The sequence below is a fragment of the Xenopus laevis genome, chromosome 3L (genome assembly GCF_017654675.1).
Source record: "Xenopus laevis strain J_2021 chromosome 3L, Xenopus_laevis_v10.1, whole genome shotgun sequence".
NCBI classification, from domain to species: Eukaryota; Metazoa; Chordata; class Amphibia; order Anura; family Pipidae; genus Xenopus; species Xenopus laevis.
The window spans coordinates 76,862,187-76,934,275 of NC_054375.1; the positions used below are offsets into that span (position 1 = coordinate 76,862,187).

At 37.9% G+C, this 72,089-nt stretch overlaps 3 protein-coding genes across 5 annotated transcripts in view; 2 read left to right on the forward strand and 1 right to left on the reverse strand.

Annotated features, from left to right (window-relative positions):
- Positions 1 to 2,111, forward strand: part of asb15.L (ankyrin repeat and SOCS box containing 15 L homeolog) — a 19,766-nt gene extending 17,655 nt beyond the window's left edge. For both annotated transcript variants that reach the window (XM_018251036.2, NM_001093646.1), the window contains 1 exon segment: positions 1,673 to 2,111. In XM_018251036.2, the coding sequence (XP_018106525.1) occupies positions 1,673 to 1,848 (176 nt within the window). In that variant the 3' untranslated portion in view covers positions 1,849 to 2,111.
- Positions 2,112 to 6,779: 4,668 nt separating this feature from the next.
- LOC108711149 (leiomodin-2) lies at positions 6,780 to 15,644 on the forward strand. The gene is made up of 3 exons (XM_018252582.2): positions 6,780 to 7,177; positions 10,320 to 11,672; positions 15,153 to 15,644. The coding sequence occupies exons 1-3, from the start codon at positions 6,905 to 6,907 to the stop codon at positions 15,177 to 15,179; spliced, it is 1,653 nt and encodes a 550-aa protein (XP_018108071.1). The 5' UTR covers positions 6,780 to 6,904; the 3' UTR covers positions 15,180 to 15,644.
- An 11,474-nt stretch (positions 15,645 to 27,118) lies between these two features.
- Positions 27,119 to 59,875, reverse strand: wasl.L (WASP like actin nucleation promoting factor L homeolog). 2 transcript variants are annotated; one of them, XM_041585044.1, is made up of 12 exons: positions 59,519 to 59,875; positions 46,606 to 46,740; positions 46,184 to 46,270; positions 45,346 to 45,442; positions 44,931 to 44,954; positions 41,305 to 41,467; positions 37,856 to 37,898; positions 36,466 to 36,619; positions 34,767 to 34,784; positions 32,841 to 33,364; positions 30,816 to 30,924; positions 27,437 to 28,671 (listed from the first exon to the last, which is right to left on the reverse strand). In XM_041585044.1, exons 1-12 carry the CDS (start codon positions 59,645 to 59,647, stop codon positions 28,607 to 28,609), a joined length of 1,548 nt encoding a protein of 515 aa, XP_041440978.1. In that variant the 5' UTR covers positions 59,648 to 59,875; the 3' UTR covers positions 27,437 to 28,606.
- Positions 59,876 to 72,089: the final 12,214 nt, after the last annotated feature.

Sequence of the window (72,089 nt, forward strand, 5' to 3'; positions counted from 1 at the left end):
AATGCACAGGATTTATAGCTACTCATATTAAATTCTTTCACTGACATCCCAAGTCTGCTTTAAACATGAAGAACGTTCAGTTTCCAGTTAGGGGTACTGTTAGGTAAGATTGCTGCATAATATTGTAACATACTGTAGATCACAATCTGGCACTGTTCCAGTGCATCTTATAAAACAGGTGTTTGCTAAATTTGCAGATTTAAATTTTGATATCTATTCAACTGTAGTATCTTCCTTATGAAGCATCACCAAAAGTCTGATGGGTCCCCTTCAAATGTAGTTGTTATTTTTTAGAGTTCAATCTTAGGACCAATAGTAAAGGAGAACAGTCACATGTCGTACAGTAGAGACACTGGCACCATATGGGGGACTTCATGGCGGGGTCAGTGTTTTCAAGGATATGATCTTGGTTACCTGTACTCTTTGGAATGGGAATAGGGTATTAGTAAGCCTATTTTTCCTATCTGAATGGTTACTATAGAATAGATCAGTGATCCCCAACCAGTAGCTCGTGAGCAACATGTTGCTCTCCAACCCCTTGGATGTTGCTCTCAGTGGCCTCAATGCAGGTGATTATTTTTTAATTCCAGACTTGGAGGCAAGTTTTGATTGCATAAAAACCAGGTGTATTGTCAAATAGAGCCTCCTGTAGATGAGGAGTCCACATAGGGGCTACCAATAGCCAATCACAGCCCTTATTTGGCACCGCCCAGGAACGGTTTCCCTGCTTGTGTTGCTCCCCAACTCTTTTTAAATCTGAATGTTGCTCATGGGTGAAAAAGGTTGGGGATCCCTGGAATAGATGATAAGAACTGAAGCAAACATCACACATTATATTACATAATCCCATAAAGCCTTATTTTCTTTCCTGCAAGGCACTGTTGGTATAAGTCAAAGTGGATCTCATTTGGCAAATTTAGTTGCCATGGATTATTGCTCATGTGCAAATCTGCCCTGTACGGTTATTATTTTACTCAGTAAAAGGGATATGTTGGGTGCCAGTGTTTCAGAATTTATATGCAATAGTCCGAGCAATTAGCACAGTGCATTCATAAGACACTTCTGGGCATTTCTTATGGGATATTCAATGTCTGTGTAGTACTGTATCTAACAGTAACTTGTTGGATCATCCAGCTAGGTTTATGTCTTAAGACACATAAAATAATACCCCAGAAAGGATATCAGAGAAATTAAATGGAATTAAATTCAACTAGGTAAGGTGTTGCTTGAGGGGAGGGAAGGAGGGAGATGATGGGTAAGGGGATAGGGAATCGGAAAAAAAAGTGATGGGGAATGCCTAGGTTCTTACCCTACTGGGTCCTCTACTTGGATTTTAATAGGAGATCCCCCCCACCCTGTCTTATAAACACTAAATCTAGACTATCACATGCCATGCCATAATGAACTCATAACACACCATGCTAACCCTCAGCTCTCTCACTGTCTCCCACACCTGGGAAGTTTGCGTATGTTATTAATCTCTTTTATCAAAAGGAACACAATTATAAGGGCTCTATCTAGTTTGGATATCACTACACACAAATTGTATCTTGTCTTGTTAAATATGCTTATTGGTTTCTGAGTTGCATGCAATTTATACTTTTTCGCAATTAAATTAAATAATGAAGAACAATGCAAAGTAATAATCGTAACTTATTATACTTTACTTCAGGAAATCCTCGTCCCTTAAAGCATTTGTGCCGGTTAAACATACGGAAAACAATTGGACTGGAGGAACTACAGAGACCATCTTCAATGAAAAAACTGTCCATGCCACCTTTGCTTAAATCATATATAATGTATAAAGAATATGATTTATATGGTAAAGGACTGAACTTTGATACATGATACAATAACAAACTAAATAACCCATTCATGTTTTACCATATCAGTTGCCAAGTGGGATATCCTCATTTGGTTTTCTTTTTTTACATATAACTATAAGAGTGTAGCAGTACAGGAACTGGGGCACGTCTGCTGGTCTGAATTTGATATCTACTACTCCAGGATCCTTTTCTTCTTTTAACTGCAGTCTTTAAACATATGTGATGCTTTTCTTTACTTCCATGAAAAATGCAATAAGTCTTTCTTACTAAAGCTCACTACAAATATATCAGTAGTTCTTTTTTTTGGGGGGGGGGGTCAATTCCACATTATTTTATATGCTGTTTCTGAATATATGAAATTGATGAAGAAAAAAAATATTAAAATCTTAGGACAGCTACACAGGGCCATATTTGGCCATTGAAATAAATTGGACAACATCAGCTAAATTAGAGGTCAGAGTTAAATGTCATCTGAGGTGCAGACCAAATGACTGGATCACAAGCAGGGCCGCGCCCACCCTGGTGACCAAGCCCCGTCCCAGACCCCGCCCACTCCACATCACAGTTAAAAGACCACACAGACATCAGTGCTAAAAAAGTAACCCCCCCACACACAAGTTATAAAAAGCTATTGATGGTTAAGGCCCTCTTATAAGTTTCATGGGCGCCAGGGCCCCCCATAAAAAAAAGCACAGTTGCCATGGCCCCCCTTACAAGTAAAAAAAAATTGGGGCCCCAAAATAAAATTTAAAAAAAAACATTGGTGCCAGAGCCCCACTTACAGGTAAAAAAAAATTGGGGCCCTAAAAAATATTTTTTAAAAAAACATTGGCGCCAGGGCCCCCCTTACAAGTTAAAAAAAATTGGTGCCCCAAAAAATATTTAAAAAAAAAACATTGGTGGCAGGGGTCTATAGAATATTGAAATAATACATTGGTCCCAGGGGATTAAAGAAAAAAAAACACAAATTGGAGTTTAGTAGGATTGAACTCATGGCTTCCAGACTTAGACTTCACCTCCTTTCGTGACTTTGGGTCTGTTTGCCACTTGAGGACTTCAATTTCGGCTGTTTTCGTGACTTCCGCATTTTCGGCTATTCAGGCTGGCTGCAGATCTTCGGCGCTCGCAAGGGGGGCCCGGCTCTTTCAAAACTGCAGCACTGCTGGGCCCCCCTTGATGCCCGGGTCACTTGTTCCCCCTGTCCCCCCCTGATGGCGGCCCTGATAACAAGCATTGCCTTACGTAGACCTGCCAGGTAATAATTACATATAAAAAAACACAATGTGTTTCTCTATAGTATTAGGCACCAAAAAGTAGTTTATTATAGAGCATATGCTTAACAAATGGTTTTAGAAGAAATCTGGGCAAAGAATATCAGAAAAGTGAGTGGATACTGCAGGAATAAAAGATTACAGACGGTAAACAGGAGAGAAAATGTATGCATCCACCCCTCATAATAGCAATGATACACTGACCCAGATTTGTGGAAAGGCCATCAAGGCCCTGGCCTAGGGTGGCAGGATTTTAGGGGGTGGCATGCTGCCCAAACCAAACCCTCATTGGTTCAGAAACATTGGGGGTGCTCAGGAGATACAATAATTTTGATGAAAATTTGAGCGAATCAAAGGAAGAGGATGGGCCAAGATGCATACTTTATTGTAGCACTTCTTGCAGGAATGCCAGTGGTATAGGTGACACTTCTCTCAATTAGGGACAAATTTGACCCGTTTCGTTTCGCTAAAAATTTGCCGCCGGCGAAATGACACTGACGGCCATTAAAGTCTATGGGCGTCAAAAAAATGTTGACGCGCAGCAAAATTGTAGCACGCCTTTTTTTGTACGCACGCCGCCATACAAGTCTATGGGCATCATTTTCATGGCGAAACAAGGCGAAAAACTTTGCCCATCCCTACTCTCAATATTAAACACTTCTTCACCATGCACAATAGCACACATTCAAATTCTGTCACAAAGTCTCCAGTGCCGTCTGTAGTTTAACTAGCAGAGTGCCATGAGCCATTAATGGTGGCCTTGCAATCATCAGTTGTTCCCCCTACATCTCTCTTATGTCCCCAATACTTTGTCCATAACTGGTGCACAGTTGCTCGGAGCCTTACCCCAACACTATGTCTTAATTTGGGTCACAGGCTGCTCTTGCTAACTACCCTAGCTGCCTCTCTCCTCTGAGGCAAGCTCTTAAATGGTATGTAAAGGCCAAAAAATAAAATCCTATTTTTGCTTTCTTTATTGAAAGATACATTTATCTCCAATATACTTTAATTATAAAATGTCTACTGTTTCTATAAGAAACCTGACTGCTCTGCAGGGAAATAATCATACTTTCGAACAGCAGGGGGAAGCCCTCCCCACCTTACTTCCCAGAACTCGAGCAGCTTTGTTTGTTTCCCTGTAGAACAGCCGTCGACAGTGTAGAGGCAGGCCCAGTGCAGTCTGCATATTCTGATTATCAGTCTTGCCGTATCAGCTTCTATGGCAGAAATTATTTGACTTGTGCTGTTTTGATAATTTATGACGATCCCTAAGCTTAACCTCCCAACTGAAGCCCAGACCAAACTGAGCATGGTCTTGGTCTTGCAAAGATGTTTAACATAGCTACAAGATGATGACCCCCTGAGGCCAACTTTGAAAGCATAAATCATTTGTTTTATAAGGCTTGTGGTGCAGTAAGTTCATGTTTATGTTTAGTATACAAAATACAGCATCTCTAGCATTATTATATTTTAGACTTCAGTTCCACTAAATCACTATTTAGTGCTGTTCTTAGATCTTCCAGGCAGCTGTTATCTTGTGTTAGGGAGCTGCTATCTACCTTCCCATTGTTCTGTTGTTAGGCTGCTAGGGGGGGGGGAAGCGATGGGGTGATATCACTCCAACTTGCTATACAGCAGTAAAGAGTGACTGAAGTTTATCAGAGCACAAGTCACATGACTGGAGGCAGCTGGGAAATTAACAATATGTTCAGCCCCATGTCAGATTTCAAAAGTGAATATAACAAAATCTGTTTGCTCTTTTGAAAAATGGATTTCAGTGCAGAATTCTGCTGGAGCAGCACTATTAACTGATTCGTTTTGAAAAAAACATGTTTTCCCGTGACAGTATCCCTTTAACGCCAACAAAAATTCATTACTCCACCTTTGTGAATGCACCTCTTAATGAAATTAACCAACAGGTCAGCATACCATGTATTTCACATACCTAGTAATTTCTAATGGATAAACTAACTAGGGCTTAGCACATTTGTTCTAATCACACATGAGCATTGTTATCTGAGATGAGAAGTCAGTCCAAGGTTATGAGTGGTTCCCTGTAAAATGTATTGTTCTGCAACTGTAGTGCAGCAGCAGCTACTAATGACACTCCCAAATCTGCTCATACAATACATTTTTATTTTCACCAGAAATAGATTTTCCAAGGGCTATGTTAATTACATGTATACAGTATATATATATATTAAAAGGTTTTCCCTGCAAATGATTATGAGCAATAATAAATAGTAATGCAGGATTACAATTCAGATTTTAGTGCTATATAAAGTACATTGCTGTTGGATTAAATTAATGTTAAATCTTCTGTTATAACTGTTGTTTACCCCTTAATGGCAGAGTAAATGAAAGCAATATTGCAGCCATTTGTGTATCATTGCAAATATGTAAGGGGGGTGTTCTGTGCACACAACATATAGGGGCAGATTTATCAAAATGTGAGACTAGAACTCACCCACTTTCTATTCATTCCTACGGGATTTTTAGAATCATATTAATCAGTGGGGGAACATTTGATACGCTTCTAAAAATCCCATGGGAATGTCTAGAAAGTGGGTGAATTTTTCTGTGATGAACTCTAATCTCACATTTTGATAAATCTGCCCCTTAAACTCTCATTTGTTACTGAACATAAGGACTAAATGTAAATGTAAAACATCTATATTTTTGCTTTAACTTCACAAATTAACTTCAGATATTATTTTGATCCATGCTGGTATTTTCACAGTTCATAAATAGGATGTCAGTATCATCTTAGCTGCACTTTATTTTTTGCTATACAGGACAGATATTATAGGCGTTTATTATTAAATAATATCCTTTGTTTATACAGTTGTAACCATTGTACATATCATTGGTTTGTTCTTTTCAATATATGCATTAATGTGCTCTGCCTTTCTTATATCGTTATTGGGTACAGCTGTTGGGTTATTGCTGAGTGATATTTAAGCCTGCCGGCTGTATTCTGTGTCTGTGATAGAAGATAAAAACAAGAGCCTCCATAAATGATTGAATACGTTTCCAGAAATCAGACACCTTCCCAGAGCAGTCAGTGGCTGTCATACATTATTCAACTGGTATAGGATCTCTGACAGCATTATTGTCCTACAATCTACACTTGTCCATAAATCAAAAGGCAATGATATATATACTGAACATGGAAAGAGACTTTGTAGCGGTTTTTGTACTTCAAATAAGTGCAAGATGCAGGGAAAACACATCTGTTTTTGGCATATTTGTACAAGTTAACCGTTCCTTAACTGAATGAGATGAATGACTTCATGTGAGCAAACAATTCCAGTTATGGATATATATATATATATATATATATATATATATATATATATATATATATATATTCTCAACATTCTGTTTTCTTTTTTTTGTGTCGTCGATTTAGCTGACTGCTTTAACTGTTGTACAATCACAAAAGATATAATGTGTATGTTATTTAATCTCACACAGCACATGCCAGTTCTTTCTTAAACAGGCTGAACTTTATATGGTAACATCCAGCATGTCAATAATCCCTCAATCTGACCCTGGAACTCACTTGTGATGTCACATACTTTGTGTGTCTGTGTCCAGCTGACGTGTGAGGCTGAAATAGAGTATGCCTTCATCCTTCAATGGAACACCCATTGAGCACTTCTTAAAAGGCTGCCTATTCTCTTCTTTCTGACCAGTTGCTGTTCACACGAGATCCAGAAAACTTATCATATCACAGTATCTTTCTCCTAGGATAATTGTTAGTCAGGTCTGGTTTTTCCAGAACCTTGAACTCTATAAGGGACCATGTCTTCTTTTGGATACCGCAGAGAGATCAGTAAATATGAAGATATTGATGAAGATGAGCTACTGGCCTCATTAACAGCAGAGGAGTTGCAGGAATTGGAGAGGGAGCTGGAGGATATTGAGCCTGATCGTAATCTCCCTGTTGGAATGAGGCAAAAAAGTCTAACGGAAAAATCTCCAACTGCAAATTTTAGCAGAGAGGCATTAATGGCTTATTGGGAAAAGGAGACCAAAAAATTAATGGAGAAGGAGCAACTTGGTGCATGTGATAAGGTAAACTTCTTACTTTCTATATGCCTATTTTATTACAGAGGCATGATTTAATTAGATCCAGTTCAACTGTTATTATAGCAGAGAAATGTATATATATGGGACCCATTATCCGGAAAGCCGTTATCCAGAAAGCTACTAATTATGGAATGGTTATAGACCCCATTTTATCCAAATTTTTTTTAAAAAAAATTATTTCCTTTACTATGTAATAATAAAACACTACAGATACGGAAGGTAAGGTACAGAAAGATCCCAGGTCCAAATAATTAAAACATTTTAAAAATATTGTGGATGTAGGAGACTGGTAATAACTGATGACTGATTGTATTGTCTGCTTGTTTTAACAAATTATAAAATGTTAACTAGGGATGGTGTTAGAAAAAGGTTTTACTGCCATAGAAAAAAACATTGTAAAGATTAGAAGGTATACTTGGTAGTGAAGGTCTTAATTTATCCATTAGCATTGGTGTAAAACAAATTACTGCAGACAATTAACAATCATTCTTGCTCTTCTGCTTCAGTGCAAAGACTTCTTCTACAATTATGTTTTTTAAGTAGGCATCAAATGACTCTGAAATTCTCAAGCATCATGATCAATGTTTAGTTTCTTCTGCACTTACAGTATGTCTGGTATGTTATTGTGTTTAACCATGTTGATTATCAGTATTCATTATCCTGTTTCTATTTTTAACCATATCATCACATTCAGCCTGATAGACAGAGGAGAATGACAGTGTGCTGGCTGACTATTGCAATAGCCATTGGACCTTGAATGTCCTTGAGAATATATATGCTACATAACAATGTTAAAAACAGCATGTCATATGGTAAAGAGATTTATGACAATGGCTTCTACTTTTCTTCAAAAGTATGTATACTGCAACTTATGCTCATATTTTTTTTTTTTTAATTCAAGTTTATTAAAAGATTTTGACATTTGTAAAGAAAGTACAGAAAATAAAAACAAATAAGGAAGGGTTTACACATAAAGCATTCTCGTATAATATGCGATAAATATTAACATCATATGTACAAATTTTATGTCACATCGCACTCATCATCATCTAACCCTAGTAAATGGAAAAGGAAAAGGAAATTTAAAATATGAGAAGGATAAGGGAAAGAAAGAGGTATCAGAACAGGTTCTTCTAGCCAGTATCTAATCCTTCTGTTATTGTTCCAAGGAAGCTTTGTATGTGTCTAATACCTGGCGAATGTTCCTGCCCAAAACATATAACTGTTATCATGAGAAATTTTGCAGTTAAGTAAAACCATTCATCATCAATTGAACTGAACTATAAAAAAGAAAAAAAAAATCTGTTACCTTCCTTTTCTCATGTGGCAGCAGGTGTGCGGGGGGGGGGGGGCAGTCCCCATCTATGATACCCAAACATAACCCATCCTTAAACAATTTTGACTAGTGGCCTAACCTTGTCGCGCAGAGCCACATGACTCCAGATTCAAGAGTCAGTGAGAATTAGAGCTTTATATTGATCCGAGTCCTTAAAACGTATCCAATAAAACCATCTCTGATAATACTTCTCCATCTCTTGCACTCGTGATGTTAACTTATGCTCATATTTTATATAGTAAACAGATACAAAAATATACTCAGTAAACAAGCCTTGTTTTTCTTATGTAAAACTGAGTAACATGAGTATAACAAAATAATAAATATTTTATTTGCATACTGAAGTGTTTACCTGCTTAAAGAAGAATCAAATGGATGTCACCTGCTTTTCTTTCACAAAACAGCACTTTTGCTATGCTTTATGGTTGAAATTGCAAATTATCTGAATAACATATTGGCCTGTTCCAAGTTTCTTTTCGAAAAACAAAGTTTTTCAATCAGTCCAGGATTGTGAGCCCTTTAAAGGACTACTTTGGTAATATAAGAAAAAAAATAAATTGTGAACTTTTAGCAAATAAAATAACATAGCATATAAAAGGCAAAATACTGGCACAAGAGAGCATCTGCAAGCTGGGAGAGACTCCTCTTCACAGATTAAATACTATGTGTTCTCCCCGCTTATACACAGGGGCTCTGTTGTGCCAGAACATTTGGATGGTGCCGAGCCTCCAAACTGAATTATGAGTTAGTGGTTTGAAGAGGTGTTGGTGTTCTGGTGGTTGACTGTACACAACAGGTTTCTATTGTGGACATTGTGTGAATTTTTTGGCTGCAAACTACTCTGTCTGTGCAGTAACAAGTGGACATGCTTTTTCTTCCAGTTTTTTTTTTATGCCAGAGAAATGCATCCTTGACATTAGTTAAGAGTTCCAGCTGAAAACAATACACAAAAGCTGTATGAGATAATACCTGGTCTAAATGGTGATTCCATCATGAGTCAGCAATGAGCAGCTGACAACAGCATTTCAGTTGTTTGCAGTAAGAAATTAAATGTTGGTTTAAGGAAGCATACAATTATACATCTCAATGACATGCAGTTTTTATTAGGATTGCTTAACAAAGTGATCGAGAAAGCTTATCAGTGCAGAGACAATTCCACAGCAATATAAAGCATTTAATAGAAACGTCATATATTTAGTAGGATGCCAGACATACAGGGGCAGATGTATGAAGGGTCGAATATCGAGGGTTAATTAACCCTCGATATTCGACTAGGAACTAAAATCGTTCGACTTCGAATATCGAAGTCGAACGATTTAGCGCAAATCCTGCGATCGAACGATCGAAGGATTATTCGTTCGATCGAACGATTAAATCCTTCGAATCGATTCGAAGGATTTTAATACAACGATCGAAGGAATATCCTTCGATCAAAAAATCCCAGGCAAGCCTATGGGGACCTTCCCCATAGGCTAACATTGACTTCGGTAGCTTTTAGCTGCCGAAGTAGGGGGTCGAAGTTTTTCTTAAAGAGAAAGTACTTCGACTATCGAATGGTCGAATAGTCGAACGATTTTTAGTTCGAATCGTTCGATTCGAAGTCGAAGTAGTAGTCAAAGGTCGAAGTAGCCCATTTGATGGTCGAAGTAGCCCAAAAACACTTCGAAATTCGAAGTTTTTTTAATTCGAATCCTTCACTCGAGCTTTGTAAATGTGCCCCACAGTATAGGTCATTCTTCAAAATTCTCTGAGATCCCATATGTAGTTTGAACATTTTTTATTTGTTTTTAGACTCATAAGGATGAAGAAGATGGAAGTGAAGAAGAAGATTTTGTAGGAAGTAACAGTGAGGTTTCTGAAGAGGTTTATACAGAAGAAGATGAAGATGAGGAAGAGGAGGAGGAGGAAGAGGAGGAGGAGGAGGAGAGGGAAGAGGAGGTGGAAACAGAAAGTGATGAGGAAGAAATTAACCATGAAGAAGAAACCATTGAAGCTAGAAGTAGTTCTGACAGCATCCCAACAATAAGAATCAACGGACTCAATGATAATAAAGCCTCATCCAATGGTTACAATGGCATTGGTGCAAAATATGGCAAACAAACCAATGAGCTTCCAAGCAATAAAGCAGCTTCTGGCCTTGCTGGCTCCAACCCGACAGTTATAGATGATGCTCTAGAAAATATTAAAAACAATGACCCAGACACTTTGGAAGTCAATCTAAATAACATAGAGAACATCACATCAGAGACACTTATATCCTTTGCACTAGGTCTGAAAGAAAACACAAACGTTAAAGTATTTAGCTTGGCTAACACACATGCCGATGACAATGTTGCAATAGCAATTTCTAATATGCTTCGAGTCAATCGAAGTATTACAAGTCTAAACATAGAATCTAACTTTATCACAGGAAAAGGCATACTAGCTATTATGAGGGCTTTGCAGTACAGCAATAATGTGCTGACAGAACTGAGATTCCATAACCAGAGGCATATCATGGGAAGTCAGGTGGAGATGGAAATAGCAAAATTGCTCAAAGACAATACTAGCGTTATAAAATTAGGCTATCACTTTGAGCTGGCAGGACCACGTATGTCTATGACAAGTATTCTGACAAGGAATATGGATAAACAAAGACAGAAAAGGATGCAGGAGCAAAAAGAATCTGGTTATGATCCCAACTCTAACCTCAGTACCAAAACTCTGCAAAGAGGAACACCAGGGGCCTCACCATATTCTTCCCCTAGAGGTTCACCATGGGCTTCTCCAAAAATAACTAGAAAGGTTCAGCCTGAAAACACATCAACACCTTCACCACCACCACCACCACCACCTCCACCACCTCCTCCTCCTTCAATTTTTCCAATAGTTCAGCAGGAAAAGAAAGTTCCCAGCAGAAATATTGCAGAAGTTATCAAACAACATGAATTATCTGCAAAAAAACAGCAAAATGGGCATAAAAAAACAAAAGGGAAAAAAAGTAAAAAGGAACAGAATAATATTTTGAAAGAGATAAAAAATTCTTTGAGATCAATCGCTGAAATGAAACCAGAAGAGGTGTCCAGGCCCTCAACACCCCAGAGATCTCTACATGATAATCTTATGGATGCAATTAGAGGGAGCAGCGTGAAACAGCTGAAGAAGGTAAGTTGGCAGGGTAAGCAGCAAGGTTACGAATCATCTGGTGAAAGTGCCAGACTCAGTGGCTACAACTGGCATGAGGCATTGCCTAGCAATGCAGATTCCCATGAGGAATAGCTTGGAAGATTACACAAAAAAGTGCTCATTGTAATTAAAGGTATGTTCCTTTTTCAGGGATGTGCTAGGTTTGTAATGGGATCATTCAGGAAGTGCCTGTAAATAATCCAACAAAGGGGATATATGATCCTACCTGGGACTGTGCTACCTGAAAGGATAGCATAGATGGAACAGGTTATGTGAGTCAAACACATATGTAGCCAGCAGAGGTTAGTGGAACATAATACAAAAAAAAACCATCACAAGTGATATGGCCAGAATTAAGTATCTCTTTTCTTTAAATTATTAAAGCAAACAGTATCCTTAGAGAAGTGTTTTTATCACTGGGTCACCAGGTACTACGAAGCTACAGTTTCAGAATTTCCAGCTTAGACTCAACTTTTAACCATGACGGGTATTAAAAGTATAATGCTTTCTTGAACTAGTGCCAAATTCTCTAAAGGTGCAGAGCACATAAACATTATGGGGCTGATTTATAAATCAAATAAAAGGATTCCCAGAACATGTGGCATGAGATGTTGCAAGCTCCTGCAATGTTTAAAACTCATAAAGTGCATGTAAACTAGGAAATAATTTGAGACTCCAGTTTGCCTTCACAAGAGAGAGAGAGAGAGAAAGTCAAACAACCTATATCTGTACACGCATCACTGTTTAAACGCTGCGAAAAAGCTAAGGCTGATGGAATCACAAACCACTTTGAGGTGCAGGATCAAAAAGGTATTCTGGACTGTAACACAGTAAGCTTCTCTTCTTGGTACTTCGTCACATGGTGATGAAGAATTACATTGTTTGGTTAACTGAGTAAGAAGCAGGACTTCAGCATGGAACTAAAAATATTTTGTGAAATTTGTTAAGGTTTTCAGAACATTATACATTGTATTTCCTTTCTGCTTTGTAAAGGGGCTAAATATGCTGCCATTGTTTCATCATAGCTTTCTGCACCAGCGAAGGGTTATTTTCCCTCCTCTCCTATTTTGCCTTATTTTTAGCCATGTCCAACCAGCCACACCCCTAGAATGGTGTGACAGCATACCCCAGCATTCAGGCCATACATGCATTCCTACATGCTGCTAGTATTTTAAAACTTGCTGGACAGAGAGGAGAGAATAGAAAAAGGGGTGGGGAGAGAAAGAACATTAAGTGAAAGGGAAAAGAACAGTTACAATGGTATAACCCAGAAACAGTATAATTTGCAAGTAGACTTCAAAGGACATACCCCAAAAGAATTTCTGCAAACTGTGCTTGTTATGAGGGACGTATTACAAGAAACGTACATGTCCATGTCCCAGGCATGCTCTTGTCTAAGCAGGCACCTCCACAACTGGTCTCCACTCCAACAAAGTCACACTCCAAAGCCAAAATTTTTTTTTATGAAACTGATTAAAATTCAAAAAAACGTTATTTCCAAGCTGTGAAACATACTTCCTGGACTATGACATGTGCAGTCACCTAACACGTTTCATGCCTTGTTCTGGCACTTCATCAGAGGTGGAGTCAGTAGCTACTCTATGTCTTATATAGCAACATCAATTAAAAACATCAATTGATTTAAAATATACATATATACAAGTCATGTCTTTTCAAGCAAATACTGTAATGAAGTTCAACACTGCCAACAGAGGGGAGGGCACCATATAAATATTCAAGATACCTCCCAAATACTGTTTAACACTTGAGGGAAGCGTGTTTGTAAAGTAAATATCCAATATACTTCCCTTTGATCTATTACTTTATGGATATCTCCTCCCATTACACATAATTTAACTTTCTATACACTGAAATTTTAACTGGCCAAAATCTCCATCAGGGCTGGAACTAGGGGTAGGCAGAAGAGGCACCTGCCTAGGGCGCAACAAAAGGGGGGCGCTGGGCAGGTACCTGACTTTTGCCTACCCCTAGTCCATGTTCGCTGCTCCTCCCACTCCTCCCTCCCCTCAAGCGCTTTACCCCGGCTCTCCTCAGTCGCTTTCCCGCCTCTCCCCTCCGTCGCTTTCCTCTGCATCCATCCCCTCCAGCGCTCTAACACCCTCCCCTCCGGCATTCTGCCCATGTGTGCGCACAATGTGTTCAGGAGCGTGCGCGGAGGAGAGCGTGGAGGGGAGCACGGAGGGGAGCGCGGTGGCCATCCGTGTCGCCCAGTCGGCTAGGCCCGCCACTGATCTCCATTATGTTTTTACATAATATGTTTTCCTATGGATGAAACTCTTTTCTTAGTCTTAGTTGGTAAGATCATTAGGTATACCCTCTGGCCCATTCCTTGAGGGATCTATATGTCCGACCTACATATTGCTTACCACAATTACAAGTAGCATGAGGGAGTTCTTGTTTATTAAATTGTTATATTGCTCAGATCTTACCTTATTAGAACATATACTCAGGAGCCATGAATTTCTTATAAAATCTAATCTTATAAATGATGCTCAGTGATGTCATCAGTGATAATTGGTGCATAGTGATGTCATTTGTGTCACATGATTCACAGAACCCTTACATTATCCAGTCAAATGGGGCTGGGAAAATAGAACTTTATTGTGGCACCACCTGTTTCTATATCCCAATACTGACTATGGTTTATAATGAGAGGTGGGACGTATAAGGTCTCTGTTGAACATACCTTTTATTTGATAGCTAGCAAACCCAGAAACATAATACATTTGATCATCTTGTTGAAAGACATCATCAGGGACTACTACCCAAAGATTTTACAAGCTTGTACAATGTCACATTGAAGTATATCAATGCCTCATATCCCAGTATTGTTCCAGCTTGTAAAATCTTTGGGCAAAAATCATCTTTTTAAACTGAGACCTTAGTCAGTATTTGTATGTAAATACTGGTGGGACAACAATAAAAGTTTACTTTCTCATTCCTTTTTGACTAGATGTTTGTTTTCTGATATTAGAAGTGACCTTGGCGTTCCATGAACTGTATAGAAAAACACTCAGCCTTTGGCCTTGTGCCTTTAAAAGCTCATGAAACTCCTCAGTGACTTACTTAGGGATGCACCAAATCTGTAATTTTGGGATTTGGCCAAATACTGAATCCTCCAAAAGAGATTTGTTCGAATACCAAAAACTGAATTATAATATGCTAATCAAATTCATGAAAAATAAATAAAATCCACCAACTGTATTAAAAAAAATGGTCACGTTAAATTTTCCAGGGTTTTTGTAAATTTTTTAATTGCATCCCTTATTCTTATATTTTGCAACTGTTATACTATATATATACTATATACCCTATATAACACAAAATATATGTAAAGTACAGTATTGCTGTTTTCAAGTAGTTTTTCATTATGTAATGTTCTGTCTGTAAATATTACAGTGCATAGCAATTCAAGCACCTCCTTCTTCAATTTTGTAGGTGGATGTTCCAAAATCCCTTCAATAAGTTCCGAACTCTACAAGAAAAATCAACTGAATGCTGCTGCAGAGAATCTTTTTCCCCATTAAGCATATGTACTCTGACAAAATGCATTTTGGGTTTAGCACGGCACATGGTTGTTAAAAGAACATTTGTAAATATTGAATACACTTTTTTATTTGAAAAATTTCCTTTTCTGTGTACTATAAAATTGTTTTTTTTATGTATGTTGGATAATTATCACAAGTTATTTTGCACTAAAAAGATTTGTTTCCATGTTTTTTTATTTTTGAAAATACTAAGGACAAATATGAAATAAAGGTGTTTTTTGTTTCCTTTGTTTTTTGAAAGCTAAAACATGGACTAATACAAAGTTCCATAAAAAAAAGCATTTCTTGCTTATAAGTTTGCAAAATATCTGAAATCATTTTCGAGTAGCATTTTGTTGCAAATACGTGTTTTTTACTAAATGTATTAAAAGAATTAATATAAGTGAATGTGATGTTATTTGTGAATCCATTTATTTAAGACAAATAATTTACACACAATTTAGATCGCATATGCTGAAGGAAAACAGTAAGCCATATTTGATTATTTAAAGAATCCAACAGAATTAAAATGTAAGAATATGTATAGCATAATGCCACTGAGTTATATTTTACATAGGAAAAATACATAAGGGGGCATATTTATCAAGGGTTAAATTTCGAATTGAAAAAACTTCGAAATTCGAATTCAAAAAGACCAACTGAAATTAAGTCAAAGTTTTTTTTTGGGTTGATTAGGTCAGTTTTCGATCGTTTTAGGTCCACATTCGGCTGAATTCAAATCGTATGAATAAAAGGAATAGCGCATTTGATCGAATTTGATTCAAATTTTTTCCCTACAAAACCTTTGATTTTTCAAAGTCCCCCAATTGACTCCAAATAGGTTCTAGGAGGTCCCCCATAGTCTAAAACAGCAATTCGGCAGGTTTTAGATTGTGAATGGTCGAAGTCTAATTTTTAAAGAGACAGTACATGATAAATTTCGATATTTGAATTTTCGAATTTTTTTCAAATTCAAATCGAATTTGGACTATTCCCCAGTTGAAGAACACAATAAATAGCTCGAAATTTTTTCATTAGAAAATTCACCTCGACCTTTGATAAATCTGCCCCTAGATATTAGACAGATTTATTTTAATGTGCACTCTTTTCTAAGCAGTAACTATTGGTGAAATGATCAATGCATGTTTCCAAATGTTTTTCCTCATTACTATTTATTTGTAGTAATGTGCATTATGATTTGTACCAAATTGTTAACGTTACAATTAAAGCTGACATTAAAATATTCCAGAAACAAAATTATAAAGCAATTGACAATATATCCAGAGACTTGAGTACTCTTCCCCATGAGGTCATCACTGCATGGCACCATCTATTCAATTATTAAAATTGAAACTGTTTTGAATAAAAATTAGTTTGACTGTGCAATATTGTGGTTATCATCATGCTGCCTTGCTGTGCTGGGGTTCTAGGTTCAATTCCAGTCAGAGCGTTATCTGAAACGAATTTGTATCTTCTCCCCTTGTTTGTATGTGTTAACTCTTGGTTTCTTCAGTTTCCTCCCAACAACATACAGGCAGGTTCATTGGCCCTTTATAAAACATACGGTGTGTTCTCTAGCCTTACGTCTGGTTATAAAGTATCACAATTAGCCAATAGTCTGCATTGGTAGTGCGCATAAAAGTTAAACCTAGATATACATGGTCTAATAAATAGCCAAATTGACCCATGTCTTTGGGCTGAAACAAAATGATTTCTGATCAGAACCAATTCAAAGAAGAACAGAACTCTACTGAAATGTTGTCATGTTCTTTCTGGTGATTTCCCAGAGACAGGATCAGGACCTCTATTGGCTAATTTGGCCTATGGTGTTGTCAAATGGCCACAGACATTCTACTCTAGTGTAGCAAGCTTTAAAATGATTCACTTATCCCTACTTTCTCCTAGATATTACTAGATACTGTATAAGTCACCAAAAATAATACAAAAAACATCAAATGAGGAAATGACACCTATTTATAACTGGTGCAGATTATCACAAGGGTTTAGTATTTCTGTGTCTATGATTAGCAGACATTTCCACCTGCTGTACCCTGCCTGCTTAAGCCCTCTCTGGGAACCTACCAACCGCCTGGCCCTGTGAAGTTTTCATTGCTTATTTAGAGGCATCACTTCTTTATTTAGCCTCTACACACTGTATACAAAGAATATCTAATAAACACTTGTTTAATATACATGGTAGGGATGTTTTGATGTGGTGTATTAAATGTTATCAAGGAGAACTTTAACTTAGAATTAGAATGAATAATGTTCTTTCTTAATAGATACTGTACCTACAGAGCATAATATACAGTATTCTGTTCACAGAACATTCTGACTGTATGGGTGCATTCATGTGTAGCTGAGTGCCCTCTATGAAAAGTCATTGACCATTTAGTACTGATAAGCAAACCATTGATGTTGTAGTCTTTAGAGCAGGGATCCCCAACCTTTTTTTTTAACCGTTAGCAACATTCAGATGTAAAAAGAGTTGGGGAGCAACACAAGCATTAAAAATGTTCCTGGGTATTGCCAAATAAGGGCTGTGCTATTGGTAGCCCCAATGTGCACTGGCAGCCTACAGGAAGCTCTGTTTGGTAGTACACCTGTTTTTTATGCAACTAAAACTTACCTCCAAGCCTGGAATTAAAAAATAAGCACCTGCTTTGAGTTAACTGGGAGCAACATCCATGGGGTTGGTGAGCAACATCTTGCTCACGAGCTACTGGTTGGGGACCCCTGCTTTAGAGTATTCCAAATCCACAGCAAACAACAGCCAACCTACTACAATAAAGCACTGCCCAGGGATCAGGATCTCCTAATATATATCTTCAATCAGACAGCTACATTTGAACCATACAGATCATAACAGTCTACAGGGAAAATGTATTTTAAGAAAAACGTACCCACGGAAGATCCACAGTCACCGCACCATAACAGAAAGTACAAATTGTTTGTTCTGGAAACAAATACAATCAGATGAAAAGCCACATAAAATAACCATAGGTAAGAAACTCATCAGCACGGATAAAATGTTAGCAAAGGGAACTCCAGGTGATAAGTAGCCATTAAATAGAGAAAGAACTCAGGTTCTTACCAGGGACGCAATCTTCTCTCTATAGAAATTGGGGAGCGAAAGGTCTGTTTAAAATATATGATGTACTTACTAACAATGCCTCCCAGATGCTCCAATTCAGAGACCTACAAGCCAAAATGCCTGAAATTCTAATAAGGTTCTATGAATATCTCCAAGTAAGAAATTTCATTACACCTTTTCTTACATTTAAGCGAAACACAATTCTCTCACCCTTTGAGAATATTAGGGGCGACTGGCCACAAAAAGCTCTTTTGTCAAATATTTATAAGATTTTAATTTCTCTACCAGTCGAAAAGTTCCCAAAACATAGATATATGATGTACTGGGAACAAGAATTAAAAGATTCCTTGGAATTGGAGGACTGGGGAGCCATATGGCGGAATGCGAAAACAGGGGTGACCTGTATAAAACAGAAAGAAAATATTTACAAGGTTATGATGCATTGGTATATGATCCCTAAAAGACTGAACAAAATAAATGTAACTATTCCAAACCAGTGCTGGAGAGGATGCTACAATATAGGGTCACTATACCATTTACTATGGACATGTCCAATGATCAATGGATATTGGGAGGAAGTACATAGACTAATAACAAAAGTTACCTGTAAAGATATAGAAAAAAAATCTGGTAACCCACTTGTTGGGAAAACCCATAGAAGAAATATCAAGCTCAGAAATTAGTGAACCATAAATTGACCGTAGCTCGTATTACAATAGCAGCCAAATGGAATACAACAACTGTCCTCTCAATTATGGAAATCCACAGGAAACTTATCACTAATATGCATTTTGAGAGTCCTAATGCTCATGTCCAAAACAGGACCCCCAAGTTATCTGCTATATGGGCTCCATATGAACTCTTAGGGAAACCAGCTGACATAACTAGAGCCTAGTAAAATATTTATCAATATGTTAAAGGGTTCCTGTCATCGGAAAACATGTTTTTTTCAAAACGCATCAGTTAATAGTGCTACTCCAGCAGAACTCTGCACTGAAATCCATTTCTCAAAAGAGCAAACAGATTTTTTTATATTCAATTTTGAAATCTGACATGGGGCTAGACATTTTGTCAATTTCCCAGCTGCCCCTGGTCATGTGACTTGTGCCTGCACTTTAGGCGAGAAATGCTTTCTGGCAGGCTGCTGTTTTTCCTTCTCAATGTAACTGAATGTGTCTCAGTGAGACATGGGTTTTTACTATTGAGTGTTGTTCTTAGATCTACCAGGCAGCTGTTATCTTGTGTTAGGGAGCGGTTATCTGGTTACCTTCCCATTGTTCTTTTGTTTGGCTGCTGGGGGGGAAAATGGAGGGGGTGATATCACTCCAACTTGCAGTACAGCAGTAAAGAGTGATTGAAGTTTATCAGAGCACAAGTCACATGACTTGGGGCAGCTGGGAAATTGACAATTTCCCAATCTCTTTAGGCGAGAAATGCTTTCTGGCAGGCTGCTGTTTTTCCTTCTCAATGTAACTGAATGTGTCTCAGTGGGACATGGGTTTTTACTATTGAGTGTTGTTCTTAGATCTACCAGGCAGCTGTTATCTTGTGTTAGGGAGCGGTTATCTGGTTACCTTCCCATTGTTCTTTTGTTTGGCTGGTGGGGGGGAAAAGGGAGGGGGTGATATCACTCCAACTTGCAGGACAGCAGTAAAGAGTGATTGAAGTTTATCAGAGCACAAGTCACATGACTTGGGGCAGCTGGGAAATTGACAATATGTCTAGCCCCATGTCAGATTTCAAAATTGAATATAAAAAAATCTGTTTGCTCTTTTGAGAAATGGATTTCAGTGCAGAATTCTACTGGAGCAGCACTATTAACTGATTCATTTTGAAAAAAAATTTTTCCCCCATGACAGTATTTCTTTAAGGAAGCTATTCTAGCCTAACAAGGGGCAATGGTCGACGAATCCTTTAGCGACATAGTGGTTTGACTGGGCTAATGTCCCTGTAAGATTCCCAGTTTAGCGAGGATAAACTAACAAACACACTAAAAGAGTAAATAAAGGTAGACCAGTTGTTTTGTTTATTTTGTTTATTTGATATTATGTGATTTTATTAAAAAATGGATAACATAATATTTTGATTGATAATGACATTATTGTAAACTGTGAAAGGGACACTGTGTGCACCCATAATATGTAATGGTTTTTTTTTTATGCAATTGGTGTAAGTGTGTCCTTCATATGATATTACAGTCTCACTACACTTCTTGTTCTGGTTCAAAGGAAACTCCTGGTGTTCTTGGCATGCTTGTCATGGATGGTGGGGGCCAGAGATTAGCAATTACGTGTATCTGCAAGTGGTGTTCAGGGAATGCCGTCCCTCTTCTGGTTGACTATTTTGCAGCAGCGAATGCAGAAAAACTTTGCTGAGCAGATCTTAGTAAATCTTGAATGCTTCTGTATGCTGTGGTGTTATAAGCAGGATTTACTAGTCAAGCAGCCAGTTAACAGGCAAAATGTAATGTCACTGTGGTAGTTAACGCACTTGATGGTGGAATTCCAACAGCAGCTGCAAGTTCCATTCATATGATAATATCAAGTGCAACCTTATACTGTGCATCAGCTTAAGTTGGACTTGGCTAGGATGGTGATGGATAAAGGATCTTGGGATCATTTTGTTTCTAAGTGCTATGCTTCTGGCTGCATTAAAGGAGAAGGAAAGCTCCAAGACAGTTTATTGCCAACAGATTAGCCACAATAGTGCAGGCTAGAACGCTATATTTACTCTGCAGAATGCTTTACCATACCTGAGTAAACAGCTGAAGACACTGTCTCTGTTTGTTTAGGATAGAAGCTGCCATATAAGCTTGTTGTTACATCACTTCCTGCCTGAGTCTCTCCCTGCTGACTAACAGCTCTGAGTTCAGATTACAGCAGGGATGGGAGGAGGGAGGAGCAAACTGAGCATGCTCAAGCCCTGCCCTGGAGGTTTAAACTGAAAACAGGATGTCTGATACAGAAGCCCATGTGTACACAATAGAAGGAAAGAAATGTGTTTATTTTGACAGAGGACTCAGAGCAGCATTACTTTGAGGGTTAACTGGTGTATTTATATAGACCTTTCTGATAATGCTTACTTAATTTTAGCCTTTCCTTCTCCTTTAAGCCTGCAGTGTGTCTGTTTACTTTCTTAGCTGTCATGCTCTTGTCTTCCTTTCCATTTTATTGGAGCAGGAGACATATTATAATTAGTGAAATTATTAATGTTGTTATTTGTTCGTCTGGACAAGGTCCCAGTCGGCCCACGGGCATCAAACCCATGATCTAGCTAATGCTAGAACGCAACTCTAGTATCTGTCAGCCTTTGATTTCTGCATCCCTGATGTATATACTGTACTAAAATATTTAATAAATGTTTGTTCATAGGTTCCCACGGTACATGTCCTCTTAGCCCTTCTCTTGTTGTTATGGAGAAAAGGGGTGCTATATTGGCACATTTCTGTAAGTGGGGATTGTGGGGGTAACAGGCACAGGGCTGCCTGCCATGAGAAGCACCACAACTGCTCCATCTCATGGAGCTAATACAGTGAATCTGTATTTATCGTGAATTTTCCTAATCTAAAGTCCCTTAATGGTAAAGCAAGTTTCCTATACCTTCCAGAGGGAATGTTTTTGTGCATTGCAGCTTATGAAAATGCATTATATACATGAAAACATTTAGCAGATTAAGCAGCAGGGTACAAAGGATTTTACAAACTTGCAACATAGGGCCACAATTCAGGTTCTCTGCATGGAGTACTGCACAAATACGTACGTTTTTTTTTCTACAGTATGCCTGAGTGGGCATCACTTCATTTCAGTGGTACAAATTCAACAGGCAGAATAAATATTTTTACTAAATACAAGCAGCATAATAGTATTTCACTAAATATAAGCAGAATAATAGCTACAGTTTCTGTATCTATCATATTAGCCATGATCTGAAGAGCCAGGTTTTTCACATGGACATGTAACATTCCATCTCCAGCATAACAGTTACCCATTTACACTCTCAGTCATTATCTAGTAACATACTTCATGCATCCATCAATGTCCTCTGTTTTCTATGGTTGGACACTGGGAAGTTAGCAACTAGACAGCCATCAGTAGACAATGCTTGTAATGATCCCACAATCTCTCAAGTGGTAAGTACTTGAGTACTTGTCACTTGAGTGGGAAACAAGCCTCTTTTCTTTTTGCAGGTTTTCCCGACCTCAACCATTAACAAATACTGTAGGTCTCTAAAAGTCTGGGGACTATTAAGCAGGTATGGCTTTATTCCTTATTCCCATTTTTTAAAGACTAAAACTTTAAATTAACCAAATGTACCTCTAACTAAATACAATTTTAAAAGTTTTTTGACAGCTATAATGGGACAGTGTTAGCAGAGAGATATATAAGCTCTATATTTCAGAAATGTATTTTTTATACAAAACTAATGTGAAATCAATTTGTTTTTAAGTTGTACCCATTTGCTTAGAGGCCTAAAAGCTTTATTGTACCTTATGAATGTCAGCATTAACTAAATGGTTGACTGTGGGCCACATAGCCTTCTATCTGACATTCTGGCTGTGCTGCATGTCATAGTCATAAACTTCATAAAACATATTCATGGCCAAGAGGAGAACATTGCAGTTGTTCTCCATTTACAATCTTTCAAAAGTTAGCAGTGGTTAAACCTAGTTTACTGGCTTGGTCAAAATCCTCTCCTGAATATCTTCAAAGTAATGCAAACTTTTCTCCCCAACAACTCCTATTTAAGCCCATACATATTGTGTATTCCTTTATGTGACCAACACAAAACGGTTTAGGTCAGATTGAGTAAACATATGTTATTTTGATTTTGTTTTATTTGGTTCCATTACATGATATTTCTTTACTCTGCTTGAGAACAAGCTACTCCTTAAAGGGATTCTGTCATGGGAAAACATGTTTTTTTCAAAATGAATCAGTTAATAGTGCTGCTCCAGCAGAATTCTGCACTGAAATACATTTTTCAAAAGAGCAAACAGATTTTGTTATATTCAATTTTGAAATCTGACATGGGGCTAGACATGTCAGTTTCCCAGCTGCCCCCAGTCATGTGACTTGTGCTCTGATAAACTTGTCACTCTTTACTGCTGTACTGCAAGTTGGAGTGATATCACCCCTCCCCTTTCCCCCCAGCAGCCAAACAACAAAACAATGGGAAGGTAACCAGATAACAGCTCCCTGGAAGATCTAAGAACAGCACTTAATGGTAAAAGCCAAGTCCCACTGAGACTGATTCAGTTACATTAAGTAGGAGAGATCACTGTTGTATATTACAGAGCTTACCCATTGTCTACTGCATAACCTGTGCCTTTTTTCTTTTTCAGCTTTGAATGACTGCCCCCATGACTACACAGCAGCTTGTTTATATAAACTATAGTCTTTCTAAAGCAAACACACCAGTTTTACCAGTGCAGGGCAACCATACTTTATATTTTCATTACTTTAAAGCACTTTAAATGTTTAGTGTTACTGTTCCTTTAATTTCAGTTCAGAAATAAATCATGCACGTCTAATTTGAGCTTGGGATGTTTGAAAAGAACATCTAGATAATCTTTTCACTGTTATTTGATCCCAGGGTCACAGAGCAACAATCCTATCACAAAACAATGCAATGCATTAAGATAACACTGTGCTTTGTACAGGGCTGCCTTCCATAACAGTCCTATCCAAAAATGGCTTTAGAACAAGCAAAATATTGAGCAATTGTTTGCTTTTGAAGTAATTATGACAGACAGGACTGCAAAATAATTATAAAACACCAAATTAGTTGGATGCTCACTGTTCTAATGGTGTATTGTAGTGCTCAGTAATTGAGCCACTACCAAAGTTCTTATAGATCTGCTTTTCATATTTAGCATTAGCATATATACAAATCAACTAAAATGGGGTGACCACCTTAAAACCAGCTTTTATTTGGATGTAGGCAATAGAATTCTAATGTGATTTATAAACTTGTTTTACTAGTTAGGCATTTAAATGCTTAATCTGTATGCATGTATCTCAATTATGATAGAAACCAGGTGGTGATAGGAAAATAATTAGGATAAAGCTATAAATGTATACAGGTAAGTATAGGTATGGGACATATTATCCAGAATGCTCAGGGTTTTCTGCATAAGGGATCTTTTTGTAAGTTGGATCTTCATTCCTTAAGTCTACTAAAAATCAGGTTAACATTTATTAAAGGAGAAGGAAAGGTGTTTTTACTTGGGATGCCAAAAGTTAGGTTATCGCATTTATTTACCCAACACCCACGGCCGGTGCTCCTATCAGGAGAAAATTGCACCGGCCCGGGATTCTTCCAGCGAGCACCATGGAGCATTCGTCTTGCTACAACTTCTTTCTTCAAATTTCCCGGGGCAGATGAATGCGCAGTAGAACAAAATAGCTGGCTTTTTTTTTTTTTTTTTAAAGTTGGGCTTTTCGTTCTACTGCCCATGCGCAGCCGAGAGAAGAAAGAAGCTGGAAGATGATCGCTCCATGGTGCTCATTGGAAGAATCCTGAGCCGCAGCAGTTTTCTTCTGATAGGAGCACCGGCCCGGGGTGTCGGGTAAGTAAATGCTATCACTTGGGGGTGCCCAACTTTTTGCACCTCCAAGTATAACAGGACTTTCCTTCTCCTTTAAACACAAACTTTTTTTGCCTCCAAAAAGGATTCATTACCGTATATCTTGGTTTGGATCAAGAACAAGGTACTGTTTTCTTGCTACAGAGAAAAAGGAAATAATTTAAAAAATCTAAATTATTTAATTAAAATGAACGCTATGGAAGATCAGCTTCACATAATTTGGAGCTTTCTGGATAACGGGATTCCAGATCCTATACCTGCAGTAACGGAAATAAAAATGTTGCCATAGTACAGTTCTGCACTTTTCTGGGCATGAGTGATTAGAGAGAGAGGCAGAATAGAGGGATAAATACAAAACCCACAAAGCTAGAATAAAACTTCAAAATTTCTCCAAATATCAAGGAATATCTCATTTGAAGGTAAACTTCCACTCACCTCAGGTTGTGATCGACTATGTGTTACTTTGGTGATAAGAAACAATTCCTAACTGTGGTGATGAGTAATTACAGACGGACTTCCCTGAAAAAATAGAACACAGAGAATTTGTCCTGTTGGGTAATGTGTGATAGGTTTGATCCAGGAGGCCCCAGATAATAATAAACAAGATGCCTTGTGCAGAGGGTACAGGTTGCCTCTGGTGGCATGACATGGTGAAACACACATGGTTGGAGGAAGTTGTAGCTTATTGCTTTATAGCTCACTAAAAATATGTCATTATATTTAATCAATTTATTGATAAATCAGCCATTATAGGTTTTATAGTGTACCGTGAAACCTCAATTTTACACACCCTGCATTTTACACCATTTTGTTTAATTTATGTCCCACCAATTCATAATGTTTGTCAATGGGTACTTATCCCCAAATTTACGTTATGTTTTCCCAGGTTTTACAAAATGTCTATTTGTCCTATATGAATGTTATTTTAAGATTAAGACATTTAAAATACTAACCAGATGCATATTTGGTCAGAGCAACATTCAAAAGGGATTACAATGGGTAATCATGATATAAATGTCTTTCAAGTTTTTGTACACTTTCTTGGAATTTAAAGGGGAACTATGACAAAAATGGAAATTTTATATGAACCTCAGCATATTGAAATAATAAACTTTGTAAATACAATCTATTAAACATTCTCCATTGTTTCTGAAATAATCAAGTTTATCTTCACTATCCCTCTCTCAGCATCTGTTTCTCTTCATTCTGTCTTCATGCAGCAGTTGCCTGTCAGATATTCATTGACAATTAAATCCAATATATCTTATAGGGGGGCTTCCTTTCCTAGTAGAGGACTTAAAGCTCACTCAAATAACGGATTCCAGTACCAACAAAGTAACTGCCTTTTGCACAAATTCAGCATGTAGAGAGACTTGATGTCTGGTGATTTTAATAGAGCGTGCTGTAATACATCTTCTAGGTAAAACGAAACCGCCCCCCCCCCATAGGATATATTGGATCCAACGGTCAATGATTATCTGACACCCAACTCCGTATGAAGAGAAAATGAAGAGAAACAAATGTTGAGAGAGGAATAGTGAAGATAAACTTGATTATTTCAGAAACTGTACAGAATTTTAAATTGATTGTATTTAGAAAACTTCTCATTTCAATATGCTGAAGCTTTTATTAAATTTTCATTTTCACAATAGTTCACCTTTAACATTTTCTGACCAGTAAAATAACAAGACAACAGTATCCTGACCGTGGCAGCCCAGATGAATGAAGCAGTATAGTGCCTGCACAGATTAGGAATCCAAGAAATCAGATATAAATACAGGTATGGGACCTGCTATCCAGAATACTCAGGATCTGGGATTCAGAATAAGGGTAATTTGAATTTCCACACCTGAAATCTGCTAAAAAATGAATTAAACAATCATTAATTATAAATGTTTTGCTTCCAATAAGGATTAATTATATCTAAGTTAGGATCAAGTACAAGATCCTGGTTTATTATTACCAAAAAAAAAACAAAATCCTTTTTTAAAATGTGAATTATTTCTTTAAAATTGAGTCTATGGGTTTTGAGATAACGGATGCCAGACCTGTACAAACTTCTTCTGGTATAAAATGTAATTGTAGAATACAGAGGTTAAAAAAAAAACATAGGATCAACATCACACTATTTCTTTCTTTGATCTGCAACAAGATGAACAAAAACAAAAACAAATAAAAAAACACAGAGGTCAGGTTGCATTGAATATGCTACAAAGTTTACATGATCGCTTTAATGGTATGATTATTTGAGAATCCAAGACTTTGTAGGATTTCAGTATAAAATGACACAGGTCCAGCCTGTTAGGTCTAAGCAGATACTGGTTATTGACAGCCAGTTGCGTAAAATAATTACAATAAAAGCTTAACTAACAAGCAAAAACAACAGAAACATATTAAGTTAAACTCTGTCAAGCACAGATGTGTTTCAAAGGGTTTCTCAGCTATAACCTTGTCAGCCTCTGTGTTCCTCTATACACACACACACACCTTGCAAGCACAAGAATAAATCATTTTGTATACAAAAGAAGCACACATTGTTCTTTATTTGTTTCGATGTCTGTTCTTCAAGTTTTCCATCCGATAACAGAATATTGCAATAGTCAGGTTTGTTACACAAGTGTTTATTTTCTCATACAGACTAATACTCATATGCCATTCCAAATAGTGTTCCTATGATTGTATTTTAGTGTCTTACATTTGCAATGATTTAACCCCACAGACTGCAAAAAAGCAGTACATATAAGGGCACTGAATGAAAATATCAGTATCTGCAGCATGCCCTACATTCATTTCAGAATTTAGCCCCACTTTACCTAAGCAAGCACTTGCCATTCATCCTGTCAAAACAAACAAACAATAGCCACTGAAATCAGCATTAAAATTGGCGGTTGCATCTGAAATGTGAATATGTCATACACATAATATATGGAAAGGCATTCTAGTAGCAGAGATGGTAATGAAATATTCAATGTGCTTGCTATACATCTCATTATCCCTGACATTGTAATGAATCATGGAAAGGCTGTTTCCGAAAATTTCTTGCGAAGGGGTAAAAATTAAAAATAAAAAATGTCAACAGTCTAATATCGCAGTTCAACAACAGGCTTTGTTTGCTTGCTTATAAAGGACTTTTTCTTAATAGCATGGATGTAATGTTTGCACTAATATAAACGGATCTTCTGTAGTGTGAACGAAAACGTGCAAAGAGTTAATACATACATACATAATCAACATACTTTTAGCTTTGCATTCAAAATGAAATGGCTTAGTAAGCCAAGATCAGCGTCACTTAAAAAACAAATGTAGTGCTATTCTAGATTTTAATAAGAAACTTTAGGTACTGAAAAATTAGGGTAAGAAAATAGTGTTTCTTTTTTTATCATTATAACAATTAAAGGTTATTCAGTCACCGTTCCACTTCTGTCAGTTCAATGCTGTGCAGCCCCCAATGCAATGAGCAACTGGATGGGTTTGTGCACATTTAGAGGGAAAAAGCTGTGTGGAGCATTAGGACTAACCTTTGCATTTTGAGTGAGGTATTGCACAGATTAATAAAAAAAGCAAAAGGCAACAAAAATATACAGCAAATTGGTAGACAATTTACATGATCATTTTACAGAATCCATAGACAGAAAGTGTTTAGTATTCATTCTTAAAAAATATATATTATATATATATGTATTGATCAATCCTCCCATTCATCCTCCTCCTCCTCAAAGTCTTCGTCTTCATCCTCATCTTCATCGCTATCTAAAAACCAAAGACATAAGAGCCACAGTTAGAATCAATTTATGATTATATCAGTTAGAGCAGAAGTGGAAAAGCTTTCCATTATTCTGTTACACGGAATGCCAATAGATGCATGGATATAATGGATAGTATAATCTATAGAAGTAGACATAGGGAACTTCAAATGCTCCTGACGTTAAACAACATTGCTCAGAGCAATCAACAGCCTTTGCCTTCCCTGATATAAAGAGCTAGATGTAGTTGACTTTCTATAGTAACTGTGCTAAATTCCAATACTGTAGGTAAATTTGTAGCTGAAACCCATCCTAACTTTTTGTATGTTATAGAATGTTCTATTCTTAGCAACTTTACAATTGATCTTCAAGTTGTTTAATAGTTTTTCTGTTTCAGACTCTTTCCCACTCTCAATTCAGGCCAGAGACCCCAACAGACAAAAACTATTCAGAACTTTTATTCATCTCCTGTGTCTCATTCAGACCACTGCCCAGTTTCTAGGGTATATTGTGCCAAGCAACCAGAATGCTGCTCAAAGGTGTAGTTTAACAAATTAACTTTTAATATACTCTAGGCAACCTGCGGCTCTTCATCCTGCTTGCTGCGGCTTTCCTGTCACTCCTGGGACATCTATACAGACCTCCAGCAGGTGCGAGGGCTGTATAGACGTCCCTGGAGTGACAGGCAAGACCGAGTCGCAGCAAGATGATTCATCATGGTCCTTACCGCGGTCACAAACTCAAGACAAGAGAGGGAAGATCAGCATGGAGCTTCAGAAACAGAAATCACATTAAACAGATGAGAACACTAGCATTTAATAGGGCTATTCAGTGTTTAATTTATTTTAAAGTAGGCCTACACATACACACTGCACTTCTGTTTGTTGTATTCTGTTGTTGTAACAGTTAAATTTTAAAAGTTTATAAGCTGTGTTATATTTTGCGGCTCCAGACTATGCCCAGGTAAAGCTGGGTTTTGCTTCAAAAAGACTTCTATAGTTTATATAAGCAAGCTGCTGTGTAGCCATGGGGGCAGCCATTCAGTTTGAAAGGCAGAGGCAGATACCATTTAAACAGATTCCCATTGTATTCTGCAAATGGTGTTATCTTTTATGTAAACTGAGCCTTTTTCTCATTTTTTAACTGAATGGCTGCCCCATGGCTACACAGCAGCTTGTTAATATAAACTATGGTAGTGTTTTTGCAGCAAACACATACGTTTTACCAGTGCAGGGCAACAGTACATTATAAAATCATTACTTTAAAACACTTTCATTTTTTGGTGTTACTGTCCCTTTAACAATGTTTTTTCCACAAATAGGTTTTTGCTTTTTCTTTAATCTTATAGTTCATGACCTAAATGGTTTATTAATGTGCCTTTTAAAGCCAACATTTTTTCCACTTGCAAGCCTCTCACTCATGCTGCTTGGCAGCTGGGAATTGCAAATCGCTGACTCATGCTGGAATTAGCTTGGCGGACCAGTGAGACTTAACAAAATAAAGTGCTGCACATGGATAGAATGGATAAGATGAGGAGCTCACATATAAATCACTAAATATATAAAGCAGTAAATGTAAAACATCTTTAACACTTTTAGAGACAGCGGATTTGACACTAACACAAATTAATAGCAGAGCGATTTTTAAAAATGTTGTGTTCTTCTGCTTTAGTAGTATTAACCAGGACCATTATTAGCTCTCAGTACTGAAAACTGAAAATAAATTACAAATTAGGGGCAACAAGATCCATCCTTTAATTCATATATTCAAATTTGAGAATTTATATTGTGTTTAGTTGTCCAGGTCAGATTTGGCCTACGCCTGCAAGAAGTGCTCAGATTTGGTCTAATCACGAACCAAAGATATTATTTAGAACAATCGTGCTTGTCCAAAGGAGAATTTAAAAAAAACATGGTGAAAGATCATAAAGCTTGCTAAGATAGATGGATGGAAATTTCAACAGGCTGCCATTGAAAGGGTTAAACAGACAAATTTAAAAAAAGAATCTGGTTTGCATGTGGCCATTTTTATCCAGAGCGGAGCTCAGAGTTGATACGAGTTCTCCTTCTCCAGGACCACGACCGATCCGTTATTAGGTGACAGAAAAGTCATAAACCAAGTGCAAACAATCTTTATTCATGAGGGTAATACCTGAAGAATGAATGGCTTTACTCCTTTTCTTCATAACTTCCATTAGGGCGCCTACAATTCCTGTGGTGGGTGCAGGTGTGGATGGCACTGTATCAGCCTCATCAGGTACCTTAAAATGAAAACAGTCTTTAAAACAGCAATAATAAAAATAAAAGACTGTATTTAATCCAATGAATATGCCATATGCTTTATCTACTTCCAAAATGGCTCTGCATGTTCATATGTAAAGTCTCTTGTTCCTAACTGAAGAGAAAGATTTCAAAGAACACTAAAGCCAATACACGGCCAAATGAAAACTGCAGACTCACCTGGCTTGTCTGTTGATTTAGGTTGACAAATCGGGCAAAGATCTGCTTTTTTTTTTTTAGCAACTCTCCAAATGGACTGACAGTATGGTCAGACTAAAACTAGTTGTGATACCGTTTTAAATTAGAAATAATTATTCGAAATTTACATTAGACATTGAAGGGATTCTATCCTAATTTTTATGATGTCGTTTTTATTTCTAAATTACAATGTTTACACTGCAAATAATTCACTCTACTATATAAAATTTAATTTCTGAACCAGTAAGTGTATTTTTTTTAGTTGTAATATTGGTGCGTAGGCAGCCACCTCAGGTCATTTTGCCTGGTCATGTGCTTTTAGCAAGAGCCAGCACTTTAGGATGGAATTGCTTTCTGGCAGGCTGTTGTTTCTCCTACTCAATGTAACTGAATGTGTCATAGTGGGACCTGGATTTTTATTATTGAGTGCTGTTCTTAGATCTACCAGGGAGCTGTTATCTTGTGTTAGGGAGCTGCTATCTGGTTACCTTCCCACTGTTCTGTTGTTAGGCTGCTGGGGGTGGGGTGATATCACTCCAATTTGTAGTACATCAGTAACGGAAGTTTATTAGTGCACAAGTCACATGACTGGGGCAGCTGGGAAACTGACATGTATAGCCCCATGTCAGATGTCAAAATTAAATATTAAAAAATCCATTTGCTCTTTTGAGAAACGGATTTCAGTGGCAAATCCTGCTGGAGCAGCACTATTAGCTGATGCGTTTTGAAAAAAAAAATTCCCATGGCAGTATCCCTTTATTAAAGGGGTATTCACCTTTTGCAAAGTCCTACCAGACTAATTATAGCAATCTCTGAACTAACAAACACTTGCTCCACACTGCTGATCTCTGCATCTGTGGTGAACCCAGAGAGGGAAGCTTTTTTTTTTTTTTTTTTTAAAGGACTATAACGGGTAGAATTCTTATTTTGCAAAGTACTAACACTTTGGTAAGACTTTGCAACAGGTAAGCTTCAAGTTCACCACTGTCATGGGATCATCATTCAGCTTGTGAATCTACAGATCAGCTGTGACAATGAAAACTAAAAAGCATTACACAGAAGTGAAAAGGAAATTATGGCAAAATTCAAAAGAATTAGCCAACAGCAAGCACCGTAATGTTATATTTCCAGCTTCTTCAAGAACACAACACAAAGCATCGCAAGATCAAAGAAGCCGGCTCAGAAAAGGATAAATGTGGTGCCATGTTATTTGAAAAAACTTATTTCTAAATATTCACTGCTTATAGTGTAAAAAAAAGAAAAGCACCATGAGGGAAATTTGGCCCACATGCGAGTTACTCAGTTGGACTGAACACACTGAACCTGTGTTTTTAGATTTTGGCCCTGACCCGCACATTACTAAGCCACAGTGCTCATAAACATATTGAAGAAAAAAAAAAAAAGGGGATCACAAGGAAAATAGCAGCAATACAAACTGGAAAGTGCTGGTATATGTGGCAGAATAATGTGAAGGCATGCATTTTAAACAATACTGTTCTATTTGTTTCTAGCCACTGGTTGAGTAGTGGATAATGGAAAAAAGTGCACTCCCCTGCAATAACTAACAGTATTCTGAATCTAATTTTTAATCCCTACACATAGATAAAACAACCTGGAGACCAGATTATAAAATATTTGCAACGGTGTAGAATTTGCTGGTTTTGTATGGCAAATCAATAATGGCTAATTAATCACTTACAGATTTCAGCTGTATGCCCTGTCGAATCTGATCTAGCAGTGCATCGCGTCCAGAAGTGGATGCTGGTCGACTATCTCTGTTGTCTACTTTCTTTAGCGTAGCACCTCCTCTAATCTGATCCAGAAGGGCAGATTTGGTTCCACCAGCAATAGCAGAGTGATGATCATTTTCTGATGAAAACTCAGGAGGAGGAGGGCCAGGTGGTGGTGGTGGCGGCGGAGGGGGTGGAGGTGGGGCAGCAGCTCCAAAACCAGATGAAGGTGGAGGAGGTGGGGGACTTGAGGGTGCAGAGGAAATATGCCCTGGCGGTGGTGGTGGATACATTCTATTAGGAGGTGGTGGAGGCCCCGACTGCCCTGGCCTGATAGGTGGTGGAGGTGGAGGCGCTGTTGTTGGTGCCCTGGATGGAGGTGGTGGTGGGGCACCTCTGCCCCTTGCGGGAGGTGGGGGAGGTGGTGGACCTGAGCTATGTGGAGGAGGTGGTGGTGGTGGACCTCCTCGAGATGGAGGTGGGGGTGGTGGTGCTAAAAGAGAAAATGACAATGCAACATTTAAGTAAAGAAATCAGAAACTGGCAGAAAAAAACCCATTTATATATACATGGCAAAACATTTTATAGCAGTACCTAAAATGTGGCTTAACATGCTTTTTTAGGCTAAATCAAGAATTTTTCACACAATAAAGTAAATTATATTGAAGAATGAGAATGTTAAAAAATTACATGCATCAAAAAAAAAAAAAAAATAAAGTTCACACCAAGATTGCAAGTCCTTTTCTACACTCTACAATCTAATAAACAAGGTTCTCCATCCAAAAATAGTTTTATTATTTCCTGAACACTAAAATACATCTTAACAAAGTTTCAGTTACACATTCATTCATGTTATATAATAGTTTTTAAAGTAATGTAATTGCGGTCTGTTCATATTCTCAGTACTCCTGAAGAAGCAGCAGATTAACACACCTGGAAGAATATATGACTTCTATATTGTATTAAAGGACAAGGAAAGTCTAAAATAGAATAAGGCTAGAAATGCTGTATTTTGTATACTAAATACAAACATGAACTTACTGCACCACAAAGCCTAATCAAACAAATCATTTATGCTTTCAAAGTTGGCCACAGGGGGTCACCATCTTGTAACTTTGTTAAACATCTTTGCCTGACCCTGCACATGCTCAGTGTGGTCTGGGCTGCTTAGGGATCGTCATAAATAAAGCTGCTTGAATTCTGCATGGCTGGTAAGCAAGGCAGGGGCTCCTCCTGCTGTTCATAAGTATGATTGTTTCTCTGCTCAGCAGTTAGGGACCGTCGGACAATTTCTATCCACAGCAGTAAATGAAGGGAGAATTTCACTGCATACAGTCAGGTTTCTTATAAAAACGGTACACATTTTTTAATTAAAGTATATTGGAGATAGTTTTCTTTTTCATTAAAATGGGATTTTATTTGTTTGCCTTTCCTTGTCCTTTAAGAGTCAGAACTAGAGATGTTACAAACATTAAAGTGATACTTTCATAACATCAATAAATGTTTTAAATCTACACGCCATCAAGTGCAAAGGCAAACAAGCATTTTGTTGCCAGTGGGAAATAGCACTCCCTTAAAAAAAATAAGTCTGAAAATACCTTGCTAAAGGAGTTATGCATTATAGTGGCAGCATACTTAACAGCTGAATTGCAAAATCACAGAAATGCATTTTTACGAATCCAACCGGTTAGGATGCCGCAATTATAATTCTAGTCTTTAGGAAGTTATTTTCAGTTCTTTTGTTGCCTGGGGGAATGTGATTTCCAGTGAGCGATTATACTGCCCAGTGCCATTGCCCTAATAGAATTTGCAGTGAGGAAATTTCTGCAGACACTGTTACACATCACACCATGCATTAAAAATGTTTTATATAGCATTCAGCTTCCTATACATACCACTCCATCGCGGTGGACCTAAGGAATAAATGTATTTATTGACATGTAATATAGAAATAAAGTTAAATGTAGGAGGACATAACTTCAGTACAAGGTTTACTTACTTAATGATGTTAGATAAAAGCATAAACTGCCTCTAAGAAACTAAAGGATGTAACCAGATTGTGTTAGGACTTCCTTCAAGGTCTGCAAGTCTGACATGCATTAAGATGGCCATAGATGTTGAGATTTTTAAAAGGTCCGATCCTCATCGTGAGACCACGATTTTCTTGGAACGATCGTACGAATTGACCATCAACTAAAAAGACTAATTTGCCAGGAAAACAAAGGGGAGCTGCCTGCTTGGCCCTGCAAACAGAGATAAATTGCACTGGGACCAACAAAGATTTTTTGACCTGGCTGATCAATTTCCTGACAGATATCGGGAAAAATCCTAAGATGTATGATCGTTCGAATCCCGCTAACGACACGATAATTTAGAAGGATTGGTCGGATTTCCCTAAAATCGGTTGTTTGGCAAGAAGAATCGTCGCGTCTATGGGGAGCTTTACAGTCATGGAGAGTGTGCAAGATACTGCAACCTACTGTGAATTATGGAGATTAAGGCTATGTCACACTAGGGGCAGATTTATTAAAGTGTGAGAGAGCTCACCACAGAAAAATTTAGAAGCATATTTATCAAAGGGTGAATGTTGGAGTTCACCATTTGATAAATACACTTCTAAAATCCCCATAAGAATGAATGGATGAGTTTTTCTGTAATAAGTTCTAAATTTACATAGATAAATGATCCCAAAGTATGTGGTATAGAGATATCCCAGAAATTGACCAATAACTCCTTACAGATTTAAAAGGCCTGTATTTTCAAGCACAATGCTTTTTCCAGATTTTCAAAAGTCCAGACGTGAATGTTTTATGTAAATGCTTCCAGGAGACATAGCTCCCGTTATTACTGGTCCTTTAACTTTTTGGTGTGCATTAATTATGGTTTTCATTTAAAACGGTTCCAAATATTACATTTTTAATGAAAAAGTCAGGGCAAATGATTCTAAAAAACACAAAGGCAAGGCTTTAGTCTACTATCAACAAACCCTGCTATACATACTGTATTTGCCCTGATGTTTGCTACCCAAAACTAATGCTTTATGGAACCAACGAAATGGATGAATAGACCTATGATTACATACCTCTAGATACGAAACACGTTAGGACTTTTGATTTTAACCTATGGAATAAAGATCAAGACATTTTATCCAACCTGGTATGTAGCAGGAGTGCGTGCCTATTCATCCATTTCGTTGTATCTCACCCCAAGCTACAGGTTCGAGGCGCTGCACACGGGCCACCTTTCTTCATCGGTGAGTGCGAAACAACACTTATATTGTTTGAATTAACTTGCAGAAAATGCTACACCCTTAAGAGACGGACCTGGGGCCATGCACCCAGGTCAATTTACATGCCGGGTGAGCTTTGGCTTTTTTATTGTATAAATTGGAAATATCTGCTGTTTGGATAGAGCCGCGGGGGTTTTCTTTATAGAACCACAACAAGTGTTGGGCCCAGGAAAATTACAAATATTCAAATCACCTAAGCACATGCCTGCAGAAAGGAGATTTTACAGTATTCTTATGAAGTAATTTGCCCCTGAAAACAAAATGAGCATTGCGTCTATATTCCAGACTGATAGATAAAAACTTACCCTGCCTTCGCAACTCATTTTTGACAGCTTCGACACCTCCTGTTTTTTCGATAAAATCATAAATTACTTTTGATGTTTCCTTATCTTTCAGCTGAGCTTCTGATATGCCACATAAGTCGAACAATTTTTTAAGCTCTGGGTCCAAATTGTTGACCTAGAATAAAGAGATGAAAATATATCTAAATCATCTAGACCATTGTAACATTACGTAAGGCTTATACTTGCTTCGAAATTCAGGAAAAAGTCCCACACCTGCTTATGACAGTCATCTGCCAAGCCTTAGTTTAAAATTACTGTAAGCTTGGCATTATGGAATAAGTAGCGTGTCTAAAATGTGGTAAGGAAGAGATGTAAATAAAGATGTATCTATGGACATCATCATTGCCACAAATTAATGTTTGTATAGAATAACTTATGACAATATCATTTTAAAGGGGTGGTTCACCTTTAAGTTAACTTTTAATATGTTATAGACTGTCCAATGCTAAGCAACTTTACAGATGGTCTTCATTATTTATTTTTTATAGTTTTTAAATTATTTGGCTTTTTCTTCTGACTCGTTCCAGCTTTCAAATGGGGGTCACTGACCTCATCTAAAAACAAATGCTCTGTAAGGCTACAAATGTATTGTTATTGCTACTTTTTATTAGGGATGCGCCGAATCCCGGATTCGGGCTTCGGACTTTTTCAGCAGGATTCGGACTTTTTCAGCAGGATTCGGCCAAATCCTTCTGCCCGGCCAAACCGAATCCTAATTTGCATATGTATATTAGGAGTGGGGAGGAAAATTGCGTGACTTTTTGTCACAAAACAAGGAAGTAAAAAAAAAATGTTTTCCCTTCCCACCCCTAATTTATATATGCAAATTAGGATTTGGCAGAATCTTTCACGGAGGATTCGGAGGTTTGGCTGAATCCAAAATAGTGGATTCGGTGCATTCCTACTTTTTATTACTCATCTTTCTATTCAGGCCTCTCCTATTCATATTTCAGTCTCTTATTCAAATCAATGCGTGGTTGCTAGGGTAGTTTGGACCCTAGCAACCAGATGGCTGAAACTGCAAACTGGAGAGCTGCTGAATAAAAAGCTAAATATGTCAAAAAGCACAAATAATAAAAAATGAAAAACAATTGCAAACTGTCTCAGAATATAACTCTCTACATCATACTAACAGTTAATTCAAGGTGAACAACCCTTATACTAATGACTAACAAGGCAAGTTTTTGATACACATGTATGTAAAAAGTAAAAATAAATAAAAATAAAAAAAACTAAATGATGAACATGGAATAAAAATAACTTCCACAAGGTGGAGCCTGCATTAAAGAGTCAACGAAAGCAAAGAACAAGCCCATAAATATTTTTTTTTAGTATATTATAATTTACTTACATCAAAGCCTGTGTTTGGATCCCAACCAACATGTCCAATGTGTCTAAAAATAAATACAATTAACAGTAAGGAAGGAAGACTAAGTATACAAAATTAATGCAAATATAAAACAATAACAAAAGCAATAAGTTACTGTACAAACACAGGACAAAACAAAAAAAATGATGGGGTTTAACGTAATATCAGGGAATCAAAAAAATGTACCTTCAGGGTCTGCAGTTTAAATTTATGCTCACTATATTACACCTAGAAGGGTAAAAAAAAGGAATAGAAACATTCATTTAAACTGCAGACGCTGATACAAAGCTTAGATGCCAAAAGTTTTCTTGTGTCAAGATAACATCCTGTTCCGTGCACAGAGGAATGTAAGCTGGATGTCGCCCTATTGCCCTTTAACTGCAGAGCTTTGCAAGTAAAATTCTTGCTCAAGTTTTTTAAAAATTCCAAGGGGGAGTAAGCTTTACCAATTATAGCAGTTTTGGGGGGAATTAAGTATTAACATATTTTGGTGTTACTAGTTCTTTATTCTTCACTTAAGGATGTAGGTCTAATCTATTGTAGAAGCAATAAACAAGAACACTGCACTTCTCAGGGAGGTCCTAGGACCTCTATCCAACGTGGTATGTCCAATGGCAGGCCCGGACTGGCAATTGGCCTGTTCGGGCATTTTCCCGACGGGCTGCTCTTAATTCAGTGTGAGTGGGCTGCTACTGATTGATCCAGCGGGCTCTAGGACCGCTCCTCCATCCTTTTTCACACTGTGGCTCTGCCCCTCCCACTCCTCTCTGTTCCGACGCTGCTGCCTCTGCCGGCTGTTTGTATGTCACAGCAAGCTCAGCATGAGCATGGAAGCCCGATGAATAGGAGATACTGCAGCTGCTGGCCTGCCTGCCTGTGCTAAGCCTGCACATTATGCTCCCTGCCTGTGAACACACCACATCAGTAACATCAGGTTGGTGTGGATTTCTGTAGAGCAGGCTGCAGGCAAAATCACTATGGGGTAGGAAGAGTCAAAGGTACTGACTAAATCTGTCTTTTTTAAAAATTTAACCTGGACTGTCTGTTTGTTTTCAAAACTTTTTCAGTTCAATTTTTTTTTATAAGAATGAATAAAATAGTAAAAAAAAATGTTTTGTTGTCCAATGTATCCGTGTTACTAGGGTGGGCCCTGCTGGCCCAGACCCAGTCCGTCCCCTTACCTCTCGGACCCTGGTCGCACCGGCAAAATGTATGTACACCTGGTGGGGCCCCTGCCAGCCCAGACCCACTCCCTGTACTTACTCCTAACCTCCCGGACCCCAGTCGGGCAGGGAAAAGGTGTGCACACGCACGGAGGTGGTTTCCCGGCAGATTGGACTTTGCGGCTGTGGGGCCCCTCAGTCCCACGCTGCTTGGCCCAGTCATTTTTCTTGTGCCGTACAGTAGACAGCCCATTATATTTATCAAGGTATATAAAGGCACAATGCTGCAGAATCTTAAACATATTTTACAAGGCAGCTCTTAACGCACATATTTTTTTTGAGTTTTCCCCCAATATATGAGTGGATGTGTACAAAAAACATTACATGTGGGCTGCTTTTTTTTTTTTTGCCCGGGCTGCTTTTTACCCCCAGTCCGGCCCTGTCCAATGGCCTCCGGTAAATATAAAATCTCAGAAGGGATCCAAACACCTCTAAATCATCTATGGTTCATTAATGTTATGGTCTGTATTTATGTTATCCATTATCCAACATAAGTTCTCACAAATAAAGTAGCAAAATGCCTGTGATACCACAGACATTTTAAGCAAATAATTCAAAGTTTTAAAAAGGATTTCCTTTTTCTTTGTAATAATAACACAGCAACTTGTACAAAGCTAATTGCATCTATATTGGTGGCAAAACAATCCTATTGGGTTTATTCATTGGGTTATTTCTAAACTCTGGTTGGGCTTTTTGGGTCAAAACTCGAATTTTTCAGGTTTCTTTTTTAAATCTCAAATTTTTCAAGATTTATTAAAGTTCTATGCATCAAACAGTCCGAATCCAAAAATCCGCCATATCAGACCTGCCGAGGTTGCCTGGCTGACCTCAGTCAGTCAGGATTGGAAACATCATCTCCAGAAACACCACACGAAGCACTGGAGCCCCTCAAGGCTGTGAGCTTAGTCCTCTACTGTTCACTCTGCTGACGCATGACTATGCAGCCACTCACCGCACAAATCACATCATAAAGTTCACTGATGACACGGCCGTGGTGGGTCTCATCAGCAATAATGACGAGTCATCATACAGAGAGGAGGTGCAGCGGTTAACAGACTGGTCTCTCAATGTAGACAAAACAAAGGAGATGGTTGTTGACTTTAGGAAGACTAGGAGTGACCACCTGCCACTGTACATCGACGGCTCTAATGTGGAGATCGTCAAAAGCACCAAATTCTTTGGTGTCCACCTGGCGGAGAACCTCACCTGGTCCCACAACACCAGCTGGAAAAAGGTACCAAAGCATTAAGGCCCTTACTACCAGACTGTGTAACAGTTTCTTCCCCCTAGCAATAAGGCTCCTGAATACTCAGGGGCCGGACAGATCTCTCTCACACACACGCTCCATCTGACCTTACTATATACCATAACGTTACACAGCAATTGTATGCCATTGTATGAATGAATAGCCATTGGATACAGTTGTTCCCTAATCGCACATCTGCACTTTGTCATGTTCTTTATCATGTTCTTGCTACTGTCATGTCACAATGATACAGCCATCATGCGCGTGTGCACTGTATTGTCCTGTCCCTGCACTGTGCTGACCTGTCTTGCAGGAGTTGCATATTTTTGCACTTGCACTTTTTATCTTTTGTCGTGTACATATCTGTTGTGTTGTGTAGCACCATGGTCCTAGAGGAATGTTGTTTCGTTTTACTGTGTACAGTACAAACGTATATGGATGAAATGACAAACTCACTCTTGACGTGTCAATGGCAGAGGTCCCTTTTCTATTTTAACGTTTCTGTGGTCTGCACTGGAATTAGCCCAAAAATCTGACCATTTCAGGCTTTTTGGCAAGAAACAAAAAAAAGTGAGTGATTCAGGGGGAAAAAAAACCCCCCAAAAAAGTACGATTCCGGTTTTCGCTCGATTTTATTAAGTTTTTACCCAAACAGATTAAATTGAGCTTTTTAAATAATAAATAATGTAAAATTGGGTATGAAAGTTTTGTTGTGGTTTTTTTATTAAAAGAATTTGATACATTTGGATTTTGGAATAAACCCCCTCAAAGTTTAAATGATTTTTAGTATACTTATAGGGATCCAAATTACATAAAGATCCCTCTCTGTAATCCTAGGAAAATGCAGAATACCCTGGTCACAAATATTCATGATAATAGATCTTATACCTGTTGTGAAAGGATAAAGGCAATTACGTTAGAAAGGCCATTTAGACATTCTATTCTACAATTTGAATACATACTGAAAGTTACTTGGAGTTCCAATATCAGCCTTTGTAAGTTTCTTCTTCTTCGGTTTTCCCTTTTTCTTGTCATTTTTGTATGGAATGTTGTTCACTTGTGCATTATATCTGGTTGTGATTTCTGGATTTTTGATGTCAACAGTTGCCATTGGTAGACTTGGCCCTGGGAAAAGAAAAACACAAGGATAACATGAATCAAACGATGACCAGAACGTGGAAAGTAGAAATAAACACAGTGCATTGATGTTTACCATGGCTTATATGAAGGTAAAGATTTTGGAGGGAATTCACTTGGCAGGTGTAGATTCCCACCTACAATATTTCATTAGTGTTAGAACAAAATCAGAACTTATTACTCCTGGATGTTATTGGTTACTACTTCAGTTTATTACTACGGTTTAATGGACCTCTCCCTTAAAATACAATTTATGACTACAAATAGGCATAGCTTGCCTTTCTCTCTTAAAGTATTTAAGTACCCTTTTTATTGCTATTAGCATTTTTGTGCTCTTTTCTGTAAGCAATGTACTTAAGTGGTTTTTATACATATAAGTTTATATAATGAGGGGATTGTGAAAGCAGTAAGCTATACTGCTGCTAATATACAAGCCTCTTCTTTCTTAGAAACCATTCAAAAAGCATCTAAAATATTTTCCATTAATTTGATAAGGGACACCTCTGTTTCCAGATTATGCCATACTGTGTCAAGCCTCAGCCATCCCTACAGAAGAGAAGGAAAGGATTCATCACAGGGGACAATTTGTTACACAACTACCAGTGATGGCATACAACTGTCTTTGGCCGGTATACCAGCTGGGGGGGGTACTGTTCTATTGAGCACTGAGCCTCAATCATTTATCTAAAATGTCAAGAGACTTTGGACACATTAAATAAGTTCACATTCTTCTGAACAGGAAGGCTGCTGTATAACAGAGGTGGAAATTAGTCTGAGAAATCAGAGGTTAAGGGCTATGTTAGCTAAAAGATGAAGCTAATTTTTGCAACACATATATTTACAAGCCATTTATTTTCTTATACGAGGATTCACGAGGATACTTTTTTTTTTTTTTTGCACATTTTTGGAAACAATCACCAACGGTTTGTTTGAAGACAAAATGGGGCATCATTTGGAAAAAAAATTGAAAAAGACATAGGAACAAAGTAAAAAGCAACCAAGGCATGTGCAAAATTTGTAAAATAAAATGTAACCGTGTTTAACATTAACAAATATGTTTTACTACACGGATTCTTGCAGATGTTTACATGTTAAGATAATACTATACACCTACTATACACCTACCAACAGATGTTCAAGATGTATCAAAGACCACTTCACATAACAGATGTTTGATATTTAATATTAATTGAAAGAGCAACAAAACACATGCACAATCATCTAGGCAATCTACAGGACAGTTAAATGTCAACCTTTTATAAAAGCAGCTTATCAGAAATATTGGTGCAGGGCCACAATTTCTCTGCTAGGACATTTTTCAAGTGTAGATAGGGAAAAGTTATTTCCCAAGATAATATTTAAAAATTAAAATCAACAAGCTGTTTAGAAATCTCTTCCCTAAAGCAAAAACAGTGATAAATTAAACATTCCCTAAAACTGTCATACTGACAATGGAGAAACTGATAATACAGGTGTGGGATCTGTTATCCAGAATGCTCGGGACCTGGGGTTTTCCAGATAATGTATCTTTCCATAATTTGGATCTTCATATCTTAAGTCTGCTAAAAAAATCATTTGAATATTAAATAAAACCGATAGGCTGGTTTTTGCCTCCAGTAAGGATTAATTATATCTTAGTCTGAATTAAATACAAGGTACTGTTTTATTACAAAGAAAAGGGAAATAATTTTTAAAATGTTGATTAATTTGAGTAAATGGGAGACAGTCTTCCTGTAATTCGGAGCTTTCTGGATAATGGGTTTCCGGATAATGGACCCCATCCTATAGATGCAAAAAAAAAAGTCTAACTGTGCCCTCATGAGGACAGCTTCATCTGTAACTGCCCAAAAGAGCGATGGCCTGCTGGAAACACACAGGGTCAGACCTATTGTGGATTAAGTGAATCTTAAATATGGTATAATCTAGAATTTTGCATAATGGTAAACTGAGACGGAGACCGGCGAAATGGCATAAGCGCAGTTGGAGTAATTTACCGCTTTGCGACAACTGCGCATGCGCCAAAATGGACGGAAATTGGCGAAGCACCGGAAAACACAAAGACCCGGAAGATGGCTGCGGTGATTTCTGATGCTGTGACTCTGCACCGAGGGGTAAGTAAAAAGTTAGGGGCATTTCCCTGGGGGGGGGGCAGCTAGGCTGGGGGTAGGGTTTTTTTGGTAAACGTTTTGTTTCTCCTTTAAGGTGCTCTTTATGTGATTGGGCACAGTATCACCAAATGCAACAAAACTCCTCTCATCCATAAGGATATCAACTTTGGGTTAAACAAAGATATCTTGCTCTGTGTGCAATGGCCCTGCATATATTTTAGCATTGTCTTGAATGTTTTTCATGTCACCAAAAATCCATCAAATGTGAACAGAGAATGCAACAAACATAATAAAGACTGTCTGGTCCTCAAATAGAAGGTCAACAACTAATTTTTGCTCGCAAAACAAAGGCCCACCATTCGATCTGACCAGTGAGAGTTCAGTGTCTCATAGGATAAGATCATATGCAACAAAACATGTACTTATGGGTTTACAAAGGTGCTGAATACAATCTGCCATCCATTTAGCACAAAACCACACACCTGACCATCTGGCCAATGAAGCTGTGCCATTGCATAGTACAGGTATGGGATCCATTATCCGGAAACCAGTTATCCAGAAAGCTCCGAATTATGGAAAGGCCATCACCCATAGACTCCATTTTATCCAAGTAATCCAAATTTTTAAAAATGATTTCTTTTATAATAAAATAGTACCTTGATTATTATCCAAACTAAGATATAATTATTCCTTATTGGAAGCAAAACCAGCCTATTGGATTCATATGTTTCCATAATTTTATAGTGGACTTAAAGTATGAAGATCCAAATTACAGAAAGATCCGTTATCCAGAAAACCCCAGGTCCTGAGCATTCTGGATAACAGGTAGCTGTTTCAGAACTACTCAGCACCACTTCATAGCAGTTATGTAGCAGAACTTTAACCTGCCCATATGACCAATGTCTTTGTGTGAATGGGTGGTCAATAATAAAAGTTATGTTTTAAGGCCAGCAAGCACTTAAGTGAAATAAGTGTACCCTCCCTACTTTGTGAGGTAGGATACAAAGAAGTCAGCAAAAAAATGCTTGTCTAACTCAAGTTTCTTCACAGTCACCACGTGCAGTCAGTTTCAGCGCAGGATTGGTGCTTATTCTACTAAAGTCTTTGCCAGAGCCCAGATTCAGTGCAGTGGAATTTGAGATGCTGGGACATGCGGCACAAAGAGACATCGAAGGAACAGGCAGTCACATGTCTTTAATGAATACTTGTACTTAAAACAACTCCCTGATTTTACATCAATTTTTTCATGGGCCCCTCGAAAATGTAAAATGTAGGTTCTAATGTATAACCTGTTCCCAAATATTGTCTAATTAAACGGAGATTTGGCAGTGGGTAAAGCTTACCATTTGGAGGTTCTCGCTTCTTATCTGTAAGAAAAAAAAAAAAAACAATTTAAGAAACTGATATAACAAATATATTCCATCTGTTTATTAATTTAGCAATAATATCACAATAAAACCCCAATATCCCCGTTAAGCAGAAACTAAAGCCTCTACTCTACATTCTTGGTTTTCCTTGCATGGTATTTTTATTATTACAGAATTGCCACATTCTTATATGATTCATTATTTGAGCATAGTCCAAAAAGTTTGGTTTACATAATGTGGGAAAATCTCTGCTATTGTAATACAAGCAAACCTCAACATTTTTATTGTAAAACAAGAGTAAAAATTTTATTAATTGTGTAATATAGCTGGTAAATTACTTGACATAATTACTGTATGAGTAAATAAGGTAAGCAATATCACTGTGTCTAACCAGGTTTTCTTGGTCTTCTTGCAATTAAATCAGTAGTTATTTTTCTGAATCTTTTCGCTTCTTCTTCACTTGCAAAATTTAGACCAATCTGACATGCCTGAAAACAAAATATATGTTTTAAAACAGTTTAAATCACAGAACTCATTGCAATTACACAATTACATTTTAAAGTTACGTCCACTGTATACAAGTACATTTCTAGCTCCTGGTTAGCCTGTATCACCTTGTTTAGTCATGACATCTGTCATAGAAGCTGACGCTACATGGTGAATTCATGATCATTTCTCAAATTGGTTTCTACACTGCAATGTAACATGAATCTAAATTAATTCGTAATCAGCCTTGTATCATGAATTATATATTGAAGATATACTGCATATATTGAGTCTGGCCCTGGTAAATGACAGGAGCACTGAGAATTTGTTAGGAGTTACAATTGCAACTTTAGGGTCACAAATCATCGTTTTGGACAATGGCACTCAAGAGATGACCTAATAAGATCCAAGATGGTAGATGCTGTGAACAAACATGGATCACTATTATAAGCTGGCCAGTACAGTGAGTTTACCATAATGAAGTTCTAGACACATTAATTTTTAGACTTTAGAACTTCTATCACTGGCTGTGACTGAAACTTTGGGCTACTAGATAAATAAAGCTTTTTGCCTTTATCAAGACGAGTGATGTACTTTGTCTTACATATATGTATGTATTAAAAGTAAGATTTTCCTGTATCAAGATCTGCTTTATTAATAGATTATACAAAGTATAAATATCATTTAGATATTCCCAACATTAGGTTTAATGGGATGCATGCCAGGACACAATTTCAACTTACATCTCCGGGAAATGTGTGAAAATATGTTCTTGGGCTATTATATACAAAATTATAGTACAGTTCCTGTTCATGGAGTTGTCTACCTTCCTGTAAATAAAACAACACATTATTACGAGAGAGAGAAGCAAATTAATTTTTAAAACAGATTTAAAAAAAAAACAAATAATAAAAAAACACTATAAAAGAATGAATAAATAAACAAATAAATAATTTACCATACAAGAAAACTAATATATTGTGTTAAAGGGGATAAAGAATTATACAGTCAACCAACAAAATGTAATCATTTGTTGATATATTTGCAGTACACGCAATTACAAAATTCAAAGACATTGTTTTCAATGGCAAAATAGTACACCAACAAAGTGCCCAAGAGATAACAGAGGACAGAAAATTTTTGCAGTTCTGAATATAATACTTACCTTGATATCATACACTCTGATGAAATACGACCTTTGTGGATTGTCCTTTACCAGGCACACAACTCCACAGCATTTCTTAACCCACACAGAGTTACGTTCCGAGAAAAATACCTGAACAACAGCTGACGTCATGGTCTAAGGGGGGAAAAAAAGGGTAAGTGGTCCAGTAGTATGAATAATTAACATTAGCGTCCTCAATATTCAATTCATTTCTTAAGGATCAGAGACAAACTTTTCCTGTGACTAGCACAAAATAAGGTTTAACTAAAACAATGTTCTATTTCTGTAAATATTCATGAAGAGTCTCTCCAATATTTCCACATCCTTATGTGTAAGCAACACAGCTGAATAAGGTTCACAAACTGATCCATAGAGCTGAATATAATGGGACTTTACACCATTGTGAACCTTTGGGAAATATTTCTAAAGGTCATTGATATGCTGTCAATGGCATGTACCAGGGTAAACATAAAATACTGATTAGTCAAATAGTATTGAAGAAATACATGAGAGATTCAATAATAGCTCCACTTCACCTGGAATTAGGACGACAAAAGTAAAGGTGTTAAACATTTTCAAACATCCTATTATATTTTTGGGTTTTTTTTATTAATTTTCATTTTTGTTTCACCCAACACTTCATTTTTTTTTTTCTTTACACACAAAACATTACTACAGACGAGGGATCCCAGATATGTAAATTACTTATTTTGTTTTATTTACAGATTTGAGCTACGACTTAGATCCTGCTGGGAAAATGGTGCTTGTGTAAATGTTCTTATTTATTCACCATCCTCTGTTAATCTGTGTGAGTGGCTGTTAGCCAAGAGATCCCACTGGCAACTGGGTAGGCCCTCAAAACCCAGCATGCAGCTTGTTCAAGTACCTGTAAGGCAATTCTCACAAATAGCAATTTCAAGCATTTTGGTACTGTTGCTTTGCCAACTACTTTCCCAAGTAGCCCAAAGAAGTCAAAATTGTCCTATTGGCCTGCAGGGAGGGAGAGAATAAAATGTAATGCTGTCTTCTTATGTGGTTACTCATTTTCAGCTGCACTCTATAGGTTGTATAAAAGCCCATCAATACACTGAAGTATGGCTTAAAAAAAATATATAACCATCCTTCAACCTGATAATATAAATTCTGGTGTTACCTGATTATTTTACAATTCCTTTAAGATAAGTTCTCAACCATACATCATATAATGCCAAGGCCTCATCAGTTAGTGGCACACAGGGCATACCTAGCTGGAATGTGACAGTTAAAGAACACTATGGGGGATTTACACTGAACTTCTAAACTTTCGGGCCAAGTAACAACTCTTTAACTTAGCGAGATTCAAATTGGCTGTGATATGTATCTCAATGTTTGTTAATGAAAAGAGCAACCAGCACTACAGAGAAATATTTCTCATTGTTCTAAAACTTGGATCACTGGTGAATATAAATAGTGCCACAATTAGGGAAGTCTGCATCCTCCCAAATGGTTTTAGCAGTTGCAGCGAATCCTATTCAGATACTTTCTATATAAGCACAACACTCAAAGTGGCCATACACAGAGATCCACTAGTTTGGCGATTTCACCAAATGAGCGGATCTATCCCCGAGATGCCCACATTGAGGTGGGCGATATCAGACTGATCCGATTGTGGGCCCTAGGGCCAAGGATCATAATGTAGGCAATACGGGGGGTCTGATCGCAGGACCGCATCAACGAACAGATGCGGCCGCAATCCGAAGGGATTTTTAACCCTGCCCGATCGACATCTGGCCAACTTTCGGCCTGATATCGATTGAGGAAACATGTCGAATGGCCCCACACACGGGCTCATAAGCTGCCGACTCGGTAAGTCGTCAGCTTTTATCGGCCCGTGTATGGCCATCTTCACTTCAAAGATATGCCATGTTTAGGGTTGCCACCTGGCCAGTATTTTACTGGCCTGACCGGTAAAAATGATACATGACCCCAATGTTATTAATAGGGAAAAAAATATAAATATATAGGCCGGTATTTTTTTTCCAAAAAAGGTGGCAACCCTAGCCATGTTGAGAGCAATCTATTAAAAATCTATACAGGTATAGGACCAGTTATCCATACAGCTCGGGACCTGGGGGTTTCTGGATAAAGGAACTTTCCATAATTTGGATCTTTAACACTTAAGTTTACTTAAAATAATTTAAAAAAAATAAGGATAAAGTATATCTTATTTGGGATCAAGGACCGTTTCATTATTACAGAGAAAAAGGAAAATATTTAATTATTTGATTAAAATGGAGTCTATGGGAGATGGCCTTCCTGCAATTCGGAACTTTATGGATAATGGGTTTCCGGATACAGGATACCATATCTGTATATCAATGCACTATAAAAGCTATGTTGAATTGTAAAGTACCAGTAGTCAAGTTTTACGAAGTTGCTGTATACAAAGCAACGTTAAAATGACTTCAACTACAGATAACAGCAGATAAAAAGACAAATATCCTTGGATATTTAAAGAAATATAGCAATTTAAGGTGTGACTATGCCCCTTCTTGTACAGAATCAGGCCAAGAGGGTGAACCCAAATCTTCATCTCGCTGTGCCATACAGCTATCTCTTATCCTACTTCAGAGAAGGGCAGCTAGGCAGTGAGAAACATTTTGATCTATAGCAGCCACTTTTTCAAATATCCATCTCCAAAAATAGGATAAAACAACCAACAACAAATCTGGAAGCTGGTCGGCAAGAAATTATATTAGCTGATGAAAAAATAGTTTGCGTTGCATGTACAGACACATTAAATTCTGTGCATGTGTAAACATCTACTGCATTCCAAATGCATCCCTACTGTGGATTGCCCATCTCTTTGGATTAGAGGGAGTTAATAGAAAAGCATGCAGAAGGCACAGCACTAAGAGGAAGAAGAAAGTAGAAAACCTTTACATATTCTACATGCTCTTCCCACTTGACAACAGAAAATAATATAAAACCCACAAGGAGAATACGGAGAGCTCTGTTTTGATTTTGCAGAAGTATGCAGCACATGAATACATTCATTCATTTCCCACTGTAGATTGTATGCACTAATGCTTTGCAAGCAAATGCCGAAAGCAAAGTTTAGGACAATTCCTAGCAAAAGATACACAATGAAAAGCATGGAACAGTTGACAACAAAGCCATAAAATAAACAATCTAGATTAATCTAATATGATTAATATTGTATTTTGTAAACTAGCTAATTAATTCATTTTTTTTAACTTAATTTTCACTTACACCATAAAACACTACTTTGACGTTTACTGAAGCACTTGGGTACTTTGCCCTTTAAAACATAACAGTACACCACAAATAATTGTGGATTTTTCTAAACTATTTGATACATTAGTTGCTGGCATTCACCAGTAGCTATAGGCCCTACATGATGTTCTGCTCTGAAATTTAAAGGGAATTTAAACACAAAAAGAGTAAAAGCTTTCATTGGGTCTAAAAAAATGTACTGTACATGTAATTGCTAACTAAGTGCAAAAGGTAAAATACCATAATTAAAGCAACACCGAGTATGGAATTTGTAACTAATGCAGGAGTAACATTTACAGGACCAGATACTTGGGTATGTCACATTGGTTGTCCAAATCACTGTTAGTTTGGGCAGGGGAGTTTTGGCATCTCACGCCACCACGAGACGTCCTTCCTGATGCTACCCCTAATAAACGGATTCCCAGAAAAGCTGCTTTCCTTACTTCATGGCAGGAGTACCATTCTGTTTGAGGCTATTGCAGCATAAACATGCAGGATCAATTGCCTACTATATCAACTACAGCAAAACAATCAAGACCAATAGTCTCCCTTGTTATACAAACTGTAGTGAATACTGCCACTATTTCAGCTGTCTTCACTAAGTAATGCAGACTGTGGCTTCTGTGTGTGAACATGCTGCACATGCAGGTTTAAACATTCCAATCTTTTCTCCCCAAGGAAGAAAATGAAAAATATATACTTCCTGTTTCAAATGCTGACTTGCAAATACATTTGATTTGTCCACAGCTGGAAAGTGTTTTAAAGTAATACAAATATAATGCAGTGTTGCCCTGCACTAGTAAAACTGTCGAGTTTGCTTCAGAAACACTACTATTGTTTATATAACAAATAAGCTGCTGTGTAGAAATGGGGGCAGTCATTCAAAGGAGAAAAGGCTCAAGTTACACAGCAGATAAGTTCTGTAGAACATAATGGTGTTATCTGTTATCCACTATTTAACCTGCCATATAGCCTTTTTTACATTTCCGCCATTTCTACACAGCAGCTTATTTATATAAACAATAGTAGTGTTTCTGAAGCAAACACGTCAGTTTTACCAGTGCAGGGCAACAGTGCATGATATTTTCATTACTTTAAAACACTTTCATTTTTTGGTGTTACTGTTCATTTAAGAGGGGTAGGAAACTGGTCCCAAAGAGCAAAGAGACATGTTTCCTTACAGTCTAGATGCTTTAATCGTTTATTTGCTGCACTTTAAATGCTGGGATGCTGCTCAAAATGTATTTTGATATATCTCAGTCTCTTTGTGCACCCACATTTTGCACCCAACCCCTATCACACTCGCCCTCCAAGTCCTTGTTTGATAACAAGCAAAGGAATATTAACGTCACTGACTGACCAGTCACACAACCACACATTATTTTGTGAGCATACTACAAAACTGTACTGGCTGGCCAGTGCTTTTAATAGGTATGAGACCAATGAAAAGTCCAAGTACCATACAACTGAATAAGGCATGATATATTCATACAAAATACAATTTTTAAGGAAGCATCTTTTAGGAAATCAGTAAAAAATGTAAAAAAAACTTTATTACCAGACTTTTAAAAGCAGCAAACGGGCATCATCTTTTAGACACACCATGTGTTATGACATAAGTAGTCACCTGACGCATTTCATGCCTCGTTCTGGCCCTTCATCAGATATATTCTTGGAAAATATCCTTGATTTTACAGGGCTAATATACAAAATGTACAAAACTGCTCTACAACACAACAGTAAAGACAATTTGCTTATTGGTCTGCCCAGTTGCTGGATTCAATTATTGGGTATGTATGTACAATATTTCATAGCAACTCTGTGAAACGTACTAAAAAGCTTTCATTCTGGCTAGGTCAGTATTGATTCCATTAGTGTGAAGTACTTGTAATTTGAATGCAACTGATTTATACCACAGACCAATAGCCAAGTTTAATCATCACCATCTGATAATGTCTAAATGTGCCAAAAGCTTTAACATCCACCTAGACCTCACAACCCAGAGAAGAGGCATGGCAATGAAGCCCTTATAGATTACAATATAAGCCTATCATTTTTAACAACTGTAAGGCATAAGGTACAACGTCAACAATAATTTAAGGTCAACATTATTTTTATAGTCACTCTGCCTCAATGTACCAAGGCATGAAGCATAAGCAATGTATTGCCCTAGGGTGCACAATATCAATGTTCATGTGCAGCAGTATGTACCCGACACAACTGTGTACCAAGTTACCTTATCAGGTTGTAGGTCCTCACAATCGTACCACATACATACTCCTAGTCCTTACTCTGCTCAAATTTTGAGTATTCAGTTGTTGGGGGTTCACAAAATATACTAACATATTGTGAGAATATTCACAAAGAGAAGAAGTATAAATATGCAGTAGCAGAAATGTACTCCAAATGTTGCATCTCCACTATTTTAGCTGTTTGAGGAATTCTTTGGAAAAGATTCTGGGAATGAAATAGCTTTTTAGCATATTATTATAACGGAATAAATTCTTTACTTATACAGCTGGAGGAAACAGTCTGTTTTTAATGCTTTAAATATATTTTTGTGTGTTCTGGAAATAAAATGCTTTGAATTCTGATTTTCAGAAGGGATCCATTCCACCTGGCAACAATGGTTAGCACGTCCTTGGTAAAATCCTTGCTCAGTAAATGTTTCCCCAAAGGCATTGGTACCTATTTTAGACAGAACTGAAGGCTAATTGATCGGGTTAACTCTCTATAACCTGCATAAAGGCGAGTGCTATATAAAGCATAATAATAATAAATCTGTTGTTACAATATATTAAAAAAAAGTCCCTACTTCATGAAGTAACAGTAGGAAATGGAAGACTTTGAGGCTATATTTACAGTTATTAGTACAGGCATGGGATATATTATCTACAATGTTTGAGACCAGGAACTTTCCAGATAAGCAGCCTTTCTCTAAATTAACATTTAGTATGTAATAGAATGGCTAATTCTAAGCAACTTTTCTATTGGCCTTCATTTATTATAATGTTATAATTTAAACATTTAGTATGTAATAGAATGGCTAATTCTAAGCAACTTTTCTATTGGCCTTCATTTATTATATTTTAATTACTTATCTTCTTATTCTGACATTTTCAAGTTTTGAAAGGAGAGTCACTGACCCCATATAAAAAAAAGTGCTCTGTATGGCAACACATTTATACTTATTGCTCGTTTTTCGAGTAAGGCCATCTCCTATTCATAGTCCAGTCTTTTATTCAAAACAACGCACGACTGCTAGGGTAATTTAAACCCTAGCAACCTGATTGCTGAAATTGCAAACTGAAGAGCTGCTGATAAACAGCTATATAACTCAAACACCACAAATAATAAAAAATGAAAACTAACTGCAAATTGTCTCAGAGTATCATTCTCTAGATCATACTAAAAGTTAACTCAAAGGTGAACAACCCCTTTAAGTCTACCTGAAACAAAGAGAACAAAACCCTTCTGGCAACCCTAAGCCCCTTCACCAGCCCTCCTCCCCTAACTGTCACAAGTGTCCGATCTTTGTACTTGCTATAAAAATGTGGTGGGATTGGCAGGTAGCATCTCACTCCACTCTGGATCTTTTTCTGTCAGAGCTCACCAACTGGATCATGTGCAGTTGAAGCTAGATCAGGATTGGCTACTACTGAGCATGCTCCAGCTGGGGAGCTCTGAAAGAAGAACATCTGAAGTGGAGCATGGCATCTGTCAACTTTGTTGTAGCAGGTACAAAAACAGGAACACTTTCGACGGGTGGGAGCGGGTTTTGTTTTGCTTTAAATAGTGCCAAATACCAGTGGCAAATAAAAAGAAATCGGTTAAAAACATAAATAATAATAATACAAAGTATGAGGAAAAATTTAGAATCGTCTTGATTGATCTCAGTTTACAGTAAGTACTCTGGATATCCAGATGGCAAAATCTCTGTTCCTAAATTAGTTTTTAAAATAAAAGCAGTTCAGCATACAGGAAAATGGCAACTTGGTTGAGGCCTGTGCTTAAATACCATATCAACTGTTTGATCAATTCCTTGGGTCTTGCAAATCTATTAAATACCCCTGTAGTTCAGGTACCAGACTTGGATAACACTACTGGACCTGATTTTCTGCACCCTACACTTTGTACAGCATTGTGCCCTTTTAATAGCACACTGTAAAATACAAAAAGATAAGTACAGACTATGTTATTATCGTGATCCTTTATTTACATACCACCAACATTTTATGCAGCACTTTACAGGGAATGATGATCAATCTATGCCCCAGTTGAGTTTTAAAGCAAAGTTCACATTTAAACAAAGCACACGCATACTAGGGCAAGGCAACAGCTCTATTCAGTAAGCCACTGAGTCACCTGAGACTACATTTCCCAATATTCCAAACAGCACGTAAACTGATGAGACTGGAAGTTGGAAAGCACAATCCGAATGAGTAGTCATCCTACATGAGAAAATACGCACCCTCTAAAATACAAGTTTTACCAGTTCTCCTGCCCCTGACAAGCATTTTGTATTAAATGCCCAGTATAAATGATGTATGTAGGGGCTCTTACACTGGGAGTGTTGAACTGCATAACGGATTGGTGGCTTATTTTTGAGTTCTACCCCATAGGGAAGCTGGTGTTAACGGACCCCATTCTTCTCTATGGGTACTGTACTTACGGGAGCACACTGAAATGCCAAATGTTGATTAAACACAACATGAAGCATTTCATCTATGTAGATAAGAGTTAGATTTGAAAACTAAAATTATAAGCTATTCAATATAGTTGAACTTGTTGGTTGTGTTGTATTAAAATGTAAGCACAGATGACTTAATTCTGTACATTTAGTTTGCCTTTCTGTGCCACATTCTCTCCTTGAGTGTAGACTCTGCATTGTTTTTAGCCATCCCAATAGATACAAATGTAGGTTTTAGGCAACCAAGAACTGACCCTTGCAAAGTCCATTACTATACAGATACTATCAAGTTCAGCTCCTCAAGAAAATCAGGTAGTACGTGTTCCACACCCAGTATCAGCTGGCTGAGTGAGTATGCTGCTTTAAATATCAGGAAGAGAGTTACTAGGTAGTACAGGGGAGGAGCTGCAACAGGACTGTTCCAAGAGCAGCATGGGCCACATACCTTTAAAAATGAACCCTTTTTGGTGTATAACATTTAAAAATATACTTTAGAAATTTAGCAGGTATTCCATAGTAATAATATGTATTCTGCTGAGCTTTTATATTGAGGGTAGCAATAAGGATTCTTCTAATGTAGTTTTGCAAGAATATCCCTGCTTTACTATATGGATGTAAGCCATAAGGGGTAAGTATTAAGTCGCATGGTAACCCACAAGAATAAAAAGTGAAAAGCAATTTGTGGATTCCTTCCTAGAATACCTAATAATCTGCAATACAGTAGAGGTTGGGGTTTGTGTTCTCCTTAATAGAATCATACCGGTTTCACATATGCAAATAAACCATATGGTATGCAGAGTGTGCCCCCGAGCCCAGTGGTTAAGCATCAGGTTATATGGTATTCAATGAAATTATAGAACTTTGATATTTTTGTACTTGGTTGTCTTTGCAGGATACATTTATGCAAATGGTATTCAATACTGCACTTATCTTGAGTAGGAAGAACAATATGGCAGCTTCTATTATTAGGTACTCTTACAAATATGTTAAAATGAATTGCTTGGTACAGATGAGCTATGCCCCCAGATTTTACTGCCTAAGATTACACACAAGATTTTCAATTCCACCCAGAATCCAATTAATTTATTAAATGGATAGCTCACCTTCAGTATGTTTAAGGATATTCTCTGCTTATCTAGTTTTTCTAGGTTTTCATTTTTATTTTATAAAGTTTATTAAGTAATTAGTTTTATAAACTATGAATTTGTTTGGTTAAAATTGTAATGAAATTGTTCCCTTGTTCCATTTAAATACCAACCTGGTAGTTTCTGCAAACTGGTGAAGTGAAATAACTGAAAAACTACAAAATAAATAAATAAATAAAGACCAACTGAAAGTGGTATCAGAATATCACTGCCTAGATCTTATAGGAGAAGGATATTAAAGGAGAAGGAAAGTCATTTTTACTGGCAGAACCCCCGGGTCGGTGCAGTTTTCTCCTGATGGGAGCCCCGGCCCGGGGTGTAGGGTAAGTAAATCACTTGGGGGTGCCTAACTTTTGGCACCACTAAGTATAAAAATAATTTAAATGTGACCTACCCTCTCCTTTGACCTCTCAGATCAGCTGATTGGGGTACAGGGCAGGATGTTTAATGCAGATAAAACAACAGAAGTTCAGAAAAGCACAGAATGTTCCTCATTTAGCACAGTTAAAGGATATGTAAAGATCCCTGTTGAGCAAGTCTATTTTCTGTGACTAGATAAAGGCCTAATATTTAATATAAATGACAGGCAAAATGCATATTTTCACATAATGGTATTTGCAATTTGCTCTTAGTTTGCAGGCTCAAAAAAAAAAAAAAGTTTGAACAAGCAGTTAACATGCTAAAAATGGCCAACACCTGTACAATAAACACTAAAGATCCAACACAGATGCAGAAGCAGACATAGGTAGTGCTGTATGTCGTCCTAGCACAATATCAATACACCAGGATTTAGTCAATAACATGTTTTAGTTGGAAGAATGAAAAGCTTTGTGAGCATGTTATGCAACGGTTTCGTTTATTTAACTAATCAATAGATTATTTGACAAATATAGCTGAGATACATTTAGCATATTTAACCTCTGTCCTGATTCCTTTGTTAGGCCTTAACTTATACAGCTTTGCTCTCAGCCAGTACTAGGTGCCATTGTGTTTATAGGTTGAATGTTTGGGAGAAGCTCAATAAACTCTCATGATTTTTGCAGCATAGAGGTCAGGAGAAAACACTTTCCGTTTCTATGCATTGGAAACCATTAAAGCCTCCGATTCATTATATGTCTGTCTGTCACAGACTACAGAATAAAATTCATACACTCAGCCCAGAATAAGAAGCATATACACTTAGATCTTATACACTTAGTGCAGGAGAAAGGCTGCAAAAGGCTTTACTATAACTTGACATATACTGAAAAGAATGAACCAGACAGGTGACATTACTAACAATCAAAGCAGTAAATGGTATCCTCCTAAATTTCAGCGGTATTGAAACTACAATATCCAGCATCATTCCATACTGTCATAGAAACCGCCTGACCAAGAAATTGGGAAGAAATATATTAACTATATACCTATTACATATAATAATTAACGCTAAGGCTTCATTTGATGTGCAGAGTTGGCACCATAACTTCATAAAGATTTCACTGTAAACATTTCCCAGGATTATCTTCTATGAGAGAATATGGAAAGCATAAAGGTTAGTCAAGCTATCAATATTTGCACAATGTGGGGGAAATTGACAAGTACATTGCTGCCTTAAAACCTGTGATATGCCATGTGACAATTCTTAACTGTTTATAGGAAAATTTAAATGCAGTATTAACTTCAACACAACTGCCAAGACTAACACAACAAACACAAAGTTCTGCTACAACTAAACAAATAGTTAAATTGTATCAGAATATAGGAAGCATAAAAGGGATGTTGCATCTGGATTATCTAGTGCTGGAACTAAGACCTGTCTGTGTAGGCCAATTTACAGTATCATATATGACAACTGAATGAAAGTAGCCATGTATATAGTGACCAGACAAGACAAAGAGAATAAAAGATGTGTAAGTAGAATTATTTTTCTTATTAACAAGTATCTATAAAGAGCCATACACAGGGTCAGACTGGGCTGGTGGCAGACTGACCCAGGACCACTGCCCTCCTTGCTGAGATCTTTGGGCCCCCACACCACCCTGCTGACCGGGACCTGCGCTCCCCTGTACGTTAAAGTGGTGGCCCCCGACGTCCAGTCTGACACTGGCCATAAATTAAACATACAAAAAGTGAAAAATACAGAACTTAAAGGGATCCTGTCATCGGAAAACATGTTTCAAAACGCATCAGTTAATAGTGCTACTCCAGCAGAATTATGCACTGAAATCCATTTCTCAAAAGAGCAAACAGATTTTTTTCTGACATGGGGCTAGACATTTTGTCAATTTCCCAGCTGCCCATGGTCATGTGCCTGCACTTTAGGAGAGAAATGCTTTCTGGCAGGCTGCAGTTTTTCCTTCTCAATGTAACTGAATGTGTCTCAGTGTGACATGGGTTTTTACTATTGAGTGCTGTTCTTAGATCTACCAGGCAGCTTTTATCTTGTGTTAGGGAGCTGCTATCTGGTTACCTTCCCATTGTTCTTTTGTTTGGCTGCTGGGGGGGGGGGGGAAGGGAGGGGGTGATATCACTCCAACTTGCAGTACAGCAGTAAAGAGTGATTGAAGTTTATCAGAGCACAAGTCACATGACTTGGGGCAGCTGGGAATTGTCTAGCCCCATGTCAGATTTCAAAACTGAATATAAAAAAATCTGTTTGCTCTTTTGAGAAATGGATTTCAGTGCAGAATTCTGCTGGAGCAGCACTATTAACTGATTCATTTTGAATTTTTTTTTCCCATGACAGTATCACTTTAAAGAGGGCCCTTCTCATTACAGTTATTAATGTAAAAGGAAACAGGGTATGAGATACAAGGTGTGGGATATACAGTGAATGCCATAAATTCCTACTTTAAACACTGTTTACACAGTACTTTATACAGATTGTTCTTAATAAATATAATAATTCACATCAGGCCCTGCTTCAATGGAGCTTACAAAGCTTCCCATTATATTCATACACACACTTTAATTTGGAGACAATTCACCTGCCTGTATATTAATCTGAGTGTGGGGAGATACTGGAGTATCCAAAGGAAACCCACACAGACAGGAAGAATATACAAGCTTCTTGCTGTCAACATAGATAATTACATGGGCACTACTCACAAATAAAACAAGAGAAATAGCGGAAAGAAAACGGCACTGTATTTTATTGTACTAAACACAAAGTAACACTATAGCAGAAGATGATAAAAGTAAAATGAGCACTAATGTATCTTATACAAAACAATACTTTTTAGTGCTGTAGTGGAACCACAACTTCCTTTGTCTGGCTGGCTAAGAAGGCAGGTTCTACTCAACAGCAGGAGAATAAAGTTATTTGTAGGTCTAGTTTCTGGGGAATTCAAACAGCCATAATTGTGGTTATCAGTAATAGCGGGGTTAATATTTCCTCAAGCAGGAAGTTGTAAGTGCTAGCTTCAGCCAATAAAGAAAGGGCAATAGCTATGCACTGTGTATAGCCCCATGGAAACAGGGCAGAAAGAATTTGGCAGAGTTGCCTGGGATAAACCAAAACCATCAAGCTGCAACTTTCAACCTGTTCAATGAAAGGGCCCATCATCATGTGTCAGCTACAGACTGCAGGGAGTAATAGTAGCAACTGCAGGTAACAAAACTATGCTAGAATAAAAAGCAGCGGCTTAGACAGTCAGTGCAGCAGCTTCCCTTAGGAGCTATACACAAAACACGATTTTGCACTCTACGACCCTGCAGCTGCTTCGCTACAATTCCCTGTTCGGACGCAGGGGTGGGAGTTGTCGTAAAACAACAGGAGAGCTGCAGCAGATTGAATTGAAGGCAACCGGGCCGCACTCACCACGCACTTCTTGCCCAGGTAGCCGAAGAGACTTTCATTTTCCTGCGCGGTGAGCAGTATGGAGCCGCTGTTTGACAGTCTTTTAGTCGGCCTGTTGTTGTTGTTCTGAGGGCCGATATTGTTACTCATGATTAGTGTTGGCAGGGGGATCTCTCCCTCCGGTCCCTGCAGGGATTCTATAAGTCAGTATCTCCCCTCAGCGCTAGATCAGGGCCGCTTCATATCCCGGCCGCTTGTCGTCGTCTTGTAGGAGGATCCGGATGACCAGGCTGGCGCTGCTACTGCCTGTGCGGGAGGTGGAAGCACAGCGCGTGCTCGGCCCCGTAAAGCAGCGCGCTCCCTACTGTACGATAGGAAGAGCCTGGCGCATGCGCACGTGAAGGCACTCTATATTATCATTATTAGCCCTTACAAGCTTCCGTCATCTTTTTTAGCCAGTAGGCTTCACACAGGCCGCGGATCCGAAATATATTGTGGGAGAATAGTTCATGCTGCAGGGTGGGAGATGTGGCTTTGTTGTACAGTGCGCAACTTTCGGACAGATGAGCAATATTAGTGTACGGGTCACTCCACACTCTGCTCTTCTCATGTCATTATGATTACATACTCATTACATATTATATTACATGCATCAGGATCCTGATGAAGGGAGGGTGTTCCCCCGAAACGTTGACTGTTTGGTGGCAAAATAAAAGGGGATACCTATGATTACGTGTGGTAACATACGAAACGCGTTAGGTGGATATTTGTTTGTGTAATAAAGAAAAATCCTTTTTACCGTTACCTGGAGTCCTGTGGAGTGCGTGCCAAAGTGTTGATTTGATACTGCCCGATTGCATTAACCAGAGTGTGTGTGGATCCGTTTTCTATACATATGCGTTGCTAAGGGACCCGGCCGGGTCAACAGAAGAAACGCACCACCAGTTGCAGGATTGGTGAACTATAGGTGTGCGGTAGGAAAGATTACATTGTCAGCTAGCAGTTAGGCAGGTTAAAATAGTTGAAAGGTTCAACTTGATGGACATGTGTCTTTTTTCAACCTAACTTGTTACTATGTATTTCCTCTAGTCCCCTCCTTCTTTATCTGACACACACAATTTATTGAGGTACTGTAGCTTCTAATTATTTTCCATGTTCATTTCTTTTTAGCTTTTGGCATTGTTTTTACATGTCATCTCCTAACATGGCGAACTCTGTCTTTTAAAGGGATATTTCATGTAAATGAAAGTGTACCTTTACTTATACAGTGCTATTCTGAAACAATTTGCAGTTAGTCTTCATTTTTTGCAACCTTTAAAAAAAAAAAAATACACTAGCCCAGAAAACTTTCTAACACAGTGCCCCTTCATCATCTTACCTGATTTTTACAAGCGTCGCTTTCATAGACAAACTTATTCATGCGTCGTAAACTATACATTTTCAATGAACATATTGCACCCTCTAAAGGCAAGGGAAAACAAATTATTGCTCACCTCAACCTGACCTAAACCATAACCTTTCCAGAAATTAGAATGGTTAAAAGGGGTTGCTCACCTTTGAAATCCCCTTTTTCATTTAATTTGTTTTCAGATTGTTCACCAGAAATAAAGACTTTTTTCAGTTGTTTTTCATGTTTTATTCTTTATTATTTTTCAAAACGGAAGTTTCATTCAAAAACAGGGGAGTAACTATAGAGGAAACAGATCCTGCAAATATAGGGCCCAGGAACTGTAAAAGCCCTGTGGTACTCATAAGCAGCTGCAATATATGTTAATGGAAAATGCTTTTGCCAACGTTTAGGGGCCCAATATCTAGTCATTCAGCTGCTGGAAAGTTCATATATAAGAAACTCATATAACTGAGTAAATAGATACCAATATAAGCAGTTGATGTTACTCAATGACAAGTAGGTGATATAAAAAGTTACATTAATGTAATGTTTTAGATGGGTTCAGTGACCCCCATTTGAAAGAAAAAATGAAGGCCAGTTGAAAAGTTGCTTAGAATTAGCCATTCTTTATGATACTAAAAATTAACAAAAAGGCGACCCACCCCTTTAATAAAAAAGAATCCTGGAACTAGAGTGATAGGGGCATTCTCCTGTTTTACATACAATTATTGGAAAGCTTTCATCTACAGTATTACTACCAAGTTATGTGTGATTAAAACAGACTGTTGCCCATACATATTGAAATAGGTGGTAAATTACAACAGTGCAGTCATCAATTGCAATCATTCATTGATTAGTTTTGATCAGTCTACAGTATATAATAAAATGAAACAAACTTTCTCGTTGCTGTGAGTAACTACGATGGGTTCATGCCTATTTTAGTAAATTAGCTGCTCTGTAATCAATACAAAAATTGCCTAAACAATGGTCACAATTTGACAAGTTAAGGAAAAGTGAGAAATTTATTTGGAGAAAAGTATGGTTATACAGTAATTGGTCATTGGTTGATGTTACTTAGCTTGTGTGTAATCTCTTCGTTTGTGTGTTAGCACAGTGAATTGTATGAGCCAGAGGTCAGCTATTAGAACTCATATTGCCCCAGGCTCCCAGGTCTCTACTGTGCAAATTAAGACTTGGTGCTTGCAAAGTACAGTCAGAAAGCTTAAGAAAAGTAATCAAAAATGAATAGGTAACATTATTACAGCTATTATATACAGCTTTCATCTGAGCTTTTGGATTAACATATTTTCTTTCTTATTTGTACTTATACAGAGAAACCCTTGGTAATTGATTCCTGGATAATTCCTTGTTGTGTGCATGTGTAAATAATTATTGTTAGACTGAGAAGATGACTGTTGACCTTTAAAGGCTGTCATGAAATTCCTTGAATGTCCCAAAAGGCTAGATGTCAGTGTTGTGTGTGAAAGTAAAGCCTCAGACAGTGTATTTACTGTAGACATATAGCAGGAAGGAAATTATAAACATACATTTCCTGACTTGTTTGTATATTGAAAGGAGAATAGGCACTGTGGGACCCAATAAAGAGAGAGGGTATGATCTAATGTATATTAGGTAGATGACAAATAGGTTCACTTATAGATTTTTTGGCACATGACTCACTTTGAATGCAGATGCACAGTGTCGGACTGGCCTACCGGGATACCAGGGCCAAGGTGTCAGCGGGCCCTCCTGCTTCTAAATATTTGGCTTATTTCATGGCCATTCCCTATTTCTATGAGAATAAAGAAGCTAAATAGATGGAATAATAGGTTATACTATGTAAAGAAAAGAGAATAGGAGAATAGAGGTTGAGTAAGTAAAGGAAGAAAATAATACTTTGAGTGGGCCCCTGGTCTAAAGGTTTTTGGGTGGGCCCCTGGTCTAATGGTTTTTGGTGGGCCCCTGGTGTCCCAGTCCGACACTGCAGATGCAAGTACAGGTTCTTTTATGCTTGTGATGTGCAGTTTTATGGATAGGGGTCATATGGTAATGTAGAGAACCGTCGATGATGTTTTTCTCCAATGTTTTACACACATGATAAATAGCCCCTTATTGCAAAAGGTAAAAAAACTGCCTTGCAGGGTAGAGGCAAGTTAGGGAGTTCAGTTGCAGCTTTAGTAATACACATATTGTCCATCTGTCTGAATTAAAGCAACCTCTCAGAGTCATGTATATTTTATAAAGAATACAACCAGGCCTGGAAAACCTAGGAACAGGATATAATGCTACACATTATGTTTCAGGGCTCTGTACCAGCCCAAGGCCATCGCAGTCCTTTAGCAATGGTCTGTGCCTCTGAAGATGCCACAGTAGTTCCCCACCTTCTTTTCTGCTGATTCACTGCATATGCTCTGACCTGCTGTCAGTTAAGTTACGCTCACAACAGACTGTGTATGTAATATGTTTAAAGTATGTATATAACAATTGGTAGTATGTTCACATCCCCTAGAATATAGAAAACAGAAAGACAGACGGACACATATGGTCTGAACAGGGATTATGACTTTTATCTATTTCTGTAAATAATACTTACCTCTGATATGTTTGCGCTAAGGGTTTGACTCAAATAAAAGGAGAAATAGTGAGGGTTAACAGTGTTGCTATATCAGTTTTAAGAATGTCCAATGTCACTTCCTGAGTCTTTTAAATGTTTGGTACACACCTGTGATATGGGATTATCTGCTAAACTTGAGAAAGGGCACAGTGCATGCCCAAAACGTTGCTGATGGATACACTGTAACATGCAGGTTGTTATATTTTGCACCTTTTGTGTACTTTGATACCCTTTTTTGCTATATTTGATAAATTGAGTGCATTTATTTAGCCCTCCAAAATGCAAGGCAGGCAATGTTTCGTTCCCCACTGGGCCTTTTCTTGTTTAGTATATCTATCTATATATATATATATATATATATATATATATATATATATATATATATATAGATATATATATATATAGATATATATATATATATATATATATACAAAGTTTGTACAGTGAACGCACTCCTCCCGGTTCAGATTCTGTTGATGGTGGTGCGTTGGTCAAAATTCCATGTTACAATTCAGTAAATGGACCCGCACTCATTCTTAAAGGTGAAATAAATGTGCTTTTATTCACAGGTTCATTTCCAACGTTTCGGTCCTCTCTGGGACCTTTTTCAAGAATAAATGACATGTGTACAAGTGATTCCTTAAATGCAGTTCAAAATTGGCGCCAAGTGTGACGTCATGACTCAAAAAAACCTTTACAAGCAGTTAAAAACATTTTTACAGATGTGAATGTAATTTAAATACATACTTTTCACCACTGGGTGTCGCTGTTGTGTCAGCTGAAGTTGTGCTCAAATAAAGTGAAACAAAAGTGTCCAATATATGTATCCATTCCAGTAAAGTCCATGTTATCTGTAAATTTATACAAATGTATCATTCTGTTGCCAAAATGACTTGCAAGAGATACCAATAAAGATAATAACATATTTTAAACATTTCAAGTCTAATATCTGCTTCACATCTTATTAACTGTCAATAAAATTATTTTCATATTTATATTCCTATAATTCAGCTTGATGTGTTTCATTTTAATGTAATTGGGCATCCATTACAAGTCCATCAATACACGATGTTGGTCACGTGAAACCACTCAAGTTAGGAAACAGCTCAGCACCAATTGTCCATTAAGCCCTTTAGGTGCCACACAGTCCAATTCATGTATCCAAAAGGCTTCCCTTTTTAGGAGGGCTTTGTCGTTGTCCCCCCCTCTTGTTCTACCTGGCACCTGTTCTATTGGCATGCATCTGAATGATGCTGGGCTGTGCTTCTTTTCTGCCCAATGGCGTGCTACTAATTGTTGGGAAATGTCTTGTTTTTTCTTTTTTGATTTCTCCTCTCTTTCTGGGTCTAACGCGGCTCTAATGCTAGCTCTATGCATTGCTATGCGTTCTTTGAGCATCCTTATGGTTTTGCCACAATAGACTAGCCCACATGGACATTTAATGATATACACTAGCGAGGTAGTGGTGCAGGTCATCCTTTGTTTAATGGCATAACGTTTGCCCGTGTGTGGGTGTAAAAAATGGTCACCAGTGATTAGGCTGCTGCACATTACACAACCTGTGCACCTATATACTCCCGGTTTTGTTGAGAGAAAATGTTGTGCCTGTGGGTTGGAATATTTTGCAACAGGATCAGAGGGGCTTAGAATTTCTTTCAATGAGCTACCTCTGCGGTAGCCGAATTTAGGCTTACTGGGCAGTTTTTTAGCTATGTTGTCGTCACTTTTAACCAGGGGCCAATGTTTCAATACACATTTTCTCGTATAATTAGAGCATTCCCCATACTGACATACATAATACATGTCCTTGTCATCAGTTTTTTTACGTCTTGTATTGGTCTCTGACAGGACCTCCTCTCGACTGAGATTTAATGCCCACTCTCTAGCTTCACTGATTAGGGCACTGGGGTAACCCCTGGAGAGGAATTTGTTGCACATAATATCCACATCTTTTGACCTTTTACCCTCCTCGCTATTAATACGTATTACCCTTAATAGTTGTGATTTCGGCAGGGAGTTCAGTAGATGTCTGGGGTGATTACTTTGGTAATGTACTAATGTATTTCTGTCAGTGGGTTTCACATATATGCAAGTTTGTAGGGTATTTTTGGCTTTGTATACCTTCACATCAAGAAATTCAATACTGTCCGTACTGTAGTTCAATGTCAGCTTTACTGGGCTATTGATGCAATTCAGGTTTTCTTTGTAAAGGTTTTTTTGAGTCATGACGTCACACTTGGCGCCAATTTTGAACTGCATTTAAGGAATCACTTGTACACATGTCATTTATCCTTGAAAAAGGTCCCAGAGAGGACCAAAACATTGGAAATGAACCTGTGAATAAAAGCACATTTATTTCACCTTTAAGAATGAGTGCGGGTCCATTTACTGAATTGTAACATGGAATTTTGACCAACGCACCACCATCAACAGAATCTGAACCGGGAGGAGTGCGTTCACTGTACAAACTTTGTATATGTAAGGATTGATTTCCTTGGATTTGAGTGTCCAGCACCCCGGCACATGACCGATCATACTAGCATGGAGGCTAGTGGACAAAACCTGACAAATACACAGCGTGATAACTTCTCTGCAGAGGACATAGAAAGCATCTTGTTCCCAGAAGCCTACGAAGAAACCTTTGGAACACTAGGCGCTAAAGAAGTATACTATGAGACCTTGCGCCTGAAGAAAAAAGAATTGGAGCTACATCTGCATGGGGTCTCCCTCTCCGACTATTATAGAGAGAAGAAAATCCCCAGAGGATTTCGAATTAATAATACACCTACCATAGGTAGAACGAATCCAGAATTCTGCAAGAGGTGGTGTAATATACTCGATCGTTGTTCGCTTGACCTGATCCTTCTCGTGGTGGAAGAAGTCGGCCGTGAGTTGAGATCGGTGAGAAGTGAACTTTCAGAGTTCCAGGAAGCCAACCGCATCATCCTGCACAACGACAAGGAAACTGACTGGCCTGGAAAGATAGAGACCCAGATCGCCAAGTACAGAGCGGAGTTGCTGGCGTTTAAGAGTGCCAAACGATTGCGAGTACAGCAGGACTACAAGGACGGCGCAGTTTACCGGTGGCAGCAGGGTGGAGCATTAGGACCCAGGAGGAGACGTACGGATTGGCGCACACGCAGGCCAGCGTATAGAAGAGCCGACAGCAGGACCGGCAGTGGAACCTCTGGCAGCGAAAGTGGAAGAAGCGCATCAGGATCACCGCATGAAGGATCACCCACTACACCTTCTTTTTTAGGGGAACGTGCAGCGAGTGGGGATGAGGAGCAGAACAAGCGCAGCCACACAAGAAAGCCACCCGTCGGGGTAAGAGGGCCAAACGCAGCTCCAGCGGTTTCTACACGCTCACAGCAGGCGCAGGCCAAGAACAAGAAGAGGACATGATTTTCAACCTTTCCTCCTACTGCCTGACATCGGCTGAGAAATCCCTGCTGCAGAAAGGCTTTGGATTCGTTCCCTCGGTGAGTCTAACACCTTTTGCCCATACTATTGACAATTACAAATTTACTAGACAGTTGTGCCTTAAGGAGCGCTATGGGACTGAAAAAGACGTTGTGACATTTGGGTCTACACCTGTGCAGGACTGTGATACAACTAATGTGGCTGATATAATTGATATGTCCAATTCTACTGATGTGTCTAATGAAATGAGCATTGATGCTACAGGGGACGTAGGAATGCAACCCAATGTGGCAGGGAATAAGTTTAAATCTAAAAGCGAATTTGACCCCATTAGCACCAATGCGTCCATCAAAACCTTTAACCGTATGCTTGACATTGATATGACAGCTTGGTATAGGACTAAACAGAAACGAAGGGGTAATCTTTCATTTGAACAAAGAAACGCCTTAAAAACCCTCAAGTCAAACAATGAGATCATTGTTAGGAAAGCTGACAAAGGGGGAGGGGTAGTCATAATGGACTACAAATACTATAAGGATGAGTTGACCTCCCAGTTAAACGACATTGGCAACTATGAGAGGTTGACATTTGACCCCACCAATATGTTTTATGGTGAATTAAAAGAGATATTAGAAGCCGGTGTTAAAGAGGGCCATATCTCTAAATAGATGTCTGAATATTTCTTACCAAAATGCCCGATCAGACCAGTCATTTATACCCTGCCCAAAATCCATAAAAATCTGCATGCCCCTCCAGGTAGACCCATTATATCATCTAATGGTTCCCTAAACGAGAGAATTGCAGAATTTGTCGATTTCCATCTCCAACCATGTATACAGCAAATAGGCAGTTATCTTAAAGACACCAATGATTTCCTCAAATTGATCAAAAGTATTGACATTCCGGCATCCAAATTGACTCTAGCAACAATGGACGTGCAGAGCCTATACACATGTATTCCACATGAACAGGGAATAGAATCAGTACGACAACTAATCGAGGGCAATGGGCACTATAAGGGACCCCCTCTCACTTTCATTCTGTCCCTGTTGCGCTTCATTCTTTATGAAAACTATTTCAAGTTTGAAAAGCAGTATTACTTACAGCGCACAGGGACAGCGATGGGATCGAAAGTAGCTCCCACATACGCAAACTCATTTATGCATGTTTATGAAAATGAATGCATCTTGAACCATACCCTATTCAGAAGATATGGCGCCTTCTATAGGCGCTATATCGATGATATCTTCTTTGTATGGACTGGTCCGACTGAAGAGTTGAATAATTTGGTTGAAAACCTGAATTGCATCAATAGCCCAGTAAAGCTGACATTGAACTACAGTACGGACAGTATTGAATTTCTTGATGTGAAGGTATACAAAGCCAAAAATACCCTACAAACTTGCATATATGTGAAACCCACTGACAGAAATACATTAGTACATTACCAAAGTAATCACCCCAGACATCTACTGAACTCCCTGCCGAAATCACAACTATTAAGGGTAATACGTATTAATAGCGAGGAGGGTAAAAGGTCAAAAGATGTGGATATTATGTGCAACAAATTCCTCTCCAGGGGTTACCCCAGTGCCCTAATCAGTGAAGCTAGAGAGTGGGCATTAAATCTCAGTCGAGAGGAGGTCCTGTCAGAGACCAATACAAGACGTAAAAAAACTGATGACAAGGACATGTATTATGTATGTCAGTATGGGGAATGCTCTAATTATACGAGAAAATGTGTATTGAAACATTGGCCCCTGGTTAAAAGTGACGACAACATAGCTAAAAAACTGCCCAGTAAGCCTAAATTCGGCTACCGCAGAGGTAGCTCATTGAAAGAAATTCTAAGCCCCTCTGATCCTGTTGCAAAATATTCCAACCCACAGGCACAACATTTTCTCTCAACAAAACCGGGAGTATATAGGTGCACAGGTTGTGTAATGTGCAGCAGCCTAATCACTGGTGACCATTTTTTACACCCACACACGGGCAAACGTTATGCCATTAAACAAAGGATGACCTGCACCACTACCTCGCTAGTGTATATCATTAAATGTCCATGTGGGCTAGTCTATTGTGGCAAAACCATAAGGATGCTCAAAGAACGCATAGCAATGCATAGAGCTAGCATTAGAGCCGCGTTAGACCCAGAAAGAGAGGAGAAATCAAAAAAGAAAAAACAAGACATTTCCCAACAATTAGTAGCACGCCATTGGGCAGAAAAGAAGCACAGCCCAGCATCATTCAGATGCATGCCAATAGAACAGGTGCCAGGTAGAACAAGAGGGGGGGACAACGACAAAGCCCTCCTAAAAAGGGAAGCCTTTTGGATACATGAATTGGACTGTGTGGCACCTAAAGGGCTTAATGGACAATTGGTGCTGAGCTGTTTCCTAACTTGAGTGGTTTCACGTGACCAACATCGTGTATTGATGGACTTGTAATGGATGCCCAATTACATTAAAATGAAACACATCAAGCTGAATTATAGGAATATAAATATGAAAATAATTTTATTGACAGTTAATAAGATGTGAAGCAGACATTAGACTTGAAATGTTTAAAATATGTTATTATCTTTATTGGTATCTCTTGCAAGTCATTTTGGCAACAGAATGATACATTTGTATAAATTTACAGATAACATGGACTTTACTGGAATGGATACATATATTGGACACTTTTGTTTCACTTTATTTGAGCACAACTTCAGCTGACACAACAGCGACACCCAGTGGTGAAAAGTATGTATTTAAATTACATTCACATCTGTAAAAATGTTTTTAACTGCTTGTAAAGGTTTTTTTGAGTCATGACGTCACACTTGGCGCCAATTTTGAACTGCATTTAAGGAATCACTTGTACACATGTCATTTATTCTTGAAAAAGGTCCCAGAGAGGACCGAAACGTTGGAAATGAACCTGTGAATAAAAGCACATTTATTTCACCTTTAAGAATGAGTGCGGGTCCATTTACTGAATTGTAACATGGAATTTTGACCAACGCACCACCATCAACAGAATCTGAACCGGGAGGAGTGCGTTCACTGTACAAACTTTGTATATATATATATATATATATATCTATATATATATATATCTATATATATATATATATATATATATATATATATATATATATATATATATATATAGATATACTAAACAAGAAAAGGCCCAGTGGGGAACGAAACATTGCCTGCCTTGCATTTTGGAGGGCTAAATAAATGCACTCAATTTATCAAATATAGCAAAAAAGGGTATCAAAGTACACAAAAGGTGCAAAATATAACAACCTGCATGTTACAGTGTATCCATCAGCAACGTTTTGGGCATGCACTGTGCCCTTTCTCAAGTTTAGCAGATAATCCCATATCACAGGTGTGTACCAAACATTTAAAAGACTCAGGAAGTGACATTGGACATTCTTAAAACTGATATAGCAACACTGTTAACCCTCACTATTTCTCCTTTTATTTGAGTCAAACCCTTAGCGCAAACATATCAGAGGTAAGTATTATTTACAGAAATAGATAAAAGTCATAATCCCTGTTCAGACCATATGTGTCCGTCTGTCTTTCTGTTTTCTATATTCTAGGGGATGTGAACATACTACCAATTGTTATATACATACTTTAAACATATTACATACACAGTCTGTTGTGAGCGTAACTTAACTGACAGCAGGTCAGAGCATATGCAGTGAATCAGCAGAAAAGAAGGTGGGGAACTACTGTGGCATCTTCAGAGGCACAGACCATTGCTAAAGGACTGCGATGGCCTTGGGCTGGTACAGAGCCCTGAAACATAATGTGTAGCATTATATCCTGTTCCTAGGTTTTCCAGGCCTGGTTGTATTCTTTATAAAATATACATGACTCTGAGAGGTTGCTTTAATTCAGACAGATGGACAATATGTGTATTACTAAAGCTGCAACTGAACTCCCTAACTTGCCTCTACCCTGCAAGGCAGTTTTTTTACCTTTTGCAATAAGGGGCTATTTATCATGTGTGTAAAACATTGGAGAAAAACATCATCGACGGTTCTCTACATTACCATATGACCCCTATCCATAAAAATGTAAAAATGTTTTTAACTGCTTGTAAAGGTTTTTTTGAGTCATGACGTCACACTTGGCGCCAATTTTGAACTGCATTTAAGGAATCACTTGTACACATGTCATTTATCCTTGAAAAAGGTCCCAGAGAGGACCGAAACGTTGGAAATGAACCTGTGAATAAAAGCACATTTATTTCACCTTTAAGAATGAGTGCGGGTCCATTTACTGAATTATATATATATATATATATATATATATATATATATATATATATATATATATATATATATGATGTGGATGGATCAGCATTCTCTTTTTGTGTTAATAATTTAAGATTTACTGTTATATATGGTGAAAGACAACGTTACGTTCCCACCTGAGGACCTTTTTCATAGATAATCCAGTGTGATTATACAACATTTTACATACCCTCCCCACTGTGAATTTTAGGCACAGTTATGTACATAACATACTATGTTCCCTGTGTGTTTGCCATACTCTGCCTGTCCTACGCAGCCTGTGTGCCATACTTTATGCTGTTTGTCTGAGATTATAGCTATGTTCATAACACAACATTGGTACAGCTCCTCTCTGATACCTATTAAAAGAATCATCCCTGCCCTGCTTTATGTCTGAGATTATAGCTATGTTTATAGCATTCTTTCACATTGGCATATTTCTACTCTGATACCCATTATAAGCAACTGTGGAGGGTTAAACATACTAATGTAATGAATGTCACATTTAAGCTGGCCATAGACGCAACGATCCGATCGTATGAATCGTGGAGTCATATGATCTTTGGACCGTGTGTGGAGAGTCCCGACATTTTTCGTCCAGCGCAGATCGGTCGTTTGGTCGATCGGACAGGTTAGAAAATTTCTGTCGGCTGCGGGAAATTTCACTGCATGTATTGCCAATCGTACGATTTTCAGTGGGAGACTGTCACTAGCTTTATCTATAGTACGATTGCTTTATTTGGTCAGAATGGTAAGACTTTGATCTGAATGGTTAGTAACAGGTCGGGAGATGGGAAAGTCCGATTGTACAATGATTCATACGATCGGATCTTTGCGTCTATGGCCATCTTAAAACTACAAT

Coding starts and splice junctions, on each gene's coding strand:
- LOC108711149 (XM_018252582.2), top strand. CDS start 6,905: ATGTCTTCTTTTGGATACCGCAGAGAGATCAGTAAATATGAAGATATT. Junction 7,178..10,319: donor AACTTGGTGCATGTGATAAG/GTAAACTTCTTA, acceptor ATTTGTTTTTAG/ACTCATAAGGATGAAGAAGA. Junction 11,673..15,152: donor GCGTGAAACAGCTGAAGAAG/GTAAGTTGGCAG, acceptor TCAATTTTGTAG/GTGGATGTTCCAAAATCCCT.
- wasl.L (XM_041585044.1), bottom strand. CDS start 59,647: ATGAGTAACAATATCGGCCCTCAGAACAACAACAACAGGCCGACTAAA. Junction 37,899..41,304: donor GGAACTCCAAGTAACTTTCA/GTATGTATTCAA, acceptor ATTTATTTTTAG/ACACATTGGACATGTTGGTT. Junction 30,925..32,840: donor AGGGCATACAGCTGAAATCT/GTAAGTGATTAA, acceptor TTTCATTTTAAG/GTACCTGATGAGGCTGATAC.